This window comes from Nicotiana tabacum, chromosome 22 (assembly GCF_000715075.1).
Source record: "Nicotiana tabacum cultivar K326 chromosome 22, ASM71507v2, whole genome shotgun sequence".
NCBI lineage: Eukaryota > Viridiplantae > Streptophyta > Magnoliopsida > Solanales > Solanaceae > Nicotiana > Nicotiana tabacum.
The window spans coordinates 232,241,444-232,307,705 of record NC_134101.1 but is presented as its reverse complement, the minus strand read 5'-3'; the positions used below and the strand labels follow the sequence as shown (position 1 = coordinate 232,307,705).

At 35.5% G+C, this 66,262-nt stretch overlaps 2 protein-coding genes, 2 long non-coding RNA genes and 1 pseudogene across 8 annotated transcripts; all 5 read left to right on the top strand.

The window, feature by feature from the left end:
* The first annotated feature begins 5,671 nt into the window (after positions 1-5,671).
* Positions 5,672-11,005, top strand: LOC107797578 (uncharacterized). Its single transcript, XM_016620475.2, has 4 exons — positions 5,672-5,833; positions 8,353-8,460; positions 9,103-9,270; positions 10,654-11,005. Exons 1-4 carry the CDS (start codon positions 5,732-5,734, stop codon positions 10,774-10,776), a joined length of 501 nt encoding a protein of 166 aa, XP_016475961.1. The 5' UTR covers positions 5,672-5,731; the 3' UTR covers positions 10,777-11,005.
* A 25,275-nt stretch (positions 11,006-36,280) lies between these two features.
* On the top strand, positions 36,281-40,584 carry LOC107797574 (uncharacterized). The gene is made up of 2 exons (XR_001650722.2): positions 36,281-36,415; positions 40,279-40,584. It is a non-coding gene; the product is annotated as an uncharacterized LOC107797574 (long non-coding RNA).
* Positions 40,585-43,524: 2,940 nt separating this feature from the next.
* Positions 43,525-52,848, top strand: LOC107764990 (putative disease resistance RPP13-like protein 1; annotated as a pseudogene).
* Positions 52,849-54,967: 2,119 nt separating this feature from the next.
* Positions 54,968-56,127, top strand: LOC142176376 (uncharacterized). The gene is made up of 3 exons (XR_012704896.1): positions 54,968-55,315; positions 55,420-55,591; positions 55,678-56,127. It is a non-coding gene; the product is annotated as an uncharacterized LOC142176376 (long non-coding RNA).
* Positions 56,128-59,782: 3,655 nt separating this feature from the next.
* Positions 59,783-64,744, top strand: LOC107819155 (alanine aminotransferase 2, mitochondrial-like). 5 transcript variants are annotated; one of them, XR_012705597.1, is made up of 7 exons: positions 59,783-60,126; positions 60,247-60,312; positions 60,390-60,451; positions 62,966-63,623; positions 63,775-63,849; positions 64,027-64,147; positions 64,333-64,744. XR_012705597.1 is itself a non-coding variant. In XM_075245145.1 (6 exons), the coding sequence occupies exons 2-6, from the start codon at positions 60,307-60,309 to the stop codon at positions 64,359-64,361; spliced, it is 312 nt and encodes a 103-aa protein (XP_075101246.1). In that variant the 5' UTR covers positions 59,816-60,126; positions 60,247-60,306; the 3' UTR covers positions 64,362-64,744. The 5 variants fall into 5 exon arrangements, 1 of the variants encoding a protein (XP_075101246.1); XR_012705596.1 differs by having other exon boundaries at positions 59,814-60,126; positions 62,966-63,046; XR_012705595.1 differs by having other exon boundaries at positions 59,785-60,126; positions 62,966-63,849.
* Positions 64,745-66,262: the final 1,518 nt, after the last annotated feature.

The following is a 66,262-nucleotide window of genomic DNA, read 5'->3' as shown; positions in this document are numbered from 1 at the left end:
AAAACGCAGGGGACTCAATCCCAACCTTTGTTGGTGATGGTCTAATAATTAACTTGCCTTGATAACAAGAAGTGCAAGAAAATTCATTATTCAAAAGAATCTTTAAATTCTTTAATGGATGCCCATTTGAGTTGTCTATAATTCGCCTCATCATAATTGATCCAGGGTGTCCCAATTGATCATGCCAAAGTACAAAAGTATTCGAATTAGTAACCTTTTGGTTTACGGTAGAATGTGCCTCAATTGCACAAATTCTTGTGCAATACAGGCCACAAGATAAAGATGAGAACTCTCAATAACCCTCTTTTGGCCAGAGACATTCTTGGTAATGATGAAATATTCAAGATTATTCTCATCTATTATCTCAATATGATATCCATTTCGGCGGATATTTTTAAAACTCAAGAATTTCCTCTTGGACTTGGAGGAGAACATTGCATTCTCTATGATAAGTATTGTTACCTTAGGCAGAGTTATAGTAGCTTTTCCAGAGCCTTCAATTAAATTACTACTACCAGATATTGTAGTAACATCTGCCTTACACATACTTAAATAGAGAAATATTTCTTCTCTTTGAATATTATATGTGTCGTACATGAATCAATTAAACAAATATTTTTACAATTGAACTTTGTTCCAAGTTTGTTTTGTGGGATATCCATATTTACTTCCCATAATTTGATATACAAAAGAAATATACAAATAAATATTAGCATTTTCAGAGATAAAGGAAAAGAGATAAAGTGAAGTCAATAACTCAATCATGACTTATTCAATAAGTGTGATGATAATTGCATTTTAATAAAAATTTCGTATAGTGTCAGTTGATTTAAAATCAATCCTAACTTATTGAAATGCTTTAGCAAATAGTTTCACGCTAGTCTGTAAGACACTTTTTCATTTGCAAGTTTTCGTCCTTTTTTTGTAATTTTTTTCCCACGATTCTCAACTCCTAACATAAATTACAATTGATACTGACTATAAATTTTGACCATTCTCAAACTTTATTCAATGACAGATTATACTAATTCGACATACTAATTAAAACTACTACACATGTATACTACGATAATTACATGATGTTTATTCACTAACTAATACGTATAAGCAAAATAAAATAAAATCAAACTACTTAATTTTTTTTAACCACAGATCCATCACCGATCAAGATCACGGTGCTTAAAAGAAGTCTGTCATATTTAAGTGGGTGATGTCAAATTCATTGTCATAGACAAAATTAGCTTCATGACCTTTATTCTTTAGAGATGCTTGATAAAGCTCAACCAAATGTCTTGGTGTACGACAAATATTTGCCCAATGCCCTTTTCCACCGCAACGATAACATTCAGTTTCTGAACCATTTACATTTGGCTTCTCATCTTTCCCTTTCCATTTTTGGTGGTTATTTTTCTTTGGGGGTGAATAACACCAGAAAAATTTCTTTCTTGTCCATGGCCACAGCCACGGCCCCAACCACGACCACGACTACGAATAGGGCCAAGGCCTTTTCCACGCTTAGCATAATGGGAGTACACCTCATTCATTTCAGACAATGGTGTAGACCCAGTGGGTCGATTTTCGTGATTTCTCATGAGCAAATCATTGTTTCGTTCAGCGACAAGGAGAAGAGAAATCAACTCAGAGTAGTTCTTGAAACCTTTCTCTTGGTACTGCTGTTGCAAGACCATATTGGAAACATGAAATGTTGTGAATGTTTTTTCAAGCATATCATAGTCAGTGATAGTATCTCCACAGAATTTCAATTTAGAAGTAATTCTGAACATCACATAGTTATATTCAGAAACAGACTTAAAGTCTTGGAGCCTCAAATGAGCCCAATCATATCGTGCTTGTGGAAGAGTGACCAACTTTAAGTTGTCATATCTTTCTTCTAAGCCATTCCAAAAAACAAGTGGATCTTTGACTGTGAGATATTCTATTTTCAACCCTTCATTAAGGTGATGTCGCAAGAAAATCAAGGCCTTAGCACAGCCTTAGGTAGATGCTTTATTTTTATCTTATGGCGTCTCCAAGACCCATTGCATCTAAATGGATTTCAGCATCCAACATCCATGTCATATAGTTCTTGCCCTAAATTTCAAGGGTAACAAACTTTCTTTTCATAGTGTTAGACATAATTAAATGAGGAGAAAAGTTGTACCTTAATCTTCTCAAAGAGCTTCTTGAGACGGTAAAGTCTCGTGTTGATAACGTGTAATGAAAGAATAAAAGAAGAAGAACAATTGCAGAGAAAGAGAGAGAGAATTCTTATTGAATTTTGGAATGATTTATAATGGGGTAAGACCCCTCTATTTATAGGGAAAAATGACTTAGCCACAAAGTAAAACTCTCCAAAAGATAAACATTCACTCTAATTATAATTCTATTCATAACATGATGCATATTTTTATGGAAATGTTACCTCCTAAGCAAAGGTATACACCCTATTTATTATAAACTAAAATCATTAAAAATATTATTTTCTATAGCTACATTTTATATTTTACGGAAAAAAGCCAAAACTACCCCTATCGTTTGCTAAATGATTTATAAATACCATCTGTCAATTTATCCGTCCAAAAAGACACACGGCGTTAATTCTATTAACAAAATTACTCCAACAACTAACGGCAGAACTGGTGAGCCTACATTTAATGACGTACCATTTTTCTACTGGGTCACGTGCCAATCTTTAACTGGAACAAAAATGGATACCATTTCGACCCACTTAGCTAACCCGACCTCCCCATCTTTTCCAAAAAAACACGCACGTTAAAATGATACAAAAATGGACTATATATCACCTGCGATAGAACAGTAGTAGGATTTGGAAAATCCAACATATTTCTCGCTACGTATGCCTACTGTCACCTGTCATGTCCCCTTCTCTCTTTACACACAATAATTTACTCTTCCTCTCACCAAAACCACCATAACCACTCCCCTCCCAAATCATTCAACATTTCAGAATTATTATTATTAGTATTATTAATAAAATTTATTTATTTGAGAGGAACATGAATCACCAGCAACAGAGAAAAAGTCAAAACATTGCTCTTTTTCAACACCCATTGAAAAATATAGATAATTCTATTTCCAAAACATATTTACAAAATTACTCCATCAATATCAAGGAAAATATAATTACCCATAGAAATGATATCCATTTTTGTTCCAGTCAGAGATTGTCACGTGACCCAGTAGAAAAATGACACGTCATTAAATGTAGGCCCACCAGTTCTGCCGTTAGTCGCGAGGGTAATTTTGTTAATAAAATTAACATCGTGTGTTTTTTTGGACGGATAGATGGACGGAGGGTATTTATAAACCATTTAGCAAACGATAGGGGTAGTTTTGGTCCTTTTCCGTATGTTTTATAGCAAAATAAGTATGTATGGTATATACTACCATTGAGGCATTAACTAAGGCATGAAATATGCCATTTATGTTTTTCCTTTCTCTTAGACAGCTGTACATACTATTTTTAAGGTGATTGTCGTTACTGTATTAATGAATATATGGCGCGAATACATGTGAATACATGCGCATCTAGCTGGAATGACTTTATTTTAGGCGCTTTTTTTGCTGTTGTTTTCATGGATACATGGTGCAAATACATGCGCGTACAGCTAGATTGCCCTGATTTTAGTTGCTTTTTACTGCTGTACAACAGCGCAAATACATGTGAATACATGCGGGTACACCTGGATTGCCCTGATTTTAGGCATTTTTTGCTGCTTTATTCATGAATACAGCAGCGCGAATACATCGAATACTCTACCGTAACAACTGAATAGTAGCTACAGAAAGTAATTGTGTATATGATAACTATAGGAAGTTAATAGCCACTAAACAATAGTGATTTATGAAAATTCCTCTATTTTTATAACTTCGTTTCCGAAGTGGCTATATTCACGAAAATTACAATCTTCGATTAGTCCCAAAATCAGGTAGAAATGGCACAAGGTAGCTACTCTAAAGGGCCGCTATTTAGGAATTAGTTCGTGGATCCTGAATTTCGTCTTGAAGTTAACATTTTTAGTTTAAACTTTCGGGGAAAAATAAACACTGCTAATCTCTAAATAGCATATCTGAGAATGACTATTTGTGCACTTGCCCCCAAAATGAGCCATATGTGCACTTGCCCCATTAACTAGTATGCTTCAATTTTAGCCCAAAAGAATTGCAATCATTTTTTTTGAGAAATTTTCATAAAGCACTATCTTTTAGTGGTAATTAGCTATTTATAAATAGCATTTGCTATATTACGGATTGTAGATACGTTTTCTGTTGTTATAAGATGTATCAAATATATTTAAGCTACTGTATTTATGAATACAGTAGCAAAAATAGGCGTCAATCAGGGAAGTCCAGCTAATGAGTTGTTGTATTCGAGTGTATTCATGGCGTAAAACATGGGATTACAGTTGGACAGATTATTGTATTCGATTGTATTCACGACGTGAAACAGGGGATTACACTGTTTTTAAACGGAAAGTGAATCAATTAACATAATATACTCCTAATATAACTCAACAAACTCAATTATAACACACAAAATTTGTATTTCCAGTTACAAAAAAGATTCTCAACTGAAAAATATCCCAAAAATATAGCAATCTTCAGAGAAATTATATAATACATCTGAATACATAAATTATATTAATTGAAAAAATATATGAATACATTCATGGCATATAGTGAGACAGTGAATACAATGAAATACATAGAATACAACGGGATACATTGAAATACAATGAAAAAAAGACAGTGAATACATGGAATACAGCGAGATACATTGAATTACAACAAAAAAAAACAATGAATACAATGAAATACATGAAAATATAGCGTGATACATTGAAAAAATATTGAAATATATTAACAGAAAATCAAGTTGCTCAGCCCTAAACTTCGTCGTCTTTGTTCAAGAACAAACCCTAATTTCTGGCGAATCCTCCATCGAGCAAAAATCCTGAATCTCATTATTCCCACGCCGTCGTCGATTGGAGGCTTCATCTCTTTTGGATTCAATTTCGATTGAAAAAATTACTAATACTGCTTGAGGACCCGCGACCGTCTTGTCAGAGGAGACATCCATAGCCGCACAACCATTTTTCTTATTCTTGTTTCTGTTCTTCGCCATAGCTATGCGAACAAGGAGACGTAAGGATTTCTTCTGCAGTTGTAATTGCAATGGAAGGGTTTAGGGTTCAGCAAATCGAAATAGTCTGGCTTGTCTTGTCGGATTGCCTGATGGGCCGGGAGGCTGCTCACTAGCTGGAAGTCTTCGTAGTATACCAGGCAAAATCACCGTTTGTGACTAATGGTAGGTGATGTGGGTGAGAGGAATTTTGATATTGAGCATCGTGCGAGGGAAGATAATGGTATGTATCAAAGTAGAGAGAAAAAAAATAGTGTAACTGAATAACATATTTAGTGGCTTAGGGATAAGAAGTAACTAAAATTAGATATTTTATTATAAACATTAAAAGGTATCTATACAATATAATTTTTTTAAATTGTATTTATTTAAAATAAATAAGGTGTTAAAAGGTAATAATTTCAATTTTCCCAATCATGATCGGAAGCTTCTAGACATTTATCCAAAAACAAAATAGTGAAATTTACTCATTTACCCTCCACCAGGGTATAAATATCAATCTTCCTCAACTCACTTCTCCCTTTTCGAGAACAATCAGAGAGAAAGCGTTGATTCGAAGCAGAAAAAATGGTGAATTTCTTGTTGGCGATCACGGCGGAGCTTGAGAATCTCACTAACCTTCAGCCGCAAGGCGGTGTTACTGATCCTGACTTCCCTTATCACTTCAAGGTCTCCGTCTAAACGCCGTTAATTTCAGTTACTCTATCGCATTTGTATGTCTATGTGATTTCTCGATGAAGATTGATCTAATTGATGTGTGTGTGTGTGTGTGTATTTACACATATAGACAGTAAACTGCACTTACTCTAGCTGATGACTCTAAAATACTGGATTACTTTTGCTTATTAGGTGTTTATTTAGGTCTATTCAGGTAGCTCATTGCAATGTGTGTGTGTGTGTGTGCGCCCGTGTGTGTGTGTATTTACACATAGAGAGTAAACTGCACTTACTCTAACTAATGACTCTAGAATACTGGATTACTTTTGCTTATTAGATGTTTATTTAGGTCTATTCAGATAGCTCATTGCAATGTGTGTGTGTGTGTGTGTGTGTTTTGTCTGCGTGTGTGTGATTCAGGTAGTTACTCTATTGCATGATGTCTATGTGATTTCTCCATAAAAATTTTGTTTAATTGTTTTTGACTCAATAATAGATGTGCGTGTGTTTATATTTAGACATATATAGAGTAAACTGCACTTACTCTAACTAATGACTCTAAAATACTGTATTACTTCTACTTATTAGGTGTTTATTTAGACCTAAACGCCTCTAAATTTTGTAGTTACTCTAATGCTTTATAGGCTGCACTTACTGTAACTAAACTCTAAATACTGGATTACCTTTTTAGGTGTTGATTAGGGTTATTCAGGTAGCTCATTGCTAGTTCATCTTCGTATTTTTCATTTTCATGATTTTCGATGTCAAATGATCGTGTTTTTTTTTTCTCTCTAAAATTTTAGTTGCTCTATTGCTATGTCTATGTGATTTCTGGATGAAGATTTGATATACTTGATGTTGACTCTATAGTAAATGTGGATCTAGTCATTTTAACAGCTTTAAGTGAACTACTGCTAACATGCTTATGTGTTTTTTTGTGTGCGTGCGTGTGTGTGTCTGATTGTTGATATTATGTTATTTTTTCCGTGAAGATTGATCTAACTGATGATGCGTTCTAGCTATTTGCTTATGGCTATCTGATAGCTCATTCCAATTTCATCTTCTCATTCTTCATTTTCGTGATTTCTTCTTTGTCGAACTATCTCTCTTTTTCCTAATTACAGTTTTAGCTTCAGAATTTTTGTGTCTATTTTGCTTGTGTTCTGTATGAAGTCTTTTTTTGACGCAAATAAATCCTAGCATTATGTTAGTGCTGGTATTACAAGAGTGAGTAGAGACTCTGCACAAAAAGACCTGTATACAAAAGAAGGGGAAGTCCCTGTCACACTATTTTCCTCGTATGCATTATCCAACTTACACCAAAGTGCCAACTGCCTTAAACATTTGCATTTCAGGACCTGCATCGCAGTAGATCTGCCCTCGAGACATCTTTGATTTTTCTCCTTCCATACAGTCCCCAATACGGAAGATGGAATAGTTCTCCATATTTTGAGCTCTTTGTTCCTTGTATCCTCAACAGCTTAAGAGTTCCTTGACTGGTGGGGGACCCATTTTTACACCAAAGAGATTTGGAAAAAGGCCCCAAACAGCTTAAGAGTTTCGAGAACATGGCCCTTGATAGGAAGGTGTGGAGATCGAACATTAGAGTTGTAGGTTAGGAGGTAGTTAGAGCATTTTTTCTACTTCGTTCCAAGTGTGAGGATAGGCTGATAGGGTTTGTCTTAGATTTCTAGTGGTTTATGTTGTGTTCTCACTATTCTTCCGTTTTTCTTTACTGGTTATTGTATTGCGTTTCAAATATTTGTTGGTTTCTTATGATGCTTTATTATTTTTATGGTTTCTGTTGATGATACTAATATACCGTCACTTTTTGTCTTTTCGTTTTCTTGAGCCGAGGGTCTATCGGAAATAACCTCTCTACTCCATGGGAGTAGGGATAGGGGTAGGGGTAAGGACTGCGTACACACTACCCTCCCCAGACCCTTTTTTTTTTATTTGCACCGGGTGTCCGAGTCTCTTCGAGCCCCGACTATTCCCGGGGTGCACAGGCCCTCGGCAAGGAGTTTCCCGCAAGTGCACCACGGTTAATTTACCCTCCCTAGACCCCTTACTTTTGGGATTTTACTAGGTTGTTGTTGTTGTTGTACCTCTTCCTCTGAATACCTTTAAAGCCATTTTATAATCGAGCTATTGTTATGTAGTTGAAGGTTTCTTATCCCAAGACCACCTTTTCTTTTATCTTTTAATGTTATTTCCCACTGTATGAAGTCTTATTACTTAGTTTTAAATTATGTGCCACTTTTTCCATTTTAAGACGTTCTGAAATGTTACACCACCTCGTGTGAACCTTGTTTCATTTTATTTTTAATGTGTACTACTTTCACTCTGTATCTTTTTAGATATACTACTACTTAAATTTCCTTTCAGCTATGTTCGTATGAGATAGTGTTGTTTCCATAAGTTAATTTTTTACTGCTTTTGCCTGATGAAATTATCCATTTCCTGTCCTCCATTAATATTTATTTTATAGTCCATTAAATGCTTTCTTTATCTTTGAATAAATTGTGCAGCTGAAGTGTGGCAATTGTGGCGAGATCACCCAAAAGGAGACTTACGTGATGTTGGGTGAGACTGTTCCTCTTCCCATAGGCAAGGGCACGACCCACCTCATTCAGAAGGTGACCTATCTTCCTGTTACCTTATCTTTGACAATATTTATACCGCTTAGAGAGATATTGATGTACATCTGAATGTCTTATGTGTTAATATAGATATGAAAAACACAGTGAACTTAATTCAGCTAGTTACACTATGAATTTAACATCACTGAGAGAGCATGAAATTTGAGGTGAGACAAGAAGTAAGTAGGAAAGCTATAAGGTAAATCGCTAGTTTGTAGTAAATGCCCCTATCTGCTGTTTCTTAATTCTATCATGTTGAATAGCCATGATGTCCTTGAAGTCTATGTATACTTGACTGTTATTTGTGACAAGATAGATATGAAAACATAGTCAGCTCGTTTTCACTATGAATTTTGACATTACCGAGACAGCTTGAAATATGAGCTGAGGTAAGGAGTTAATTAGGAAATCTATAGCATCAGAAGTGGTTAATTTGTAGTAACTGCCTCTATCTGCTTTTTCTTAATTGTATCACTTTGAATATCTTTAATATCCTTAAAGTCTATTTTGAACCTCAGTTATTCCCCTTTTTTTCCATTTTTCTTTGATGTTCTGTTGCTATTACAACTCTTCTTCGTTATTATCGTTGCTGTATCAGGCTTGATTGATTATTAAGTGCTTTGTGACTTCTGCTTTCAGTGTAAGTTCTGTAGCAGGGATGGTACAGTAACCATGATCACTGGCCGAGGCCGCCCACTGACTCACGGTGATAGTCAAGCTGGAAAATATGCACCCCTGATGTTATTTGAGTGCAGGGGTTTTGAGCCTCTGGATTTTGCTTTCCTGGGAGAATGGCAAGCTGAATCGGTAAGCTTTTCCCTTGCTTTCTGGTTTGGTATTTTCTAATGTAGAGATATTCATTACCGAAACGTTGTAGAAATATTATATGTAAGCATAAAGTTTCTTTGCCCTGTTGTTTCCTACATGTGTTCCTGAATTGTATGCTGGGATTCCTTGAATAAATTTCTTGTTTCTTTAAACCAGGTGATGGATCTCCTAATTAACTTATAGGAAAAGCATTCTTCTAGTACATTCTACCTCTATTATGTCTGGCCATTCATAGCGCATTCCATTCTAAATCATGAACAGGTCTTCTCTTTCCTACATAGTGGGTACTAGGATGTTATGCTTATTCCAATAGGTCTTCAATTTTGAAATTGTCTTTGGAATACCAACTTGAAATTCAATTTCCACTTAAGAGCAGCATGCTTTCTGCTTGTCTCCAGCCTTTCCTCCCACCCTTCCAGTGACGTCATTGTCTTGATAAGTGATGATCATCATCCTTGGATATGATCGCTACCTAGGCTCAAATGCCTTTTTTTTTTTGCTGTTTTTTAGGGGGATTTAATTTTGACTAGCTTATGAACTGCACAAAATGCCATCCATATGTTTGTGCGGTTGAAAGCATTCACAAGCATAATGGGCCTGATTATGGGAGATCAGTGGAATTTATGGTGCTCAGAAGATACTAATTGGACCATCTTCTCATCTTTGTGAAGCATCTGAAGACCATTTGTGAGGCACTGTATATGCCCTGTACTTTAGGTTGTTAACTTGTGAAGTTTCTTTGCCCAGGATGCTTTGGACCTTATGCTATTCTGCATGTTTCTTCTTGATATACCCTAACCACCCACCCGAACCCCAAAACACACCCTCTCTTACGTATGATCCATCTCTTTTATAAGATTTATGGTAATATGTATTTACTTAAAAAAAGGAAAGATTTATGGTATTACATGCTTGTGACAGCAATAAGTACAGTTTCATGCAGAACTTGACATATGGGTAAAACCACTGTAAGGTTTACACTAATTTTTTCACTTCCTTCCTGTTTGCAATTGACAGGAAAGTTTAATCTGTTGTAATGCTATTAATACTTTCTTACATCTGCTTCTGGCTATCTGATGACAGAACAAATTTTCTGTCTGTCTTTGGATCCACTCTTCCTCCTAGAATTGTATGGGTATACACTTTACTGATTTTGGTCTGATGACATACGAAATGATTAACATCCATTATTTTGTTGAATTTATTTCTACGTGGCATACTTGTGAACTTTTTCGTGAGATTATCTTTGTAACAATCCTTTTAGGTTGCTGAAGACACTTGCAGTTAGGTTTTATGTCCAATTCTAAGGTTTTGTGTTTTGGGAAATGTGGAGCCAGTTCTAATGTGATGCATTTAATGCAGCTTGAGGGAACAAAATTTGAAGGCATCGATTTGTATGGAGATGAGTTTGCTGACTATGATGAAAAAGGCGAGTGTCCAGTGATGATTTCCAACCCTCGTGCCACTTTTAATGTAGTGAAGTAGATTCTCCATTGCTCTAATTTCTGCTGCTGGTACATAAAGAGGAAAGTATACCTGTTTTGTACTGTCAAAGTGTGTAAAAGTTGCTAACTACTAAGGATGGGAGCGTTAGTTTTCAATGTACATTGAACGCAAACTACTTGCACGAGCTTACTGTTCGAATCATGATGGTTACATTCATGAACAAGCCTATTATTACAATGCCAATATTATCTTTCAGGCTTCTCTAAAAGAGCCAATCTTGATTGTGTTGATGTGGCTGTTTTGGGTCTTTTTAGAAATTCAATATGGAAGCTGACAAAACTTTTCCACTGGCTCTATACTCTTTTCCAAGCTCTTCTAAATTGTTTTCTAGATGTTGTTGCTTCTTATACTCTTCTTAACTTGCTGATGTTTAACTGCTTTTGTATGTCTTTTTGGTGATAAATAGTGCATATAAAAGATTTTTAACTGTACTCGCTGCTCTTTTGTAACAATCATTCGTACTTAGCCTAATTACATCTTTTAAAAAAACTCTTGAAATATCCATAACGTAGTTGAACAGGTGATGCTTTTGTAATTGTTTGCATTCAATATAACATCCGCCCAGATTTGCGACCCGGTGGCAAGGCAGAGGGTGTCTTTTGGACCTTACATACTGTTTATCTCTTCAGCTATGGAACTTTACTAGAACTAAGTGTACTACATTTTTTGCAATTTCTTCTTCTTAACTCAAATAAAAAGTGTGTTGTTGCACGTTTTTGTAGTTTCTGGAACCATTTCAACCTATATAACGTCTTAAATTCCTAAGATGACAACTTGGTACTAAGAAGTCAGAAGACCAAATTTAAACGGCAGTATTACTGAGTTCAAATTTTAATGGTTTCCCTAGTAAGTCTAAAGGCTCTTCACTATTTCTTATCAGCAAACTAAAGAGAATTTTGGTAATTTTAGAGCCTATATATATATATATATATATATATATATATATATATATATATATATATATATATATCTGACACTAGTTGTACAAGGAAACTTCGAGTTATACCTAAAATGTCCCATTTATAAGCCAGTTGCAGTATGTTTGTGATAGGTTGAGAAAATTCTAAAAGAAAATGAAATGCATGGTAACTGTTGGAATGCTAAACGGTTTTCATATGATTACATAAAATGTGGCTGAAAAAAGCAACTGACGAATTCTTAGTTAAAGAGATCAGTTTTATATGGGGGAATTAGAAACATTAAATTATACATAATTAGGTGGTGCACTATTTGTCTTGGAAAAGTAACAGGCCTTCTTGATTGATAAATGTATTAGGTTCTGGGTTCGAATCACATATCCGGGTTTTGGAGTGGAGGTGTGAAATACTATAGATCCTCTTAAATTGGGAGTTATATATAATTGATGCTCATTGATTTATATTACTAGAAACACATGATGAGACCAATTATTGTTTATTATTTATGTAAAAGCATTTTTATGATATATTCTGATGAATAATGATCAAAAGACATGCTTAAGTAGCAATAAAATGACTTTACAAACTACACCTTGCAGAACAACAACAAAAAATCTAGTGAAATCTCATACGTGAAGCCTTAGGAGGGTAATGTGTACGCTGACCTTATCCGTGTTAGGAATATATTAGATATGCCCTAGATTTAATCTCATGTTTGATGATTTGAACATATTTTCATGAATGTTATTTCATATAAAATATATATGGCATTTGATATTCTTTTATCATTATTATTAATTGCTTGATTAATTTGATAAGGCCCTTGATTAAATTTGAGACTTGTCATCGTGATTGAGATCATGATAATGAGAGTGAAGTTTCTTATAATTTAATCTAAATTTTGTTCTTGATCATAGGATTATTAATTTGGAGATTAATAATCCGGTTAGATCAATATCTATGTGATCGTCTTTATGGGATAAAGATTAGTTGATCTCATTAACTAAATCACATAGATAGATGATGCATATAGAGATATGATCATTGAACCGGCTCATTGGATAATTCCTAATGGTTAGAATTACCATAAACTGTCAATGAGATATTCTCTGGAAGAGTGTAATGTAAGAGCTTCTTTTGCTCTGATACCACTTTACGAAGGAAAAAATCAACGTTTGTGACTTTTCCTTACCTACCTATTGGAAAACTATGACAAAGGGGCATGCTGTGATCACCTAATTTTTGACCATGTTTGAATTTATTCCCACTTTTCACACTCACTTCCCACTTTCCCCACTTTCTCCACTTACTACCCACTTCCCCCACTCGCTTCACTCATGTTCCCCACCTATATTCCTCACTCTTCCATCACCTAATCTCTACTTATAACACATGACACACACACACAAACACAAAAGGAAGAAAAAAAAAGGAGAAAAATATTTTTTGCCTCTGCAATTTTAAGCTCCACAGAAAAGCTGAAAAAATCAGTTTTTAAGCTCCATAGATCTCCAATCCATAAGCTTCTTCTTTTGTCCATTTTTTTTTTCATAAAAAAAAAATATACAATTTCTTTTGCCTTGAATAACAGCTGTTTGTTCTATCATATTGTTTTTTCAAATCTCTATTTGGTAGAGATTTCATTTCTGCTGCTAGGTACATCTCCTAAACTTGTGTTATTTGCCTAATAATGGATTTGATTAAATGAATCTCATACTGTTGCTGCGTTGTATATTTGCCAAATGGATCTAGACTTTAGTCACATAAATTTCAGTTTTGTTAAATGAATAATTGGCCTGAGATCAGTTCTTCTTAACTTCAAATTTGAAGCGCCTACTGTTATACCATAATATACATCAACAACAACAACAACCCAGTATAATTCCACTTAATGGAGTCTGGGGAGGGTAGTGTGTACGTAGACGTTACCCCTATCCTGGGGTAGAGAGGTTGTTTCCAAAATAGACCCCCGACATCCTTCGCCCAAGAACTTCCCACCTTACTCTTGGGGAAACTCGAACTTACAACCTTTTGATTGGAAGTGAAGGATGCTTACCATCAGAGCAACTCCTCTTGTCAAAAAGCAATAGGTATTAATCTGAGATTGCTTTTGGTTTGAGTTTTCCAAGAATTCAAGTTAAGAGTAGATTATTGAGTATTAAATGGGTGAGAAAACGGAAGCACGAGCGGAATCGTTTAACATTATTTTCTTGAAATCGTGTTTGGGCAGAATAATTTTCTAAAGGTTATTTATTGATGTATGATTTCAAGTATGGGTGTTTGATGTAATAAATCAGTTCTTTTACATTAATGAATTGAGGCTAGAAGTTGTACATTGTTTTCCAATTTCATGTCATTATATGCAAATCTACTTTTTAGTTATTAATTCATGTTGACACCAAATAATTAAGAAGGAAGTGTAATCAATTTAATCGGCCTGAATCTGCTCCTTGGTGTAAGATTGCCGTTTGTGCTTTTCCCTCAAAGTATTTTACCTCAAAGTAAGTCATCCACGATGTCAAGTTCGTTAGATATGCTTTTAAATTTGTCATATAATTCTTTATGGAAATTTCAAAAAAAAAAAAAAAAAACTTGATTCACGCCTTGACATTCCTTTACTCACGGTAAAATGTTCCATAACGTTGAGCCTCCACAATAATCTCAAATTAGCTTTAGGAAAATAATTCATATTTCGTAGTTTGCTTTAGGCTCGTAATTAAAATCGTCACAACTGCGGGTACGATTCCCGTGGCATAATTGTGCTACCTAATTTCAAATTAGATTTAAATAGGAGCATCCTTAACTTGCTTTAATGAAATACAAAACTTTTCTTTTAAAGTAAATTGAGGTGTGCCATATGCAAACAAAATCCATAACCTATGACCCTCGCATTAATATTAATTTAGTATAGAAAAACATATTTTTGAACATTCATAGTTTGTTTTAGGCACGTTTATAATAAAATCGTCATGGCTACGGGTACGCTTCCCTTGACATAATTGTGATACCTAATTTTCAAATTCGAGGGTACATTTATATGACCCGGCCACAACAACTAATAATGTTAATAATTAAACGCGTTGTAGATCATGGGTACGGTTCCCGTGACATGATTCGCAATATGTATTAAACAAACAAGTGTACGACAATCGTAACTTGTTCCAGATTAATTTTATAAAATAATTGAAAGCGGTTATAAAGCTAAAAATGCACAATAGGTTAAACCATGTAGTAAATCATATAATAGGCCAAATATTAATAGTTTAAGGGACCGTGCTTGTAATGACCCGACTGGTCGTTTTGCCTTTTTGAACCCCGTTTTCTTAAATAAAACTTCTCGTGCTTGCTTTAACTGATTTTCGACTTGCGGGGATGTTTGGTTCGGGATTTGGAAGAGTTTGAGTCCAATATGCCCATTTAATTCCTTAGAATTTTCTTAAAAGACTAAGTTTGACCTTGGGTCAACATTTTGAGCGAACGGACCCGGATTGGTGATTTGATGGTCCCGAAGGGTCCGTGGGAAAGTATGGGACCTGGGCGTATGCCCGTAATCGAATTCTGAGGTCCCTAGCCCGAGTAATGAATTTTTATTAGAAATTATTAATTTGAAGTTTTAAGGATTTAAAAAACTAATTAATGATTCATTTCATAGGTATTGGGCTCGTATGTTGGTTCCGAAGCCCGGTACACGTCCGAAATATCATTTAAGACTTGCATGTAAAATTTGGAGTCAATCCGAGTAGTTTAAGGGTGTTTTGGTCTGTTAGAGGGTTAAGAACTTGAAAGTTCATAAGTTTGGGTTGAAGCACATTTCAGTGTTATCAATGTCCGTTTGGGATTCCAAGTCTGGGAACAACTCCTTATGGTGGTTCTGGACTTGGGAGCGCGATCGAAAGTGAATTCGGAGGTCCGTAGGTCATTTTGAAGTCATTTGGCTAAAGATAGAAATTTGAAGGTTTTTGAGAAGTTTGACCGGAAGTGGACCTTTTGATATCAGGGTCAGATTCCGATTCCGAAAGTTGGAGTAGGTCCATGATGTCAAAAATAACTAGTGTGCAAAATTTGAAGTCAATCGGACGTGATTTGATAGGTTTAAACATCGAAAGTAGAAGTTTGAAATTCTAAAGTTCATTAAGCTTGGATTGGAGGTTGATTCATGAGTTTAGTATTGTTCGATATGATTTGAAGCCTCGAGCAAGTCCGTAACGTATTTTGGGACTGCTTGGTATGATTGGTTGGGGTCCCGGGGGCCTCGGGTGGATTCCGGATGGTTCACGGAACGAAAAATAGAATTGGAGAAGTGCTGAAGCTGGTGCTTCTGTCATAACCGCACCTGCGGTTGGTGGACCGCAGGTGCTAGACCGCAGATACGGTCCATCTATTGCAGATGCGGCCCAGGGAAGGCCAGGCCAATCCGCAGAAGTGGCTCTCGAACCGCAGAAGCAGCCTCAAGACCGTAGAAGCGGTCCCAGCCATTTTAGCCCCCTTCGCAGATGCGGTCCTCTTCTCGCAGATGCGGTCCCCTGACCGCAGATGCGGAAGTGCTGGAGGCGGTGAGGTTCTTTAAATCGGGGGTTGGGTTCATTTCAACCCCATTTCTTCCATTGGAGCCGATTTTGGAGCAACTTTGAGGTGCCATTTTCACCATCAAGCATAAGGTAAGTAATTTATGCTCGTTTTTAGTTAAATACATGATAATATATGGATTTGGATATGAAAATTGGTAGAAACTTGAGGTTTGAGGGAAAACCTAAAAAATTCGTATTCTTGGGATTCGACCACGATTTTGGGTATGAAATTAAGAGAAAATCATATATTTGAGTTCAGAAGTTCATGGGTAAACATTATCCTCGAAAAATTTAGAAATCCGGGCACGTGGGCCCGAGGACAATTTTGTCAACTTTTCGATCGGGGTTAGGAATTGTTATAAATTGGATTGTAATGAGTAATTGAGCGTATATTAATAGATTTGCATAATTATTGGCTAGTTTTGGAGCATTGCGCATCGACTCGAGTCTTCGGAAGGACGTGGAATGCCGGTTATAAATCTTCGGAGCGAGGTGAGTCTCCTTTCTAACTTCATGAGGGGGAAATTGTCCCCATAAGTGAACTAATCAATTATGTGCTCCTATTTGTGGGGGCTACGTACGCATGAGGTGACAAGAGTCTGTGCGTAGCTACTAATATGTGTAGTCCGGGTAGTGTAGGACCCAAAAGCATGCTATACTTGGAATATCTGAAATCTTATTGACAGTTGAATTGCTTAAAACCTATCGAATTGGTAAATGAATTTCTAAAAGGATTAAACTTCATCTTCATGTTCAGTTAAAGAGAATTTTACCCCTTCCTTGAGTAACTGCTTTCCTGATAAAAATGTGAACTTAATGTGGAAATATGTGTATTTATGAGTACCTGAGTTGCATGTATGATTCGCGAGCACGATAACTCTATTATTATATGTGACCGTGTCGTATGTACGATTCGCGAGTGGGGTAAATAGATGCATCTATGGTTCGAGCCGTTCGACCCTCAGTAGTGCATATTTTTACTATTGTTGGTCTGTGCCGTTCGACCCTCGGCATTGCTTGTGCATGATAATTGCTGCAAACTGTTGGTTAGTTTTAGCTGTTTACCAACCTGTATTTAATACTTGCCCTCTCTACTGCTATATGCTATTTGGTAGTAACATTTATGCTTAGCATTTCACCTGAAAATCTTAATTGACCTTTAGCAAGTGTCTAATTCGACCCCTCGTCACTACCTCTCTGAGGTTAATTGTGCCAACTATTTGAACCTTTCAGGGATTTTTATTGATATTTCCTCACTGCTTTGACTTTATACTTGAACTCCGTCATGTTATATTTCATTGTTTTCATACTCAGCCATGTTTACTCTGTTTTAACACTTAAATGATCTTTCAAATGATATTTTGGGCTACGAATCATGTTTTACTATTGCCCGAGCGGCTTGTGAGGATTTTGACTGAGTAAGGCCAAGGGCTTATGTTCCGAGGAAACATTTGATACTGATTATGAGGCCGAGGGCCTGAGATATGTACGCCACGAGGTGGCTTGATTGATATGAGGCCGAGAGCCTAGTGATGATGCCACGAGATGGCTTGATATTGCGCTTGGGCCGTAAGGGGCCCCTCCAGGAGTCTGCACACCCCTAGTGAACGCGGTACCCATTGTGATGTGAGATTGAGCCTGAGGGCTGGTATTGTTATAAGATGTTGCCCGAGGGGCAATTTGTTGATACGGTGCCCGAGGGGAGAACCTTTATGTGTTTATCTTTTCTTAATTGCTAGTCAATTACCATGCTTAATTGTTAAAAAAGGCTTTTCATGAAGTTAAATTTGAGTTAAAGGATTTTTACCTATCTTTCACTGGTTTACTATTTTAATGGTTTTACTGCTTTATTATAGCATGCTTTTGTGCCTTACGTGATTTCCTGCTTTCAGTCTTTATTTATGATTGTTACTCACTGAGTTGGAGTACTCACTTTACTCCGTGCACCCTGTGTGCAGATTCAGGCGTATCTGGTCCCGCTCCCGAGTGCTGATCATTTATGGCTCAGGCGAATCTGAGAAGTCTCTAGGTAGTTGTCGGCGTTCACAGCCCGGAGCTCTTCCCTACCTTACTTCTTCATGTTCTTGGTTTTCTGTATTAAACTCTGTAGTTTGATTTAGAGTATTCTGTTTTGTTAGATGCTCATGACTAGTGACACCCCGCTATCGGACTGTGTTGGATTATTTTTCGTGAATTATACTATTAACTGCTTAAACCTTGGTTTATTTGATCATGCTTAGACTGTCCCTTAATGCTTAACTGTTAAATACTGAAATGGGTAGTGTCGGCTGGCCTTGTCTTCACGAGAAGCGCCCTCACGACCGGGTCTGGGTTTAGGGTCGTGACAGGATTCAAGCAGGCTCCTAGAGCATGGTATGAATGACTGTCCAAATTTCTGCTTGAACATGGCTACAAAAGAGGTAAAATTGACAGCACTCTATTCTTGAGGGGAAAAGGTAAAGATCTTATTGTGGTACAAATATATGTTGATGACACAATTTTTGGAGCAACTACTAACAAACTAAATAGGGATTTGCCAAACTAATGGGGAGTGAGTTTGAAATGAGTATGATGGGTGAGCTTAACTTTTTCTTAGGCTTACAGATCAAACAAAACCCAAATGGAACCATGATCCATCAGCAGAAATATGCAAAGGAATTGATCAAAAAGTTTAAAATGGATGATTCAAAGGAAATAGACACCCCCATTGCATGTGCCACTAAATTATACATGGATGAACCTGGTTCATCAGTTGATCAGAAGTTGTATAGAGGCATGATTGGTTCACTTTTGCATCTTACTGCCAGCAGACCTGACATAGTTTCCAGTGTAGGGCTTTGTGCTCGTTTTCAAGCAAATCCAAAGGAATCCCACTTGACTGCTGTCAAGAGGATACTAAGATATCTAAAAGACACTACTGATTTGTGTCTTTGGTACCCTAAAGGTAGTAATTTTAATCTAGTAGGGTATGTTGATGCTGACTATGCAGGTTTCCTTGTGGATAGAAAGAGCACCTCAGGTATGACTCATTTTCTTGGTTCATGTCTTGTGTCATGAGCAACTAAAAAGCAGAATTCAGTGGCCTTATCCACTGTTGAGGCTGAATATGTTGATGCTGCCTCTTGTTGTGCTCAATTGCTGTGGATCAAATAGCAGCTGATAGATTTTGGCATTGAAGTTGGTTGCATTCCTATCTTCTGTGATAACACTAGTGCTATAAGTATGACAAAGAATCCTATTCATCATAAGAAGACTAAGCATATAGATGTTAGACACCACTTCTTGAGAGATAACTATGAGAAAGGATTGATCACCATAAAATTCTATGCTACTGATAAACAAATTGCTGACATCTTTACTAAAACACTAAGTAGAGAAAACTTTGAGAGGAACATGTTAGAATTAGGGATGATTAAGATCACCTAATAGGACCAACTCAGAATACACAATGAAAAAAGAATTTGAAAAAAAAATTGGCTAGTAAATCTGAACTTGTGTAAATATCTAGAGTAATTTTTACCCAGCTTCATACTGTAATCAGTATACTCCTGTGACATGTGTTAATATGACTCACTGATCTCTCACACAATTTTCTCTATTATGGTAAATTGAGGCATGGTCAAGAGAATTCTAAATGAGTATGTTTTAGAATTCATCAGTATGGGTTCATCTTAATGCTAAGGTATGTTTCTATACTCTGCACAATTAGAAATATAAATATTTAAATCATGAGTAGAAGTCCTAAAATTGTTCAAACTCCTTAGCAAATTCTATCCGTTGCCTTAAACCAATTCCGCCAGCATTAGACCTCTAAACCACAAAATTTGCCTAAAATCTAGGGAAGCTTAACTGCTCATTCAAACCTGGAATTTCAGATTGATTAGACTTCTAATTGACCACTGCTAAAGTTGCCATTATATATTAAATGTGTATTTCCATTAAGTACACATCATTACCTCCTGTCATCTCCACAATTCTAAACCGTCAAAAATTTCTAACTCTCTTGAGTTCTTCACTTGCTTTCTTCTCTAAAAAATCTAACTCTCTAATCATATCAAGAAACCAGCGATCATGACAAATCCACAAGACAATCCTGGAACTCCACCACCACCCATTCCCTCTAACTCATCTACCCCTCCTCCACCAAGTACATCTCCCAAACCCAGGCTGAGAAGGGTAAAAATGCTTGCTCGAAAAACTGTAGCTTCTGGGGCTCGTTCAAAGAAATTAAATGAGCAATTAAAGGAAAGTCAGGCTCAAGATTCTAATTCTTCCTCTGATTCTGAGTCGTACAAATCTACTAGTAAGGGGGAAGGACCTGGGTCTTCTGACTCTGAGAAGACTCAAGATCCCCTTCTAAGGTAAGTTCTTCCTCTTCTGAAAGTCTAGAAAATAGGTTTATTTTTTTTGGGTCTGTCAGGGATGTGGAAATACATGAGTTGCGAAGGAGTGGAGGTAAAAAGAAATTTGAGAAAGAAAAAGAGAGAGAGGGTGAATGTGGTGATGTGAGGGAAAAAGGAAAAGGAGTGGTTGATCATTCACTCACTGCTGATTTTTCTGTGCCCGCTATCTGTGGGGTTGAACAAGAAAATATTGAAGAGAGTGGCAAGGAGTCAGGGGGAAGTGGTTCTGGTGAAGCTGCTGAAGGGTTAGTTAATCTAAGTGCACATGGAGATGAACCTGGTTCATCAACTGAGGAGACCCTAGCAAACCTGTTGCAAAAGGCTGGGACAAGTTATGACCCAAAGAAAAGAAGAACTCCCACACCAAAACCCCCTAGTGCTCCCAAACCTTCAAAGAAATGAAAGGCTTCCTCTCCAATACCTACTGAATCTTCCTTGCCGAAGGGAAGAGCCACACGAAGCAGGGTGAAACAGAGTGAGAGTGCTCTACAAAAGTCTCTGGTTGAGAGTAAGAAGAAAAAGATGGATAAAGGAAAAGGGAAGGTTGCAGAGTCCTCAGAAGCTAAGGAAGTTGAAGAGATGGAACAGGTCCATCATGAGACAGTTACAACAGTAGATGTTCAGACCCCCAAGCCCAAAAGCCCAAGACTTATTCCAAGAAGTCTACCTCTGTGTCTAAGGCTGCTGAACCTTCATTAGCTAAGAGGACAAGGTCTACAGTGAAAAGTAAACAAGTAAGAATTTTTGAAGATGAGGAATGGAGTGGAGAAGAAGAAGAATATGATTCTACTAGTGAACAAGACAAGCTTGCCATGTTTTGCAAAAGAAATTTTTTGAAGGGTAGATTGCTAAAAGATCTGGTGGAACTAGGAATGATAAGACTGGTGGATGTATTAGCTGCTCAAGGGTGGAAGGACATGGTCCTTCAGATGGATGGAAGGTTGGCCAGGAAGGAAATCATTGAGTTCATGGCAAATGCAGAGGTTAAGGATGGGCAGAGTTAGCAGTCTGGTAAAAGGTGTTCATGTGACCTTTGATGCAAAAGAGCTAGGTGAGATACTTGATATACCCTCTGAAGGGTTTGATGACTATACAAGGCAAATATGGCCTTGTCTGGACTCCCTCCCTACTGCTCTTGCAATTACCAGGAGGTTCTGTGATGCTGCAGATGTGAACGAGGCTAGGGCTATTCAGAAGAGTGAAATGAAGCCACATCACAAAGTCATTTTTGAATTTGTCAACAAGTCCCTACTGCCCAGGCAGGAGAGAAGGCATACTGCAAATTATATGGACTTAGTCCTGATGGAATGTCTAGAAAGTGGAAGGCAAATTAATTGGCCTGCATTCATCATCAAGCTAATGGACAAGGTCATCAATGTCTCCAAGGCTCATGCTACCCCCTATGAATTTATTCTGACTATAGTTCTGGATAGGTGCAATGTGCCTCTAAAGAAATGGGAAATGGCCTCAAGTAATGATCACTTTGGTATTAATACTCTGCTTGCTTTTGACTATTTAGTCAATGCCATCCCAAATGAACTTGGTTCATCCAAGAAGACTCCTATCAATAGCAAAGTCAGAGCTGTAGTTCAGGAATGTGAAGCCAAGGATGCTGAGATAGCAATTCTCAAGGCTCGTGTGGTGGAGGTGGAATCTGAGAGGGATGCTCTCAGAACTGAGCTTACCAAGGAAAAGGAGAAGAATGATGGAATTCTTCACAATATGCTGAATCTTCTCCAAGCCCAAAACCAACCCTCTAGTTCTCCCAAGCCTTAGAAATTCTAACCTTTATCTCCTGAACCTTTCTAGTACCTTCAGTGACCCGGATTAGGGACTTTTCTTTCTTTTTGCTCATGTTTTAAATATTTTTGCTTTCTGGTTGTGGATTGTGATAGCAACATATCTTTTATCAATGATATCTACTATTTTTGCTCTTGTTCAATGTTAATCTTTCCTTGATAGTTTAAATATGTTCGCTTGATTACTGATGATTAAACCATGATTGCACTTGCAGTTTCCCCAGTGGCCATGAGTACTTATTAAAATCTGGGACTCACACTTTGTATGCAACTTTTCGATTATGTCAAAAGGGGGAAGAGATATTGTGCTTTACACATTCTGAATAAGTGATATTTATAACCTAATTAACATGTTCCTTGATGATAAGTAAATTTTCTAAAATATGTATTGATGGTTAAGCTGAGTTCTTACAGGATCCAAGTAAGTAAAAAGCACAGAGTTTATCATCATCAAAAAGGGGGAATTTGTTAGCCCAAGAACAGGTGAAGTTTTAAAAACTGACAAAAGAATTCAGTCATGGACCAGGTCCATCTTGTGAAGCACAGTCGTGATCAACTTGTACATATGGGATGCACGTGAAGGAGATAAATCTAACTTATCAAGAAGCAATATCTACTGATCTGATCGAAAATGTTGCATATTGGATAAGGAGAGAAAGCCTCCTTACATGAAGAGAACACAATCTAGGAAGAAGATAGTGTTAGAGTTTGAGATCACCTTGAACTTTTCTACCATAGAAGAGTAGCATTTGAATCCTAGTCAGTCTTTAATTACTAACCCCATTAATAGCCTGTTTGGCCAAGCTTCTCAAGAGGCCAAAAGTGCTTTTTTTCCCAAAAGCACTTTTTTTTCCTAACTTGAGGTGTTTGGCCAAGCTTATTTTGGGGAAAAAGTGCTTTTGGGAAGAAGCAGAAGCAGTTTCAGAGAAGCAGAAAAAAGTAGCTTCTTTCCAAAAGCAGAAGCAGAAGCAGTTTTGACTTTTCTTCTTACCTAAAATACCCTTAACAAAATATAGTATATACCAAAATAACCCTTAAACCTAATATTTAGGATATTAATTTATAAATATTTCTTCTTATTTTTAGGAAAACTTTTTAATATATAGTGACTTTAGGGATGAATGCTTTTATATTTGTTGAAGGAATTTTAATATATTTAACTTATATTAAAAGAATTAAGTACTTTTTAATTTTATTTTCATATTTTACTTGAATAAAATGAATTTTTTATTAATTATTGCATGTAATAACAAAATTTTGAGATTATTTATTTACTTATAATATTAATTATTAAGTAAATCTATTCATGTCCTTATTCGTAATTTGACACTTAAAAGCACTTTCTAAAAAGCTTGGCCAAACACAAATTATTTTTCAAAAGTACTTTTCAGACTAATTAGCCAAACACAATCTGCTTCCATACAAAAGTACTTTTTTCAAAAGCACTTTTGAAAAAAGCACTTCTCAAAATAAGCTGATTTCTTTAGCTTGGCCAAACAGGCTATAAATATCAGTGTTATTCTCTTTTACAGGTAATGCACATAAGCAGAAGTTAAACGTAAATTGAGAAAAAAAGAGCAAGGCGATTTTGCAAGCAATTTATGTGTGATTCGAGTGTGCAATCCTGAAGCTACTTGAATGGGATAGAAGAACAGTTCCAAGTGACTATCTTTTATTCTAATTCAATTGTAGTAGGTGTTTTTACATTGTACCTTTCAGCTTTCATAGAAGCAATTGTATTAGGTACCTAGAGTGTTCAAGTTAGAGTTAACTTGAAGTTGTCGCAGCAGTTGAGGCTGTGTGCCATAATGGGATTAGAGTTAATCCTTAGGTTTACAAAGAGCTTTGTAAATGCTATTTTGGCTCAGTGATTTTAGTGGAAGTTTGGAAAAATCCTACTGAGTAGTAGGTCGTGGTTTTTTCACCTTTTGAGCCAGGAGTTTTCCACATAAAATCTCTGTGTTCTTGATTTTCTTTACTTATTATTCCGTAAACAGTAGTAGTTAGAACACATAGAAGAACTATGTCCTTCTATAGTTCAGCTAAGTGAAAATTGGGTACCACACAAATCACTCTCCCCTCTTGTGTGGTATTGAAGTCTAAAACATCACAAGAGATATTTACTTACTGGCTAGAATGGCGGTAGCCATTTTATAATATTCACAAATAGAGGACCTAATGTTTGAGGTATCCAACAAGTTTTTCTGATCTTTGTCTTTATCCATTTTGAGATGTTGTGCCATTTCAACATTATTTTATATTTTTTTCTTACTTGCACATTCTTTCAGTTATCTATGTGGCAATGCAACGATGAGCTTCACATGCGATAAGATGTGGCAAAAAAATTTTCTTTATTAAGAGTCCTTTAAGAAGCTAAGATCCTTCAGATAGTAAGATTCGCTTAACTTCGTACCTCTAAGCGCTCATGACTATCCGATGATAGTCACTTCGCTTTCCTTTTAGACTGAAAAAGGAAAACAGAAAGATTGAGATGCCAAAAACCCCGCCCGCCCGTTTTTTGATACCCTTTCTAATTCCCTCACCTAATCTCATGAAGCGCAGCAGGCCCTGCCTTAACCTGTCCTCAGACAGTCAGCCCTCACCAGGAAGGAAGACATGATATTCCTATCTGTGTTTACGTGTGGAGTACAACTATCAAATCTTTTTCATTCATTTGTCAGGTTTTTCTGCATTACACTTCAGCTTTTCGGGGGTGGGGGTGGGGGTATGCTTCTACTGCTGTGTTATTACAGTGCGATTTGTTGTTTCATTTTCTACTCTATAGAGGCACCATGAAAATTATTTTATCCGTTTGGAAGTACTAATATTTCTGCTTTTGAGACTTAGAATTATTTCTAGAATTGCATTTCTCTTGATGTGCCTTCTATTTATTAGTGATCTCAAGCTCAACTGAAGAAGAAGAAGAAGAAGAAAGAGTTTATTATGCTAAAAGGACCTCCATTTTCTCTGTTTTTAGTCAATATTTTTTTATGTAATTGTGCACTACATTCCTATACACTATATGAAACTATATTACCCTCCTTACTCAAATTTTACTATATTTACATTTTATATACTCAATTATCATTTATATACATCTTAAGGGAATTGATGATAATAATTAGTGTCCTAAAATAACTCTACCATATCTTTCACTTCCCCCACGTTTCTCTCTCCATATCTCACCCCCTCCCCCATGTATCTTGCACTCACCCACGATTCCACCATTGCCAATCATTAAAAAGCTTTGAAACTTTGAATTCGAATTTGGGTTTTCAAAAAATATTATTTGTTTGAATTGAGTGTTGTTGCAAAGAATTGGAAATTCTCTCTACGTCTCTCTCTATCTCTCAATCTCTAATTTCAGTAATATTAAGCAAAGGAAAAGAGAGCAGCAATTCCACCATTGATAGCCATTAGAAAGCTTTGAAGCTTTGAATTGGAATTTGAGTTTTCAAAAATCATTATTTGTTTGGATTGGGTGTTGTTGCAAATAATTGGAAATATGGTTTGGAGTTTATATCTCAATTTTGAGGGTATTTTGGTGAAGATTACACTTGATTTTGGCTGAATCGAAGAAGAAGAAGAAGAAGAAGAAGAAGAAGAAGAAGAAGAAGAAGAAGAAGAAGAAGAAGAAGAAGAAGAAGAAGAAGAAGAAGAAGAAGAAGAAGAAGACATGATATACATTATATTTACGAAATTGTAGTAAAATTGTAGAAAAGTTATAGAAAAATTGTATTCTGTTATTTTTGTATGAAAGTTGAATAATATTGTATAAAAATTAAATTTAAGTTGTATGATATTGTAGTTGTATATAATTGAGTAGAAATAATGTATGAAAATTGTAGATAAGTTGTATAATATATAATTAGTTGTATGAAATTTATTTTTACTATGTATAAATCAGATGCAAAATATACAAAAGACATATTATATATATTTTGTATAAAATTTGTATTTAAGGTGTATCTTATTGTAGTTGTATTTAACTAGGTAGAAATAATGTGTGAAAGTTGTAGATAAATTGTATAATATATAATTAGTTGTATGAAATTTATTTTTATTATGTATAAATCAGATACAAAATATACAAAAGACATATTGTATAAATTTTGTATAAAAATTGTATGATATTGTAGTTGTATTTAATTGTGTAAAATTAATATATAAAAATAAACACGTCGTAGAAGCTGTTGGAACTTTGAAAGTGAAGTTAGCTATTCTATTCGTATTTGCTAAGTAAATAGTAGTAGAAGATATGATACAATACGAACCAAGAGAGGGACCATTATTCATTAATGACAAACTCAAATCCACTCAATTTGTCCTCGGGAACTTATGGAGACGTATGCCTAACTCAAAACTACACTAACATTACACATAAGTAACCATAGTTTCTGTTAACAAAAACCAGTGTCAATAAAGAAGAGTTTTTTTTTTCATTTTTAGCAGCTTCAGAAATTATTTGTATTCGGTAGTCAAAAAAGTGTATGAAATTTGTGTAATATAACTAACAGAATGTATATATATACAAAAAGTATATATTTTTTCGGCTATTATTTTAAAAGTAGCTATAAAGAGTCATTCCCAATAAAGACGCCCAAAATTCCTGTGTGAAAAAGGAAAAGAATGTTCTCAAAATTCAGAACGAACAAAGCTGCGGTTGTTTCTAGGAGTTAGCTCCAGACAAAAAAGGAACAACCTCCGAGTAATTTTGTATAAAAAAGATAATGGAAGATCCGAAGAGAAAGGGAAGAGAGGAGAAAAAAAAAAAAGAGTGTAACTAAATCCCTTGATTGAAGGCAAAAATAATGGATTTGGCAGCCTTTAAGGTAGATAGTGTATATTTTGTAAATAAAACTTGTTTATGACGGATAATTAGCTAAATATGTACATTAAAGGTAATAAAGTTTCAAATAGTGTATAACAATGAAAAAATTCCTTTGGCAAATTACCCATAATATATTGAATCGCTCCTACGTTGCAACTTGGTTTTAGTTTGCATGTTTGTTTGGTATATTTGGAAATGAAGGTGAAATAGACTACATATAAAACTGAGAGAAATTCAAAAACAGCCAGATTTACAAGTGGTCGTTCAAAAATAGCTCAGTTTCAAAAGTAATCGAAATTTAGCCACTTTTCACGTAAATATAAATCTGAACAAAAACACTGTTCAAGATCCGGAAAAATACTCCAGCATAATATACTGGAGTTACTGGAGCCAACAAAGTATACCGGTCCAGTATAATATGCTGGAAGTTCATACACAGGTGCACCGAACTCCAGTATATTATGTTGGACCGGTCTCTGTTGCAGCAAAATAGTGGCTATTTTTCATTGACTTGATAAACGCTGACTATTTTTGAATGACCAGTCCGAAAACTGGCTATACCATATTATTTTACTATAAAACTCCACATCGAGCTTGGGCCTGTGCCATTGGCTACACCCATCTAGTCTTGGAATTAATGCTGTATTTTGTCCCGGTCCTGGGCTTCGTGGTCCCGGGCTCTGGCGGTCCCGGGCCTGGTGGTCCCGGTCTTCGTGGGCTCAATGGGTGGAACCGGCCCGTGACGGGCTTAAGCCCACATGGTCCTGTGCTTAACGTGCCGGGCTCGTGGGCTTCGCGGGCCTAGCGGGTTTTTTTTTTATTTTTAAGACAATTTCTTGTAGTATCATGGCTATATTAAAAATATATATGTAGTATATATGTATATCTAATTATTAAAGTGCTTGACGAAAAAGAAAATAACAAAACAATAGTAAAACACTAAATTGTCATGCATAATATATTTTCTTGTAGTATATTATATTGTATCTTATGTATATATATTCTCTTATATATTTTCTTTTAGTATATGTATTGTATCTTATGTATATATATTCGCATAATATATTTTCTTGTAGTATATATATTGTATCTTATGTATATATGTTCGCATAATATATTTTCTTGTAGTATATATATTGTATATTATGTATATATTGTAGCATAATATATTTTCTTGTAGTATATTATATTGTATCTTATGTATATATATTCTCTTATATATTTTCTTGTAGTATATATATTGTATCTTATGTATATATATTCGCATAATATATTTTCTTGTAGTATATATATTGTATATTATGTATATATATTCTCTTATATATTTTCTTGTAGTATATATATTGTATCTTATGTATATATATTCGCATAATATATTTTCTTGTAGTATATATATTGTATATTATGTATATATTTTCGCATAATATATTTTCTTGTAGTATATTATATTGTATCTTATGTATATATATTCTCTTATATATTTTCTTGTAGTATATATATTGTATATTATGTATATATATTCGCATAATATATTTTCTTGTAGTATATATATTGTATATTATGTATATATATTCGCATAATATATTGTCTTGTAGTATATATATTGTATATTATGTATATATTTTCGCATAATATATTTTCTTGTAGTATATTATATTGTATCTTATGTATATATATTCTCTTATATATTTTCTTGTAGTATATATATTGTATATTATGTATATATTGTAGCTTATTAATAATTCTAAGTATAGACAAAGAAATATTGCGAAAAGAAGCTCATGGGTAGAAGCAATAAATTTTATTACCAAAAAATGGCATATCTTTCTTAGTCATCCTTCCCCCAATGGAATGAGCACAACAAGGTACTAATACCACCATTAGAAGGAAAAAAACTAAGGAAGATGTGCCAAAATACAAGTTACATATTATTCTATGTATTATCTCTAACAAATCTCATAAATCCTTCAAGGTTCGGAGGAGGTTGCGTTGGTGGTGGTGGAAAAGAAGCTTGTTCATCACCACTTCCGGGCGAAGCCGAATCCTCCGCAAGTTCCGCTATCATTTCTTCATAAGCTTCATCTATCGCCGGTTGTGCTTCTGCAATTCCAAAGTTTCTTCTTTCCAAGCGGATCCAATCTCTAAACAATACTGATTTTTTCAAGCTATCCCTCATAGATGCTCTATGATCACCTATTTGCAGTCTTGCTTGACTGAAAGCGCTCTCTGATGCAACAGTTGAAGCTTGAATTGATAAAATATCCCGAGCCATCCTTGCAAGAACAGGAAAATGTTTTTCCCTTGCCTTCCACCATTCCAAAAGATCAAAAGAGCCGTCTGGATTCTCCTTTTCAAGTCTCTGAGACAAATAAACTTGAAGCTCATTTAGATGTGAAGTTTCATCATAATTTTCACCTTGAGACCCCCTGAACTCCGTCCAAGATTTAAGAGCTTTTAAGCCCGCAACTCTTTTAGAGGATTGTGAGCTAGACGAAGTAGGGGTTGGAATAGTTGGCCTAGCATGCTCTAAGGCAAGTTGATAAGCATTATAAACTGTTTGAGCGTTAATCTTAATTGAAGCTTTTGCATCTGCAAGTGTCGCAATTTCCTCATTTGAAAGATCTAAAGCCTTATAAATATTTGAATACCAAAAATGAGGACCTCCCAATTTCATTGTAGGATTTAGCATTGCAGCAAGACCATAAATAGAAGGGATAGGAAAAAAATATATTTTAAACTTTTGTTTCATTTCATTTATAGCAAGTTCATAAATATCCCCACCCTCACTAAATTCAACAAACAAATCAGATAGTGCTGCAATATAAACTAAACAGTTTGAAATAGTAGGATAATATTGCCCAGAAAATGCATTTGTTGCAATTTGAAAATGTTCTAAAAATCTAAAAGAATTTTAACATTAGTCCAATCTTGAGTGGTAAGCATTTCATCATCATCTTCACCACCTACCCGAGAATTAAACGTTGCATTAATTGGGTTTCTATATTCATATGCTACTACTAAACTTTCGTACATACAATTCCATCTAGTCGGGCAAGGTTTAGGAACCTTTCTTTCTCTAAGGCCATATTCATCACATTTTTTAAAATACTCTCTAAGTCTACTTCTACGGTTTGAATAAAAAAGCCAATTAAGAGCCATTCTAACCTTTTCAATTTCTATGTTTAATATTCGCATACCATCACCGACAATTAAATGATAAATATGACAAATACATCTAACATGGAAAATATTAGTAAATGCAGGATTTAGTGTTGTTGTAAGCATGCCTATAGCACTGGTGTTACTAGAAGCATTATCCATTGAAATTGCCATTATTTTATCGCTAAAGCAAAAATATCTACAAATATCTGCAACAGTGTTAGCTATAAACTTACCTGTGTGACGCGAATTAATTATTCTATATGCAATTATGCGTTTTTGCATTATCCATTCCTCATCTATCCAATGACTTGTAACAGTTAGGTAATCACAATCATTACCACTTCTACCAATATCAGTAGTAATAGAAATCCGATTAGGTATATGAGTAAATAAATACCGCAAATATTGTTCATATTCATGTTTGAATTTATAAATATCACTCTTAACTGTTGCGCGAGGCCAACCTTTATAAGTAGGATTAAACACTCTTCTAATATAATGAACCCAATTAGGATTAGAAGCAAAAGTATAAGGTAAGCACATAACAGTAATCATCTTTGCTAATTCTTCACGATCTCTATTTGGATCGTAATATAAAATACCTCCGGTGACAGTGTTAATTCCTGGTTGAACTAGATTTGAACCTGTACTAGGGTTAACCGCAGAATCTACACTTGTCCCCTCTAGCTGCGCTTTTATTTGAAAAAATCTAGCCTTATCTCTAGGGTGTGTTTTTATGTGCCTAGTCAAACTACCTGTGCCGCTACGGTCTCCTACATATTTATGCGACATTAATTTCCCACAAGTTTTACACTTAGCCTTATTTTTTTCTCTTACTTGAGTAAAACAATTCCAAACTAATGATGTTTCTAGGCGTTTAGCAGGTTCTCTATTAAAAGTAGGAGTTTCTACAGGTGGGTCGACCGGTGCATCACTTGGGTTATTAAGAGGACTAGTAGGTGTATCATCTAAATCCGGTGCTTGGGTTTCATCATCATCCTCATTTTCCTCATTATTTTCTAAGATGGTTTCTTTAGGATAAAGAGTATTCATAATTTCATCATTTAATCTATCACCTGGTGCAACATTATGATAAAATTCACTATCGGTAAATTGAAAACAAGGGTGATCACTATCAAGAATTACGGAAGGAGGAGGACGTCTAGGTTGGCGACTACTTTCAACTTGCTTATCTTTTCTAGGTCGGGGAGCCGGGGGAAGGGTAGTTGGTTGGCCACTACTTTCACCGGTTTTATATTTTCCTTTACCAAACATTTTTTCAAAGTAAATGCCATATTAATTATAATTATGCAAACTAAACCACACAAAAATATATTCTAAAAACGTAAGAGTTGAAACGAGTTTACCGGATTGCCGAACAACTTCTTGAAAATTGAAAATCGTTGAACACTTGAAAACTTCAATTCAACAACTTCACAATTTTTCACGAAATTTCAACAATAAATTAAGTAATTGTAGTAGAGAGATTGAGAGATATTGATGAATTGGTGAATAAAAATGAAAGAATGAGGGGGTATTTATAGTTGAGAAATGGGAAAAAGTGTAATTATATAAAGTTTGGGGTTAAAATAAAGTTTGGGGGCCAAATGACCATTTTTTTAACTTAAAAAACGGTCATATTTTCAGCCCAAACGGCTAGATTTTAAATTTTTTTTTTAAAAAAAATACCCGTTGGGCCCGCCAGGCCCGCATGCCGGTCCCGGGCTAAACGGTCCCGAGCTCGTGGGCTCAACCTTGAAGACCAGCCCGTGACGGGCTCAGGAGGCCCACCAAAACCGGCCCACCCAGGACCGGCCCACCAGGCCCACCAAGCCCGTTAGGATCGCGGGCCCGGTCCGGTCCGGTTCAGGCCCGGCCCACCGAGCAGCCCTACTTGGAATGAGGGAGATTATGAGTTTCGGTTGATCGAAACAAAAGTAAGAGGAAAATAGGAAATGAAACTATTACCGGATTCTTTGGCCAATTCTTTTGCTAGAATGTGGGGCCCAAAATCACTTGGCAAAAATGTGAGAGGAATCTCATACTATAACTTTAATATCACTTTTAAATATTAGAAAAATATTGGGCACAACTTATCATTTCTCACTTTATTCTCATAACTCGTATTATAACATTATTCGTAAATTTTTTTTCCTCTTAATTTTTTCACTATTCAATAATATGTTAAACCGTAAGAAAATGTATTTTTTTTAACCTTTTCAGTATGAAAACAGAGATGCTTAAAGAGAAAAGGAAAAAGATTGAAAATAGAAAAAATAAAAATATTATTCTTGTCCTTTTCTCTTTCTATGATAACCCAACTATGCAACGCAAAACAATATCATAATAGTAATGAATGATCAGATATAGTCTACAAAAGATAAAATATTTTACTACGTTGCTCGGACTCTTCGAAAATGTGGATGGGTGTGTATTAGATCCTCCAAAAGTAGTTGAGTAATATTTGGAAGATCTAATGTGGGTGAAATAATATTTTGGAGCGTCCACACAACGTAAATTCTACCTATAACGCATAATTAATATACCATATATACTTCTTTATATTATCTAAAAATTGGAAATGAAAGGGCTGGGCTCTTAGGCCAATTCTTTTGCTGAAAAGTGAGATCCAAAATTCACTAGGCAAAAATATGATAGGAATTTCATGCTAACTTTTGTCTCCTCAAATTGTAAGATAAGGGTTGATTCTCACGGTAAAGCACACAAATTCAATTGTTTAACGTCAATCAAAGTACTCTCACTTTTAAATATTCGAAAAATATTGGGCACAACCTATCATTTCCCACTTTATTATCCTAAATCTTACTATAACTTTATTTGTAATTTCTTTTTCCCTTATTGTTTTCACTATTCAAAAATATGTTAAATCGTAAGAAAATGTATTTTTTTAACCTTTTTAGTATGAAACAGAGATGCCTAAAGAGAAAAAGAAAAAGATTGAAAAGAGTAGAAAACAAAAATATTACTCTTGTCCTTTTCTCTTTCTAAGATAGCCAACTATACAAGGTAAAACAAACGCTGTAATAGTAATGAATGATCGGATATAGTACATAAGAGAAAATATTTTACTTTGTTACTCGGACACTTCGAAAATATCGTTTTCTGCATTTCCTCCAAAAGTTGTAGATTAATTTTTGGAAGATCTAATGGGGGTAAAATAATATTTTGGAGCGTCCACGCAACGTAAATTCTACCTTTAACACAGAGGCGGATCCAAAATTTTGAGACCATGGGTGCACTACCGGCTTTAACGTAAATTTGGTGTTTGTAAATAGTGTAAAAAGAAATTGGTCAATAATGTGAGAATATTTAGTATTTTGACTTATTATCAATTTTAAACAGTATTAATTAAAGATATAACTTGTACACTTCTTAAATAATTTAGTTCTTTATCTTCTACATTCAAAACAAAGAAGGAAAATAAAATGTTAATGATAATTTAATAACGTAAAGTTTGAAACATTTTAGTGCAAAATGAAGCACAAAAAATAAGGGAGTAATGAAAGAAAGGAAAAGACGGAAGGAAACAAATGAAAGAAAGAAAGAAAAATGTAGGACGAGTATGTCCAAGGGGATTCGATCCCTTGTTCTTGGGGAAATAAAACAACCATCCAGCCAGTGCACCACTTCGCTGCACAAAGCATGGGTTCCTCAAGTTAATATTAGATCATTTATGTAAATTATGTACATGAAAAAGACTAATTTGCTAGGAAGATCATTGGTTCACGTGAACCCTAATTTATAGGGCAGATTCGCCCCTGCTTTAACACACAATTAGTATACCTTCTTTATATTATCTAAAAATTGGAAACGAAATGGCTAAGCTCTTAGGCCAATTCTTTGGGAAAAATTCAAAAATAGCCAGATTTACAAGTGATCATTAAAAAATAGTCACGCTTTCAAAAGTAATCGAAATTTAGTCACTATTCAAGTAAAGATAAATCTGAGCGAAAACACTATTCAAAACCCGAAAAATACGCCAGTATATTATGCTGGAGTTCCAGCATAAGTATATTGGAACTCCAACATATTATACTGGAGTTCCACGATAAGTATACTGGAACTCCTGCATAATATAATGGAGTTCCAGCATAAGTACACTAGAACTCCAGCATAATATACTAGAGTTCCAGCAAAGTATACCGGTCCAGTATAATATGTTGTAAGTTCATACACAAGTGCTCGAATCTCCAGTATATTATGCTGGAACTTTCCGTGTGTTGGAGTTCCATCATAATATGCTGGAAGTTCATACACAGGTGCACCGAACTCCAGTATATTATGCTGGACCGATCTCTGTTGCAGTACAATAGTGACTATTTTTAATTGACTTGACAAACATTGGCTATTTTTGAGTGACCAGTCCGAAAACTGGCCAAGCCGTGCTATTTTTACAAATTCTTTTACTGAAAAGTGAGGCCCAAAATCCACTTGGCAAAAATATGGAAGGAATCTCATGCTAATTTTTGTCTCCTGGGTAGTTGTGTCTCACGCAGAATAAAACTTTCCAAATTGTAAGATGAGGATTGATTCTCACAGTGATCACGTCAATCAAAATACTATCACTTTTACAAGTGAGACTCTCTCAGTTGGTAAGCACCTCTATCCACGACCGTTAGGTCCTGGGTTCGAGTCACGCTGGAGGGGAAGTGTGAAAACACTAGATCCTCTTAAATTGGGAGGGATTTTTTGTAAAAAAAAAAAATACTCTAACTTTTAAATATTCGAAAAACATTGGGCGCATCTTGTCATTTCTCACTTTATTCTCCTAAATCTTACTATAACTTTATTTGTAATTTCTTCTTCCCTTATTGTTTTCACTATTCAAAAATATGTTAATTCTAAGAAGATGTTTATTTTTTTGAACCTTATCAGTATGAAACAGAGATGTTTAAAGAGAGAAAGAAAAAGATTGAAAAAGAGTAGAAAATAAAAATATTACTCTTGTCCTTTTCTCTTTCTAAGATAGCCAGTTATACAAGGCAAAACAAACATTGTAAGAGTAACAAATTATCAGACATGTCCACAGAAGAGAAAATGTCTTACAATGTTGCTCGGACTCTTTGAAAATGTCGTTGGGCGCATGTTGGATCCTCCAACAATAGTACTGGATTAATTTTTGTAGAATCCAATGTGGGTAAAATTATGTTTTGGAGCCCCCCCCCCCCCTCCCCCCAACCCAAACGTAAATTCTCCTTATTAACACACAATTAGTGTACTATACTTCTTTATATTACCTAAAAATTAATACGTAAAAATAATATGTTCTTTAAAGATTATTTCAAGATAAATTAATATTTGTTTAAGACCCCTAAGGTTATTTAATCCTTATCTGCAAAAAAGTTCATACTAGAACTGCTAATGTGCTCCTTCTGTTCTCAAGCTCTAATACTTTCTAAAACATGATATTAATGAATTCCAAGATTTAGCTGTCTCTTTCAATTAATTTTGTCATATTAATCTGAAATTCTGTCATTAATAATTATCACTTAGATACAACATGCAATGGATAATTTGTTTTAAAGATAGTGACTAAACGATTAGTATTTAAAGCCACCATTAATTATTTTCCTACCATTATTTACATCTTCAAAGGGAATATTGCATGAAAATCTTTTACCTCAATTATGAAGTCTTGTTTTTGGAAAAGGGATATTCACAAAATTTAGAGTTTGAGTTTCGGTTGAGAGGAATCTCATGCTAAGTTTAGTTGCGTCTCACGCGGAATAAAACTTTTCAAATTGTAAGATGAGGATTGATTCTCACAGTAATCACGTCAATCAAACTACTCTCACTTTTAAATATTCGAAAAATATTGGACTCAAATTTCACAGTTTTCTCAAATTTCTCTTCTCCTTGGTTCATCTTCTCTGCTGATCTCCTCTGGCACTATCAGGTTTTACTGCATTAATTCTTTGTGAGTTTTGTTTTGCGTTGCTCTTTCTCCTTTGTAATTTTAAGTTCCTTTTCGAGTCTTTAACTGTATTTTTCTAAGCAGATATATTTCAATTATTTCACGTCAATCAAAGTACTCTCACTTTTAAATATTCAAAAAATATTGGGCACAACCTATCATTTCTCACTTTATTCTCCTAACTCTTACCATAACTTTATTCGTAATTTCTTTTTCCTCTTAATGTTTTCACCATTCAAAAATATGTTACTAAGAAAATATTATTTTTTTAAACCTTTTTAGTATGACACGGAGATGCTTAAAATGAAAAGGTAAAAGATTGAAAAAGAGTAGAAAATAAAAAATATTACTGTAGTCCTTTTGTCTCTCTATGATAGCCAACTATACAAGGCAAAATAAACTTCGTAATAGTAATGAATGATCAGGTATAGTCTACATAAGAGAAATTTTTTTACTATGTTGCTCAGACTCTTCGAAAATATCGTTAAGTGCATGTCGGATCCTCCAAAAATAGTGGATTAATTTTTGGAGGATCCAATATAGGTAAAATAATATTTTGGAATATCCCCGCAACGTAAATTCTCCCAATAACACACAATTAGTATATCTACTTCTTTATATTATATAAAAACTGGAAAGGAAATGGCTAGGCTCGTAGACCAATTCCTTTGCTGAAAAGTGAGACTCAAAATCCACTTGGCAAAAATACGAGAGGAATCTCATGCTAAGTTTAGTTGCGTCTCACGCGGAATAGATCTTTTCAAATTGTAAGATGAGGATTGATTATCATAGTAATCACGTCAATCAAAATACTCTCACTCAGTTGGTAAAGCACCTTTATCTACGACCATTAGGTCCTGGGTTAAGGTCACGCTGGAGGAGAAGTGTGGAAAAATATAGATCCTCCTAACTTGGGAGAGATTTTTTGTAAAAAAAAAAAAAAAGTACTCTCACTTTTCATTCGGAAAACATTGGGCGCATCCTGTCATTCACTTTATTCTTCTAACTCTTACTATAACTTTATTTGTAATTTCTTTTTCCCTTAATGTATTCACTATTCAAAAATATGTTAAATCTTAAGAAAATGTATTTTTTTAACCTTTTCAGTATTAAACGGAGATGCTTAAAGAGAAAAAGAAAAGATTGAAAAAGAGTAGAAAACAAAATATTACACTCGTCCTTTTCTCTTTCTAAGATAGCCAACTATACAAGGCAAAACAAACGACGTAATAGTAATGAATAATTGGATATAGTCTACATAAGACAAAATGTTTTACTTTGTTACTTGAACTCTTTGAAAATATCGTTGTGTGCATTTCGGATACTCCAAAAGTAGTGGATTAATTTTTGGAGGATCCAATGTGGGTAAAATAATATTTTGGAGCGTCCACGCAACGTAAATTCTACCTATGACACACAATTAGTATACCTTACTTCATTATATCATCTAAAAATTGGAAACGAAAGGGCTAAGCTCTTTGGCCAATTCTTTTGCGGAAAAGTGAGACCCAAAATCCACTTGGAAAAAATATGGAAGGAATCTCATGCTAACTTTTTTTTGTTGGGTAGTTGTGTCTCACGCAGAATAAAACTTTCCAAATTGTAAGATGAGGATTAATTCTCCCAGTAATCACGTCAATCAAAATACTCTCACTTTGACAAGTGAGGTTTCTCAGTTGGTAAGCACCTCTACCCATGACCGTTAAGTCCTTGGTTCGAGTCACGCTAGAGGGAAGTGTGGAAATACTATAGATCCTCCAAACTTGGGAGAGAATTTTTGTAAAAAAAATACTCTCTCTTTTCATTCGAAAAACATTGGGCGCATCCTGTCATTTCTCACTTTATTCTTCTAACTCTTACTATAACTTTATTCATAATTTCTTTTTCCGTTAATATTTTCACTATTCAAAAATATGTTAAATCGTAAGAAAATATATTTTTTAACCTTTTCAATATGAAACGGAGATTCTTAAAGAGAAAAAGAAAAAGATTGAAAAAGAGTAGAAAACAAAAATATTACACTCGTCCTTTTCTCTTTCTAAGATAACCAACTATACAAGGCAAAACAAACGTCGTAATAGTAATGAAAGATGGGATATAGTCTATAGAAGAGATAATGTCTTATTATGTTGATCGGACTCTTCGAAAATGTCGCTAGGTGCATGTCGGATCCTCCAAAAGTAGTACTTGATTAATTTTTGGAGGATCTAATGTGGGTAAAATTATGTTTTGGAGCGCCCCGCAATGTAATTCTGCCTATAACACACAATTAGTATACCATACTTCTTTATATTATCTAAAAATTAATACGTAAAATAATATTTTGTGCAAAGATTATTTCAAGATAAAGTAATATATGTTTAAGACACCTAAGGTTATTTAATCCTTATCTGCAAAAAGCTCATACTAGAACTGCTAATATGCTTCTTCTATTCTCAAGCTCTAATACTTTCTAAAACATGATATTAAGGAATTCCAAGATTTAGCTGTCTCTTTCAATTGATTTTGTGAAATTAATCTGTAAATTCTGTCAGTAATAACACTTAGCTACAACATACAATGGATAAAATGTTTTAAAGATAGTGTCTAAACGATTAGATCGCACCTGCGGTTGCACATGCGGTTATGACAGCAGCTGGAGCTTCAGCTCTTGCTCCAAACTTTCAACTTGGTCTAGGCCTCGTCCGATTGACGCTCGGGGGCTCGCCTGAATGTATCAACAAGTTCGGAATCATAAAACGGACTTGCTTAAACTCTTGGAATGCCTGAAACAACATAAAAACTAAGAATCATACCATAAAATCAATTGAATCAAACTTAAGAACTTCAAATCTTCAATGTACTTCCAATGTGACGAAGCATATTTATACTACTCGGAATGACACCAAATTTTGCGTGCAGGTCTTAAATGACATTATGGAACTATTTCCGGTCTTAGAATTCTGTTTAGACCTCGATATCACTAAAATCCGGTTTAAACCAAATTTAAAAAACTTCAAAGTTCTTCAAGAACCAACTTCTATTATTAGGCGCCAAAACACTCCCGGGTCATCCAAAACCCAATCCGAACATACGCCCAAGTCCGAAATCATTATACGAACCTATTGGAACCGTCAAATCCTGATTCCTTTGGAGCATTGACTCAAGTGGTAAAGTGAATTGTGAAGTAAAATTGAAAAAAGAGAAAGAGTTATTAAATTGTTCCCTTGCCGGGATATTGTTGCTTATTTGGTTATCTCCCTCGCCAGGATGTTGATATTATTGATATTGTTCCCTTGTCGGGATTTAATTGTTGTTCCCTTGCTGGGATTTCTATTATAATCTTGTTTATCCCCTCTCCCCATTGTTTGTGATTGTTGTTTGGGTGAGGAAGAGTGTTAAAGCACGAAGAGTGATGTCGTGTATGATTGTGAGGAAAGAGTATAAAGCACGGAGGGTGATGCCATGCTGCACGATGTACCATTCCGTTCCGATTCTATTGATTGTATGGTGAGGAAAGAGAGTAAAAGCACTAAGGGTGATACCGTGCACATTTTATTATGTAATTGCTTTAGTGAGGACGAGAGTAAAAGCACGAAGGGTGATGTCGTGCACTTATTGATTTATGGTTTTTTATTGATATCCAAGTTATGTTGTTTCCTTCGTTACTTGATTTTTTTACTTGGAATTGTTATCTTCCCGCAGCATGCTCCCCCCATATTGATTGGTTATCTCTGTATTTCTTTTCCGCTGTATATATATTTGAACTGCACAAGTTTATTTGATAGTTTGGTCCTAACTTCGTCACTACTTCGCCGAGGTTAAGCTAGACACTTACCAGCACATGAGGTCGGTTGTGCTGATACTACACTCTACACTATGTGCAGATCCCAGAGCAACTTTTGGGCAGCAGTTGGAGTGTTTCTTTCAGTCCACCCGGAGACCCAAGGTAAACCTGCAGGCGTCCACAGGCCCTGGCGTCTCCATCTATCTCTATTTCCTGTTTTATTTTTCTTTTATTCAGAAACAATGTACTATTATTCTTCAGACCTAGTATGTAGTAATCTTAGATAGTCTGTGACACCGTGACACTAGGTTTTGGGTGTTTGAGGTTTTAAAAGCTGTAATAGATGCAGATTTTAGATATTTAATTGTCATCGTTCGCTTAATTATCTAAAGATCTGATGTTATCATGTTATAGCCTTATGTTTGTTAAAAAGAAGTAATATGAAAAATGAAGTAAGTAGTTAAGGTTTGGCTTGCCTAGCTCTCATTAGTAGGCGCCATCACGACTCGCGATGGTGGGAAATCTGGGTCGTGACATATGACTTGTACCACCGATTTTGGTAATTGTAATTTGTTCAGAGTAATTTAATTTAAAGTTAGTAAATATCAATATTATTTCAATTAATGTTAGACTTACCTAATTTAGAGACTAGGTGTCATCACGACTCATTCGGAGGGATTTTTGGGTCGTGACAGTAGCAAACATAGTTGTAAGAATTACAAGCTTGAAATTAGTTGTTGTTTGATAAGGTGTATAAGAATAGTACCGAATATGGTGTATTAGTAATAATGAGATTAATTATGTTGGAACTAGTTATACTGAAATTATTCCTTGTCCGTTATTTGGTTTGGTGTATTAAAATTTTTGTAAGGACAATAATGTCTTTATACATACTTATATATGTACAAAAAATTATGATATTGTTTATGTCATGATTGTTATATATAAGAGTAGCACCGTTCAATACATATTGGTTTTAGCATTGAACTGGTAAAATTAAGACTATTTTAAGATAAAAGCATTAATCTCCAAACTAAACGGGCCTGATTAGTCTGGATTTATGCCGTGTTTTAAATTCACATGCTCGACTAGTTTGTATTCACGCTATGAAAAGCCCCGTATAAAAGTTTTAGCACTTTCTAGTAAAGAGGATTTCATTCTAAAACTTGTACCTAAAACATTTAATTTAGTAAAGACCGAAGGAACTTTGCTACCCCTCATACCTTTGGATGATTTTTGTGCAATCCGTCTCTTCTTTTGTAGGATTCTTTTAAATTACTTTTTAATCCTTTATACTCCACTGCTCAAGAATTTATGGTGGTTCTCCATCTAGAAAATTAATATGTTTGATATAGCTTTTCACCTATTCTCACGAGTGGGGCTCAGATTTCGATTCATTATCTTAAACTGAAAGTATTATACGATTAAATCGATCTATTTCAACCCAATAGTTGAAATTGGAAGTAATGTATGGCTAATTTAAAATGTATCTCGTCCTTCTTATGCGGAAGAATGATAGTACGATATGATGACAATGTTATAGTTATTATTGATAAAGAAGAAAATTCAAAAGGAACTCAAATTTTTGGTGCAATCGCTCGAGAATTGCTTATTCTATTCTCAAGCTCTAATAATTTCTAAAACATGATATTAAGGAACTCCAAGATTTACTTGTCTTTTTCAATTGATTTTGCCAAGTTATGCTGAAACTCTATCACTAATAACACTTAGTTACCACATATAAAAGAACAATAAATTTTTTAGAGACAGAGACTATATTATTAAAATTTAAAGCCACCCTTAATTATTTTCCTACTATTGTTGTTTACAACTTCAAAGAGGATATTGCAAGAAAATCATTAACAACCTCATAGAAGCTTGAACTTGGAAATTTCCACAATTTCTAAAATATTTTCGTGATATGAGCAATTAAGTAATTTCTACTTGGAAATTATGTAATTTCTACAACTCAATTATTTGATTAATATTAAGTCAATTCATCTGTCTTTATCACCCAATTTCTTTTTTGTTTTGGTTTTTATTTATACACCACATTTTGGTGTTGATAGACCCCACCCTTTCGTTTTCGTTCCACACTTGCGGACCTATTGTCATTTGGCAGTTTCTTAATCCTGAGTACACATGCTCTGACTCTATATATAATAATAATAATAATGCTATCAATTAAAATAATAACCATGTCATTATCTGCTTTATATTTGTAATCAATAACGCAATTAGTATTTTACGCGTTCTTTCAATAAATAAATCAAGTTAGAACTATAATACCTCGAGTCAACTTGCAATGTTGTGATCCCTAAGTATTACGTATGTTATTAGGACAGACAAACATCTGCACACTTTCCTAATCTCCTCTATAGGTAGGGATGCTCATAAAAATCCAAAAAACCGAATCAAACAGACAAAAAAAATTGATACTTTTTAGGTTTGGTTTGATTTTGGTTTTGAATTTTAAAAATCAATCAAATTTGGTTTGATTTTGGTGTTAATTAAAAACTAACCCAGAAAAATCGAACCAAACCAACTATTAAAGTAGTTATTTAAATTTATTATATATATATATATAAAGTTTCTAAAATTTTATGGTACATATTAGTCATTTGTATTTTTAGACTAGTGTTTTGCTATTATAATAATCTAATTCTTTGCCTTTACATTCTAGTTTGATTGGTACTTTTCTTTTGCTAAGTAAAAGAATTTATTTCAGGTTAAAAATAATCGATTTTTAATTGAGTACTTAAATTTTCCATCACTATTTGATTCAATTATCATCAATGTATCTTGGTAAATGATATCTCAAAGAGCAATTGGTTTGATAGTATTATGTTGAAAATGTAGTCGCCGGAATATGCGTTTGATAGTGTGTGTCTCATATTTAAGAAAAAAACCAATAAATTAACCGAAAAAATCGAAAAACCGATAAAAATCAAATCGATAAAAAATCGACTTAATCGATTTGATTTGGTTCCAATATTTAAAAAATCAACTTATTTGGGTTGGTTTCTTTTTAGAGAAAAACCTATCCAAATTGATCTATGAAGACCGATATCCAACTTATTTCATGCTATGATCACACCTCACACATACCCCAAAGCAATTTATATCATGTCCCCTCATGCCTCATTGATTCAATGAATAGTTAATTCCATTATAAAGTCTTTGTCTTTTTTTTTTAAAGTCTTCTTTTTGAAAATAAAGAAAGAGAGATATAAGGTCTTCTAAGAAGCATACGTTATTACTTTTGCTAAAGAACGGACACAACTAGCATATACTTTGAGCATTCTTTTTCATATTACTCTTAGCATTGAACAGGTAAAACTAAGACTATTTTTAAGATTTAAGTATTAAACCTCTTCAAGTTCTTAATCATTTTATGATATTCTTGTTTTGGTTTGCAGCTTTCAGCAATGGAGATTGGCTTAGCAGTTGGAGGTGCATTTCTATCTTCAGCTTTGAATGTTCTCTTTGAAAGGCTTGCTCCTCAGGGTGAGTTGCTGAAGATATTTCAAAGGGGCAAGCATGATGTTGGACTGTTAAAGAAGCTGAGGCTGACTTTGCTTGGTCTTCAAGCTGTGCTAAGTGATGCAGAGAATAAGCAGACATCAAATCGATACGTCAACCAGTGGCTTAATGAACTTCGGGATGCTGTGGACAGTGCTGAAAACTTAATGGAAGAAATCAATTATGAAGTTCTGAGAGTTAAGGTGGAAGGTCAGCATCAAAATCATGCAGAAGTAAGCAACCAACAGGTAAGTGGCCTCAACTTGTGCTTGAGTGATGGATTTTTTGTTAACATAAAGGAGAAGTTGGAAGGCACCACTAAAACGTTGGAGGAGTTGGAAAAGCAAATTGGTAGGCTTGGCCTAAAGGAATATCTTGCTTCTGGTAAACAAGAAACTAGAGTGCCTTCAACATCTTTGGTTAATGATTCTGATATCTTTGGTAGGCAGAATGAAATAGAGTTTTTGGTTGACAGTTTATTGTCTGTTGATGCCGATGGAAAAACATATAGTGTAATTCCTATTGTTGGAATGGCAGGGGTTGGCAAGACAACACTTGCTAAAGCTGTGTACAATAATGAGAAGGTGAAAGACCATTTCAATTTGACAGCTTGGTTCTGTGTGTCTGAACCATATGATGCTTCTAGGATAACAAAAGGATTACTTGAAGAAATTGGTTCATCCAACTTGATGCTTGATAACAATTTTAATCAACTTCAAATCAAATTGAAGGAAAGCTTAAAAGGGAAAAAGTTTCTTATTGTTTTAGATGATGTTTGGAATGACAACTACCTCGAGTGGGTTGAGTTGATAAATCCTTTTGCACAAGGAGAAATTGGAAGTAAGATCATTGTGACGACACGTAAGAAAAGTGTTGCCATGACAATGGGTAATGAGCAAATTAGCATGGATACTTTGTCTAGTGATGTCTCTTGGTCTTTATTCGAAAGACATGCATTTGACAACATGGATCCTAAGGAACATCTAGGACATGTAGAAGTCGGGAAACAAATCGCAGCTAAGTGCAAAGGTTTGCCCTTAGCACTAAAGACAATTGCTGGTTTGTTACGGTCCAAATCAGAGATTGAAGAGTGGAGACGAATTTTGACAAGTGAAATATGGGAGCTGCCAGACAATGGAATATTACCCACGTTGATGTTGAGCTACAATGATCTTCCCGTTCATTTGAAGCAATGCTTTTCCTATTGTGCAATATTTCCCAAAGATTATCCATTCAACAAAGAACAAGTTATTCAACTCTGGATTGCTAATGGTCTCGTGCAACGGTTGCAAAAAGATAAAATAATTGAAGATTCGGGCAACCAATACTTTCTCGAGTTGCGATCAAGATCATTGTTTGAAAGGGTCCCAAGTTCTTTTCAAGGGGGCACTGAGAAATTCTTAATGCATGACCTTGTCAATGATTTGGCCCAAGTTACATCTTCAAGACTTTGCATCAATTTGGAAGATAACAAAGGATCTGATATGGTGGGAAGATGTCGACACCTATCATATTCAGGGGGATATAATGGTGACTTTGAAAAGTTGAAACCTCTCTACAAATTGGAGCAGCTGAGGACATTGCTTCCAATCAACGACAACTATCATCTGTTGGGAATAAACCCCTTACCAAAATAATATTCACGGTAATAAAGCGGAATAATAATGTAGCACCGAGATACGGTAATTAACAAGAATAAAAGAGTAACAATGACACCAAGATTTTTACGTGAAAAACCCTTCTGAATAAGGGAAAAAAACCACGACCCCGAGAGGAGCAACTGATATCACTATAGTAAGGAATTTTACACTTTGTAGGTCGGAGGTAAATACTCCAAAGACCACTACAACACTCAAAAGAAATAACCCTCTTTTGATATTCCCACCTCACTACAATATCGCTCACTCTCTATTTTCCTCACAGACTATTTTCTTATACCTTGTCTGTGAAACCTCACTCTTTCTTTCTCTCTTTGTTGGTGTGAAGAAATGAGAGTTGAAGCTCTCCTTTTATAGCCAAAGCTTCACCCTCTAAAGCCTACAATATTTGACAATTTACACACATTTTTCACAATTCAACAAAGTTGGCTACCAAACCAAAGAAATTCAACAAGGTTGGCTACCAACCAAACCAAGTCAACAAGGTTGGCTACCAAACCAAAGAAAACTCTTATTAGGCACATGCCTAATACTTCTTCAATGAGATGGACATCATCAATTTGGAAGATAACAAATGATCTGATATGGTGGGAAGATGTCGACACCTATCATATTCAGGGGGATATAATGGTGACTTTGAAAAGTTGAAACCTCTCTACAAATTGGAGCAGCTGAGGACATTGCTTCCAATCAACGACAACTATCATCAATCTCTAAGCAAGAGGGTGTTGCATAATATATTGCCAACACTAACATCCTTAAGGGCACTCTCATTGTCTGGTTATAATATCAAAGAGTTACCGTATGATTTGTTCATCAAGTTAAAACTCCTAAGATTTTTGGACCTTTCTGAGGCAAAGATAAAAAAATTACCAGATTCCATTTGTGTACTCTATAACTTAGAGACACTTCTCTTATCATCTTGTGAATTCCTTGAGGAGTTACCACAGCAGATGGAAAAGTTGATAAACTTGCGTCACCTTGATGTTAGCGGTACTTCTCGCTTGAAGATGCCGCTACATTTGAGCAAGTTGAAAAGCCTCCCTGTGTTGTTGGGAGCTAAATTTCTTCTAGGTGATCGCAGTGGTTCAACAATGGAAGATTTGGGTGAACTACATAACTTGTATGGATCTCTATCTATTCTAGAGTTGCAAAATGTGGCCGACAGAAGGGAAGCTTTGAAGGCAAACATGAGAGGAAAGGAACATATTGAAAAGTTATCATTGAAGTGGAGTGAAAGTATTGCGGATAGTTCACAAATTGAAAGAGACATACTTGGTGAGCTACATCCAAATCCAAACATAAAAGAACTTGAGATCAACGGTTATAGAGGGACAAACTTTCCAAATTGGCTAGCTGATCATTCATTTTCTGAGCTGGTGGAATTGTCTCTAAGCAACTGCAAGGACTGTTATTGCTTGCCAGCATTAGGCCAACTTCCTTCTCTGAAATTCCTTACCATTATAGGGATGCATCGAATAACAGAGGTGACTGAAGAATTCTATGGTAGTTCGTCCTCCAAAAAGCCTTTCAATTCTCTTGAGCGACTTGAGTTTGACGAGATGCTGGAGTGGAAGCAGTGGCACGTACTAGGGAATGGAGAAGAGTTTCCTATACTTCAGAATCTTTCAAATTAAAAAGTGTCCCAAGTTGATTGGAAAGTTGCCTAAAAATCTTTGTTCTCTGACAAGTTTGATAATTTCAAATTGTCCGGAACTCAATCTGGAGACACCTATCCAACTTTCAAGTTTAAAAAAGTTTGAAATTGATGGTTCTCCTAAGGTTGAAGTTCTTTTTGATGATGCTGAACTGTTTTTGTCTCAACTTCAGGGAATGAAACAGATAGTTGAATTATGCATCAGTGATTGTCAGTCTCTTACCTCCTTGCCTTTTAGCAGTCTGCCAAACACGTTGAAGAAAATAAGGATAAAATATTCTGCGAAATTGAAATTAGAGTCATCCGTTGGTGATGTGATTTTTGGAGGAAGTAACATGTTTCTGGAGAATTTGCAACTTGGAGAATGTGATTCTATAACTGAGATATCAGAAGAGTTGGTCCCACAAGCACGCTATTTGAATGTAAACAGTTGCAACAACCTTACAGGGCTTTTGATTCCCAACGGGACTGAAGGTCTCCAAATTATTGAATGTGAGAATCTTGAAATACTTTCGGTGGCTCAAACAACGTCGTTGCGTACTTTGTATATTTGGAAATGCAAGAAGCTGAAGTCGCTGCCAGAACATATGAAGGAACTCCTTCCATCTCTTAAGAAACTGGAACTGCATAATTGTCCAGAAATAGAGTCCTTTCCTGAAGGAGGATTGCCCTTCAGTTTAGAAGTCCTTAAGATCGAGCATTGCAAGAAACTGGTGAATGGGCGAATGGAGTGGGGTTTACAGAGACTCTCCTGTCTCACAGAGTTATGGATCTACCATGATGGTAGTGACGAAGAGATTCCTGCTGCTGAAAATTGGGAGTTGCCTTCCTCTATTCGAACTCTTTGGATAATTAATCTGAAAACATTAAGCAGCCAAGTTCTCAAAAGCCTCACCTCTCTTGAAAATCTATATACTTATAATTTACCTCAAATTCAGTCACTGTTGGAAGAAGGGCTTCCCTCGTCTCTTTCTGAGCTTAGCTTAAATAACCATGATGAGCTCCATTCACTACCGACCAAAGGTCTTCTACGCGTCACCTCGCTTCAACGTCTAGAGATCATCTCCTGCAATCAACTCAAATCTATTCCAGAATCAGCGCTGCCCTCCTCCCTCTCTAAGCTGGAAATCTTGGATTGCTCTAAACTCAAATCTCTTCCAGTAAAAGGGATGCCCTCTTCCATCTCTGAACTATCTATTTCTCGCTGCCCACTGCTCAAACCACTCCTAGAATTTGAGAAGGGGGATTACTGGCCAAATATTGCTCATATTCCCACCATAATGATCGGTTCTAACAGATGTAAGTTATTTTTTTTTTTTTTCCTTTTCAAGTAGCTTTTTATTTTTTGTTACTTCTCTTTGCTTTTCTGTTAATTATTTTCCTTTGTTAAAAATCTTGTTGAGCAGTGTGAAGAGGTTATGAAACAGAGGAAGCATCTTCAATTTGGGATGAATTGAATGTTAGATGACAAAAAAGAAAGGTGATAAAATCCTTATATTTGCACCGGAACATTGTAAAAATGATTTAGTAGGAATTCACATATTTGTACGTTGATAGCTTAATGTAATATTAATGAACTAGTAATTTGTTACCACACACATGTATGTCAGCCATCTATTTATTGTCTTTGGAAATTCATCTCATCAATAGCAATCCATGTATTGTTTTCATATATCTCGCTCTTTATCTTGTAGATTTTTAGTTCATTTATTGCTTGAACTTTCATCTCAATAGAAATTCATGTATTCTTGTTCTTTCCCCTTTTCAGTGAGTTGAGAGAGGAGGAGGTGGTTTAGAGTAATGCACATGTCCACTATTGAATGCGAAGCTCTAACAGAAATCAAAGGTATACACGACACAAAGTTTGCCTCCTATCTCTAAAAAAAAATAGAAAAGTTTTGTTCCCAATATGATTATCGGATATCAGCTTAGCAATTATTTTTATCAGGATTTGGGTAACAATATGCAAGCTATTACCGCTCTTAGCTCCATTGGTGAATGGAAATTTGCGCTGACATTCTCTATCGAATGGACAATTATCTTGAATGTGGTATGTCAGCAAAGTGTAAGTGAAGAAACGTACTACTTCTCTTTGATCACTCTTAGAAAATATTGTGCAACATTTTGTACAACAGTTTCTTCCAATACATCAGTTAAAAGAACTAGTCATTTTCTGTTGTCGATTTAATCATCCAGTGCTATCAACTGTCAAATTAAAACTGATATTTTCCCAAATTAAAATAGGTTATTTTGTTATAGCTGAGGAGACACTAGCTCTGTGTATTATACAGTTCAGCCTTGATTTGCTCTGAGTAAAGTTTTGCTGCATTCAGGGAATGAAGTTTTATCGCTGCTGGAAGAAAGGCTTCCCTCGTCTCTTTCTGAGCTAAGAATCGGTCTTTGGTGCCTCACTTCGCTTTAACATCTAGAAATAGCCTCCTGCTATTGATTCCATTACCAATTTTTGAGGTAATATCGCTTTTTCTTCAAAATTTATTTCCCATTCTATGCTTTTGTGTACAGTCATCAAATCTCCATGCTGATACAAAGGCATACGAGACAGAAAGTTTGTATTCCATAATTTAACATCTAAACACAATGTTAGTGCTATGTTATATGATTATCTGATCTCAGCTTAACGATCATTTTTCTTTCTTTGTCAGGATTGTGGTGATCAGATGTTGTTGCTTAACATGGGAAGGAAAATCTGGGCAGAGAGTTGTCAAGGTTCAGTCTTAATTATGTGAAATGCCCGTCTCAACGTCATGGACACATGGTGAATGCGCGTTTGTGTACTTCAGTAATTACATTGAAAATTTTTAAACATCTAACTTTTATTTCCTTGAGTATAGCTCATCCAATAGAAAAGTGTTCATACTGTGTTTCTTTATGCCAACCTATAATTTGTTTGTAATTGTTGTAGTCAATGCACACTTGGTGAATTGGCGGAATCTGGTGCATATCCTCGCCCACCCTCAGATCGTGTCGGATCGCTGTAAAGTGGTGGCCATCTCTGTACTATCATCTGCCATGGGATACAAGGAGAGTTGCCCTTCTCCATCACTTCAATATGCATCTATATGTTTGCGCAAAGGCGAGACTGCCTCAGCATTTGGATTGATGGTCATCTCATCTAGTATGCCATCTAAAGTTCTATCCTCTTATTAACATAAGCTATTTTGTCAGTAAACTCGCCTGTAATATCCTTTCTATATACTTCTCCTTGTTTGTTTATTAGTTGCTTTTTCCTGTCACATAATGTTTATTTGTTTCTATGATGAGGGTTGTTAATTCCTATACTCCTGTTCTTCGATTTCAGTCCTTTGAAGAAGCAAAAGTTCGAGTACAGTTGGTTAGATATATGCAATCTCAACTTTACAATCAGGTACAATTTTGCATGATCCCTGTAAGAAAGTCACATGAAGTTTGCTCGAGTCCTCACCTTAAGGATGTGAAGATCATTGAATTCAGCGTTCCTCGTAAGCTGGATTCAGATACACTTTGCCTGTTCCCTGTAAGAAATTCACATGAAGTTTGCAAAAGCAAATAATTTTAAAGATTGATGTGGAAATCGAGAAAGGGAAAGGAGTGGCCAATAGATTGCTCGATCGAGTCCTCACCTTAAGGATTGATGTGGAGTGCGTGTGCTGAGCAAGGGATGAACCTTCCTCTGATTTACAAGTGCGTGTCCTCACCTATTTTTTTCTCAGCTTTGCTCCCTATTCTTCGTCTGTTGCACAAAGATAAAGGGTCCAAAGAAATAAGCATTAAGCTTATGTTGGAGATCATGAAGTTCCATTCAAATTCTTTCCATTTCTCATTTTCCGAACTTCTAGAGCATAGTTGAATGGATATTAAATTACCACCCTCCAACTTCATTTATCTGATTGTATTTTTTTGAGTCAGCCTCAGGTGGCAGCTTCGAACTTGAAAATCAGCATTGATTTGCATCAGAGATTAATTTAAGGCTAGTATGATAATAGGTGTATCATGATGTCATTAAAACTATGCTACATCGTGAGTATTGAGAAAACTTCAGTTGTTGATTAATCGTAAAACCAGTAATATCACAGATGAAATGGCAGCTTGGCTCCCTTTGACATATTGAAACTTCTTCACTTTGCAGTAAATTTAGGAATCATTTTCGTAGTCAGATAAAACCATGATTGTCGATTACTTGTCTAGAGGAATCATTCATGTATCGCTAATCAATCATGTTCAGTACCAATCTAACATATCCTTTCCTTTTGTTTTCAGTTTGGTTTTTCTGAGTTGTTGAGAAGGGAAAGCTGTTGAGATATTTAAGTTACTCTGACAAGGGACTTTCAATTAGGCCTTTCTGCTCTGGTTACATTTGGCCAATGGAAAGCAAAAGACGACATAATTATTGGACTTTCTATATTGAGTAATCTGAACTTCTGGACATGAACGGTTAGAGCAAACTGTAAATGCACTGTAAAATGTACAAGAAACAGAGGAGATTCTGCGGAGAACATTGAATGTCAATGAAATTGTGCATGCATTCTTTGGAAGTTGGACCTATACTCTGTTTATGCTGGCTTCTCCAATGCCTCCAATGGTGAAGCTTAACCAAGGTATGGTTTGACATCTGTACTTATCGATTTGACGAGTTAGGCCCAAGGTTCATTTCTTCGAGCAAATAAATGTAATAGTGTTACTGGTGGATTGTTAAGGTAATTATTCAAAATAGAACCAACCCTTTAGTTGAAATGAAGTTGAACTAGATAATGCATCTCATTCCTTTTCTAGTTTTGGGACATTTGGCTTTTGAGTTTTGACTCGGAAGAGAAACTGGATTCACCCTTTAGTTGTAGATGGGAAACTGATAAAACTTTTACTGACTGACTGCTTCAGCAAGTTAACTCATGTTAAACTTTATTTTAGTTTCTGCCATATGTAGCAAAGAGAATAAATAAGGATCAAGCTTTGGCCGATCAGTTGAGAATAATTATAACCGCTGGCCAAATATGAAAAAAAATATACACTAATTCTGTATAAAATATGTATATGAAATATTAATATACAAAACAATATACATTTTCTGGCAGCTATACAGTGTAGATTTCCCAAAACGTTTCCAAGTCCAAATGGCTTCATCTCATACCCTCCTCACAAGAGCGAAAATGGCCTCGTGCCTCACAAAAACTGTTGTCGTCTTTGTTGTTGCTATTCTTACTAGTTCCTGGATGGCTCAAGCAGGCGATCCATATATCTTGACCGACTTCATTGTTCCTAAAGATCAGACTGGAGAGACAATGGAGGGGAATTTCTTCACCTTCAGTGGACTTGCTGTCCTTCAGTTCCCTGGCACGGGTGTCAACCCGCCCCCACACGCCCACACCCACCCTTGTGCATGCATCTGAGCTCTTATTCATGGTGCAAGGAAATCTCCAGGTTGGTTTGAGGGACAGTACTAACAAGCTCTACACTCGGACTATACAATTCGGGGACTTGTTTCTGTTTCCAAAAGGACTAGTACAGTATCAATGCAACTATGATTGGAATAAATCAGCTATATCTGTTTCTGCAATTGCTGAACTGTTTCACTTCCTCTACAACATTCAAGACTGGTGTTGCTACTATTCACAAGATCAAGGCTGGTCTGTCATCCTAGGATCTCATTTTACTCGTCGAATTTCTAAATAAAACTTTACCTAGGAATTCAGTACTCATGTGCAAAAAAGATTCATATGTTATGTTTTCATTCTTTATTTGTTTGTTGGTGGTAATCTTATCATTATGAAATTGGCTGTGCAAAAAAGTATGTAACTTTTAGTCTGCTGTCTAAATCCAAAGAGGTTATAACAATTGATCAACTTTGTTATAATTAGTGCCCAAACCACAAAAATGGCATGACAGCAAACCACAAAAAGTAGAAAAGAATCACATTTCCTTTTTTTTTTCATTGAGCTGAAAAATAGTTTCGCATATTAGTTCTTTTGTTTCAGTTGATGCATATTAGCTGTTCAAAATGTGAAGCAGAATAACTTGATAGTTTATTTTGAGGATTTCCTCCTTTCCTTTTCTACTAGCTCGATTTGGCCGTTGATACTGTTCAAATGTGAACAATATAAACTGTTGAATGGATATTAAATTGTCACCTTCCAAGTTCATTTTACCTGTTTGTGTTTTTTTTTTCCTTTACCTTTTTGTGCTAGCCTTGGCAGCCTCGCATAATTGGAAGTTATGGCAACTTGACGTGAAGAATGCTTTCTTATATGGAGAGCTTGACAAAGATATTTATATGGAGCAACCACCCGGGTATGTCTCTAACTTACATCCTAATCATGTCTGCAAACTTAAGAAGGCCCTTTATGGCCTCAAGCAAGCTCCACGAGCATGGTATGGAAAAATTGCTCAGTATCTACATTTTTGTGGCTATAATGCATCACAATCAGATCCTAGCTTATTTGTTAAAAAACAAGGAGACTTGCATATGGTTGTTCTTTTGTACGTGGATGATATGATAATAACATGAAACAATGAAGATGAAGTTGATAGGCTTCAAGATGAGCTTTCCATAAGATTTGACATCAAGAAGTTGGGAGAACTACACCATTTTCTTGGCTTAGAGGTGACAAACATGAACAAAGGGATCTTTGTCACTCAAGAAGGATATGCCAAGAAACTTGTTGACAGGTTTGGATTGAAGCAAAGCAAAACATGTTCTACTCCTCTTGAGATAAGCACAAGGTTAAGGCGGGACGAAGGCTCACTTCTTGCAGATTCCAAGCCTTTTCGAGCTCTTGTTGGAAGTCTCCTGTATTTGGCTATTACAATGCCGGACATTGCGTTCTCGGTGGGATATGTCAGCAGATTTATGCAAAGGCCAAGAAAGCCTCACCTAGAAGCTGCAAAGAGGATTCTAAAGTATATCAACTCAACATCAGACATGGGCTTGTTCTTCTAAAAGAAGAATAATTTGGTGTTGGCTGGTTATACGGATGCTGATTTTGGTGGTGATTTGGATGACCGAAGATCAACATCGGGCTATATTTTCCTCTGTGGTAGAACAAGTGTTTCTTGGTGTAGCAAAAAGCAAGACTCAGTTTCTTTGTCAACCACGGAGGCAGAGTATAAAGCAGCTGCTCTCACTACTCAAGAATGTGTATGGCTACAAAGACTTGCTGAAGACTTGCATCTACCTATATCAAAGCCAACTGTGATCTATGGAGATAGTCAAAGTGCCATCAAGCTTGCAAACAATCCAGTATTCCATGCAAGAACTAAACACATTGAGGTGGAACATCACTTTGTTCGGAAAAAGGTTCTTGATGGAACTATCAATACTTTGGAAGTGAGAAGTCAGGAGAATATCGCTGATATCTTCACCAAGTCACTTACTAAAGCTTCGTTCGAGTTCTTCCGTGACAAGCTTGGAGTAGTTTCCAAAAAATCACTTTAAGGGGGAGTGTGAAAAAAATAAAGTTAATTTTTTGGAATAATATAGAATTCTCTAGAATGTCCTAGTTTAGTATACTTGATATTTATCTAGTGGACATATCTAGATGTTCTAGAATGTTGTAGGAAGATAAGACATATCTAGATATTCTAGAGTGTTGTTAGAAGATAAGGTTGCTAGAATTTTCTTTGTACATTATCTAGAATCATATCTAGAATCATCCATAGGCTAGTATAAATAGGGGGTATCTTGTTCATTTATAAGTAAGCCAAAATCAAGAAAGCCTTCTTTCCTAAATAAGTTCTCCTATCTAAAATCTCTCTTCTTTTTTCAAGCTTCCTCTTCTTTAGTTGAATCCTCCAATCTTGGTTAACGATCTTGGGCTAGCAGAAGGTCTCCGAATAATACTCTTCTTCTGCTATTCTTTACATAGTGCATTAACTTCTATCCACTAACACTGTAAAGGAGTTTTTACATTAATAGGTTGCCTAAATGTTAATTATAAACAATTGTCAAATAATAAAAGGGATAATGCATAAAATCCACCCCATCCTATGACCCATTTACCAACTACACACCTTTTCTTTTCGGGAGTCCTATTATCCCCCTGAACTTATTTTTACCATAATTGATTTAACATTATATGCTCAATTAAACTCGACCGTGACTACACCTCTTCCAAGCGCGTGAGGCCTAATTTTAAAAGGCTCGTCTGCTATTCAATCGCCACGTGTAATGCCAAATAAGCCAGAAGAAAGGGTCCCAAACGTTAAACTCAGCTATTTTAATTGAACCCATTATCTTATCCCTCTTTCTAAACTAAAAGGCTATCTACCATTGTTGAAGAAATTTTGCTGCTGGTGCTGCTGAAATTGAGGTGAGTTTCAATCAATAGAGTATAAAATACTAATCTTTAGTCAATTCGATTTCATAATCTTTATGTTAGGGTTTGAAATTTCTTCCCCAATTTTTATATTTTAGGAACTAGGGTTATAAAATGGCAAATACCAACTTGAATAGACTTTGTATGGACGATGAAGACCCAATGCTCAATGTTCAAGTGCGATGTAAACATGGAATTTTGCTACAAATGCAGACTTCTTGGTCGAAGCGTAATCCTGGCCGAAGATTTTGGTCTTGCCCCTACTATGGTGTATGTGTTCATTTCTAACCCGTCTATTGTGGTTGATTAGATTTGTATGTTGTCATTAAATTGATTCCAATTTATAAAATTTTCAGGCCAAGAGTTGCAAATTTTTTCAATGGAGGGACAATGAAGTTTACGAAAGATCGAAGTTTATTCTTCCAAGATTGTTCGACAAAATTAAAGAGATAGAAAAAGATTTGGCACATTATGAAAGCCTCAAGATGCAGTTGGTTGAGCTTGAAAGTCTGAAAAATGCAAACATTAATTTGGTTGTGACTGATGATGAAAAAGATAAGGGGGCAAAAGAGAAAAAGAAAAGGACCTGGTGTTGGCTTAATAGGAAGTTCATTTTGTGTATTGTGTTTTGTCTTTGTTGTTATGTGTTGATCAAATGAAGCTGTAATAGCAGTCTTTCTGCAGTAGTAGTTGTTTTGTGAGTTAGCAATTATCTAGAAGTGTTTGGTTATGGTTGTAACAACTCTTTTTTTTTCATTGCGGTATGTAACTTCATTTTAGTATATGCTATGTGGAAGTTAATTATTTATCAATTGCACTTGCCATGATCGATTTCTAGATTCTTTCAACTTTTATATATAATTCACACTGAGGTTTTATGTAAATGGCAAGACACCACTAAATTTCATAGAAATATAGCTGCCACATTTCATAAATACCACCAAAATTAGTCAACAAAACATCAAATGTACTAAGGCAACATTTAAAAACTAATACATTATCGTTCTAATAGGATAAAAACTCCAGATTGTAGTCAACAAAAACAACCAACTGTCTGGCTTAGGATATACATTGTCTACTTGTAGTCAACCAAAAAACAATCAAATCTATTGGGGATGTGCAGAACTACTATTCTGGCTTAGGTTGTTTGATCCACCAGTCCTTGTTTGAATTCTATGTTGCCCTCTAATCTCTTGAAGCCTTCTTGTTGTGATTGCTGGTTTCCCTTTCCATTTCAGTCCATTACTTGGTTTGAAACCAATGTCACCAGTTACATTAGTTGATCTTGTTATCATTGTTGGTCCAGTGGGCTATATTCTGGTACTTGGCGTGGATTGCAGCTGGTTCATACTCTTTATAGTACATTGCAGCTATGGCATGTGGACATGGTATCCCCTTCAACATCTAAGCCCTACAACTACAAGTATTATTTCTTAGGTAAACAGTATATTGATTTGTTCCCTCCTTAACCTGATATCCTGTATCTCCATTAAAAAAATTGTACACCTCATTGACTTTTCAATATTTTCCTCTAAGACCTTTAATGTCATTGGAGAAATGTTGCATAACCGAGTATTTGCATATTCCCTTAACTTAGCTATTCTAGTTAACATCTTGACTCTTATTTTTTCAAGCATGGTAATAATGGTCTTGTGCGTTGCAGCTAGGATCCATGCATTAAAACTTTTAGCCATATTATTATCTACTGCATCACACTTGACTTCCACATTAAAATACACCTTATACCAAGTCTCTTTGTTATAGTACAAAAGATCATCAACTATGTTCTTACCAAGCATACTGAGGGCTTTAAATCATACCCAACATCATACTTGGTTACTGCATCTCTAAATTCTTTAACGTCTGCAAAAATCATACCCAGCTACCACACAAATTTTTTAGCTGTAGGATCATAAACCACCTTCTTGGTAGAAGATCTTCTTCTTGGTAGATTTACCCTAACTTCTTCCCCATCTTCAACCCAACATTCATCTTCACCTGTTTCAAAGCTACAAACATCAGAACTTGGGTAATATGGTTCATCACCTCCTATCCTACCTTCTATACTTTTTTACCTGTTTCAGTTTCATCAAATCCCAAATCTGGTCCAGCTACACCACATGGAATATTTTCAGGATCGGCAGGAGCTTTTTCCTTTCTTTTTCTTCTCTGGAACTCTCAGCCCTAAACTCTATGAACTCTTCATGTATATCACTACCATAATCCTCTATGCCATCACCAAAAAATCACTATCTTCATCACTTGAACTATCTTCACTTGAGTTATCAGATTCCTCCTCAGTTGAGGATGAATCTGGATCTGGATCTGCTGGAGGAGCTGCTGGATCAGTAGGTGTAGGTGAAGTAGCTGCTGCACCATTTAAAGCCTCCTCACCAACCTCAATGTTTTGACTAACACTTGCTTCAATGGTCCCATCCCTTTTATTAAAGGCTGAACCAGATTCCTCTATACTCATGTGCTGGACATATATTTTCAAAATAGCTCCATTTTGCAAGAACTGTGCAATTTTTGAAAGCTCCCTGTCATTTTTTATATTTTCTATAATGTCGCATTGTGTAAAATGTTGTACCCCAGTTCTTTAATATAGTCCACCAACTCAAAATAAGATAAAGTATCTACATCAACATTCACATATTCTGTCATTACCCCACCCACATATCTTGGTTCCCCGCTTTCAATCTCTAACCATGAAACAATCTCAAAGTTACAAATATAAACACACCCATACCTGAATACAAGTTAAAGGGAACAAATAAATTCAGACAAATCCCCAACAACAAAATTATTCTGCCGAAAAAAGGGCAGCACTAAAAAACTTACCACCAAGAACACATCAGTGTAAAAACACGAAAAAGCAAAGTATAAGTATCATAATCAACATGCAAACCCCTCAGTTTCAAAATCAAAATCTCATAATTTTATACAGTGACTGATTTTTTTACAAAACCCTAAACTACTAAAAATCAATTGAAGATGGTAAAGAACTAACCATTAGTCTTGGTTTGTGACGAATAAATAGATAATAATTCTGCACTGACCTTGACTATAACACCACAGTATCAAATTAAACCCTAGATTGTAACTCCCTACTGAAATTGAACAAAACAAACCATAAAAACAGAGATTACATACTTCTTTACATTATGTTAGAGCCGATTTTGCAATAGAATAAAGAGAAAATTATGATTGGAGTGATTTTATGGAAGGAATCGAAGAGGGGGATTGAGAATTTGGTTTGGACCGTCGAAAATGGGAGAGTATGAAAGGAAATAATGAAATAGGGTCGGATTTAATTAGTGAATGGGTTTAATTTAGTTTAGAATAAAAGGGATCTGATATAATAAAGGGGAATTGGGTGGGGGCCATTAGCGCGTGTATACACCGATAGTCTTATAGATGGGGGTCGGGTTTAATTGAGCATATAATGTTAAATCAATTATGGTAAAAATAAGTTCAGGGGGGTAATAAGACCCCCGAAAAGAAAAGGTGTGTAGTTGGTAAATGGGTCATAGGATGGAATGGATTTTATGCATTATCCCCAGTAACAATTATGCTTCAATCCCATAGACTCCGCCGTCTCACATATTAAACCATCATTCATGATGGTAGTAACAAAGAGATTCTAGCTGATGAAAATTGGGAGTTGCCTTGCTCTATTCCACAATCTGAAAACATTAAGCAGCCAAGTTCTCAAAAGCCTCACCTATTTGAATTAACTATCTATTCGTAATTCAGCTCAAGTTTGGTCACAACTCGAAGAAGGTATTCCCTCGTCCCGCACTTCACCTCGAAACCACATGGTCTTGAGTTCGAAACCAGCTATTCACATATGACCTCTAATATTTTTTTTTGAACCCGCTTGATAAAAATCCTGGGTCCGCCACTGTGCACATATATGTCCACTCTTGAATGTCAAGCACTAATAGAATCAAAACGATACGCGACAAAAACTTTGTTTCTTATCCATCAAAAAATAAAAATAAAAATTGCTTCACAACTAAAAGCATCAGCACTGTATAGGTTATTATGTATGATTTTCGGATATCAACTTGACATTTTTTTCTTTCTTTGTCAGGATTTTGGTAACAATATGTAAGCTATTATAGCTCTTAGCTCAGTTGGTAAAAGTTAAGTTTTGCTGATATTCTCTGTTGAATTGACAAACACCTCGACTGTGGTTTGTCAGCAAAGTATAAGTGAAGAAAGAGTACTAATTGTTATCGTCCAATACTCTTAATTATCGGAACTGATATTTTTGTCATATTAAGATATGTTCGCGGTTTTGTTATAGCTGAGTGTGACGTTATACTTATACTTTCACTACAACAAATTTGGTCTAAGGCCACATTAGTTTTTGATAACGCTTGAAAAGCGTGGCCAACTATATCTATGGCATCACTTTATAAGGGTGGTCTTTGAAAAGAACTTTTGACTACGATTTATTAGGTGACGACTATAAAGCGTTCTGTTAATACATTATTGGCAACATTTATTCGTATGTGATGCAACGCTTTCTGAGCGTGCTTGTTAATATTTGTAAAGGCAACTCTATATAAGCGTGCTCTAAAATATTTTCTAAATGTTCCCGCTACAATTTCCCCCTAAAATTTTTCTAAAAAACTATGCCCTAAAAGATTTCGCCAAAACCTATCTTCCAAATTTTACCCACACTAAAAGAATCTCCTCGTTCTCCTTCCCTAAAATTCCATAAGCAAAGTTGGGGCTCTTCTCTTATCTTTTAGCAGATCGAGTAAAGCAGAGTAGTGTGGGTTAAAATACTTCTGGTGGGTTAATATTGCATATCTTAACGAATTTTTCTTCTATCCCGTATCAAAGCGTAATATAGGTGACCTGGAGTGTTATTGTTGTCTTAATCTTTTCTTTCATTCCTCTAATTCATGCAGATCTCATACTGCAGTATTGGAAATCCTCAATCCTTGGGTCAGCAACCTATTACATTCTTTATGGAGGTAGGAATAAATTGTTTGATTCTAGATTATGTTACTTGTTTCGTCGAGCAATGTCTAAGGTGTACTCTTTTATTTAGGTCCTTGCATTATGTGACCATTCAGTTATTTTGGACAAAAGTGTAACACAAGGTCTGTTTAGGTATGAAATTTGTCTATTAACCTCCTTGCACCTTGTAGCACAATGAAACAATTCATGTGCCTTAGTTTCTAGAGATGTCTGAAGAAGTGGAATTAACATGTCTAATTTTCATAAACCAAATGTTTTTCCTGTATTTTTCAAACATGGCACAGTTAAATCTCCTGCTACCGATGGAAGCTTTTGTCCTTGCTATTGTATAGTAAATAATTTGCATCCGAATATTAATGATATTATTCTTTTTAGTATTTTGAAGTCAAAGTCCAACTTATAAAACCAAGTGATGTGATTGTTATTGTAATTGATGCACGTTAGCAAAAGTGAACTATGAGAGTGGTGGCTTGATGCTATTTCATGTCATCTTGACATATCAAGTAATGTTTTTGAGGTCTGAAAAAAGTGAAATGTATTACTTTAAGCTAAAAGATCAATAGAATGTGGAATGTTGTGATGATTGAGAAGCTCCGAGGTAATATATTTGATCGTGAACACTTTGAGATAATTGATGAGTCTGTTTTATTTGCACCTACTGCCTATGGGTATTGTTTCAGTTTAGCTTCAAACTGTATACTATGGGTGTTTATCGGGCGGGCTTGGACGGGCTGAACGGTAAAAATCTCAGCCCGTTCGGTTAGCGGGCGGGCTGTTAGCGGGCTGGGGATAACGGGCTCTTAGTGGGCTGTGTTTTTTTGGGTTTTTGTGGGCCCATACGGGTTAGGGCTCAAACGGTCTCGGGCGGGTCGGGCTCCAATCAAGAGGGTGTTTCTATTCTATATGCCTACGAAGTTGACCCGTTCCTCCTCCTTTATCGGGCTCATGTTTATAATGTTCACTATAAATTTTATATTTTACATAATTTTTTTGATCTTCTAGTCTTTCAAAAAACATTCAACACTTACTTCTTAATTGTTGATTCTTCTTAATAGGGAGAGAGGCCTACTTGTTGCACCCCTAACATTTTGAGTTTGACTAGCATTACCAGATGTAGGAGGTGGTGTTTCACGATTATCGGGTGATTGAATATCAACAAACAAAGCATCTAAATCATCATCTACACCATAATTTTCTTGCTTTCGCTTGTAATCTACATTTAAATTTTCAGGTGGACTTTCAGAAATATGTGTAAAGCTACTAGAAGAACCAACACCACCTCTTGTTCTTTTTGAAATTTTCTTACTACCACCTCTACTAGTGCACGCTTTTTTGGCTGCTCTAAGAAAATTAATAATATAAATTAAAGTAAGAAATTAAATTAAGAAATTAAATTAAGAAACTAAATTAATAATTCTAAATAATAAAATAAGTGTACACCAAATAAGAGAAAGAGATGGAACGAGTGTACCGGGATTCCTTATGCCTCATTAATTTTGAATTTTTGATATCAAAATTCAAACTTCAATTGATAGACCGAAACTTGATAGTTGATAATACTTGAATACTTGATACCATACTTCACTTGAATAATTGATATTTGATAATAATAATTTTGTAATGGCTAAACTAAATAATTGATGAAACTTGAAATAATAAATAATTGAGAATTTGAGATTTGAGAATTTAAGAACTATAATATCAAGAGAGAATTGAGACTTGAGAGAGAACTAGAGTAGTAAGAGAGTGAATTGTGAGAAAAAATGAAGAAGAAGGGGGACTATTTATAGATTTTAAAAGGTTAAAAAAGTAATTTTGCAATTATTAGGGGTGGGAGGGCTATATTTTTAATGGGGGGCCGAAATTGGCCATTTTTGCAAAATCTGGCCGTTCCCCAACGTTCATTTCTCAATTTGACCGTTGGGAACGGTCCAATTAAATTTTTTTTAAAAAAATCCAACAGTAACCGGGCTGCTAACGGGCTACAGCCCGTGTTTAGCCTGTTAAGACAATTCGGGTTCAAGGGGTCAGGGCCACCGTTAAGCTAAACGTGAACGTCCATAACCCGCCCCCTAAAATATTTGTCCCAACCAGTCCATTAATGAACAGTAGTGGGCTGAACCGGGCTGACCCAGGTTGAAGCGGGTTGAAAACGGGTCAGCCCGACCTGATTAACACCCTTACTGTATAGATATTATCCGGTATTTTAAAAAAAAATTGCAAGTGGCTATAATCAAACTCTTACTTTTCCCTTATTCTGTGAAATCAGTGCAATGTAGTGTTATTATTGAATTATAGTCACTCACTTTTTGTTATTCAAAAGCTTGTATGTTTTAGTTGATAGGTTCTTTCTTTGAGCTTTTCCTTTTCCTAAATACCATGGTATTGATTATGACTTTACACCCAACTAGAAGCAAAAACCTTTTGCCTGGACATTTGTTGGAACATCGGTCACCAATGTAAAGGAGTATGGTGAAGAATTTGAATCAATTTCAGCCATGTTCTATAGGATTTTGTGGTCTAAATTGCATTTGTCCTGCTACCTATGATAAGAAAAGGGTGATTTCTGAACTACGTCTAATAGAACCAGTCAGAAACTACAAGAAATTGTTATTTGATGTCTTTCATTCTCTCTTTGCTTTGTAGTACGAATTCAATAGAATGAGCTTTCCAGATCCTTTCGACCAAATTCCTGGCAGAGCGACATGTGCATACAACCACAGTCAGGTGACAATATCTTCTATTGTAATGTCCTAGATTTGTAGCCAGTATACTCCTAGAACCTATTTTTGTGTTTGCTTAACTCTAGGGCGTCAAAGGATTACGTGATACAATTGGTTCTGGTGTCAATAATGTTGGTTCTTCATCCTTTATTCGGGTTCACATGATGATGCAGTCGTTCATAGAATGATAGAACTCTCTGTCCCATCCCCCAATATCCATTTTATTCCGCTTCAATTTCCCTCCATGGTGGCACTCTCGTACGTGCATTTGCTTCAATTTAAAGTCGATCAGTGCCAGTTATATAGTTGGCCTTCATAGGCTAGATTAACCTACTTCTGGAAGAGATTATTATAAGCGTTTATTAATGAGAGCTGGCATGATTGGCTTACTATTTAGTTGAAGATGACACGGGAGCCTCTTATGTATGCTTTTATCTGGTATTTTAGGTTCCCTATTATCTTGATGAAGAAATATGATGGGGACTAGGGATCTCAGAGCTTGAGAATCAGCTGAAAGCTGCAAAATCTAAGGGTATTAAAGTTAGGGCTTTGGTTGTGATTAATCCAGGAAACCCAACGGGGTAGGTAATGGTTTATTAGATTTTGGAATCTCATCATTGATTTTCATCATTTAGGAAGAACCAACTGTGGTGGAAAATTCTGGCCTTCCCTTTCCCAATAAAATTTCAGAATATTTACATATAGCATGAATAGCTTCTATGTATACCTTAGGTTCTTGCTGAGACCAACCAACGAGCTATTGTGGAATTCTGCAAGAAAGAAGGCCTCGTTCTTTTGGCGGACGAAGTGAGTTTATTTCCTTCTAGATGCTTCTTTGCTAGATTATGGAAATTATTTTACTTCCATGGGAATTTACCAGCGATTCTGCACTTGTTTGAGGGGGGTCACAATTTTTTCATTCCGGAGTATTGTGCAATTAATTCTCAAATTGTAAGCCTCTTATATTTTGTGGAACTCATGCAGGTGTATCAGGAAAATATTTATGTGCCTGAAAAGCAGTTCCACTCATTTAAGAAAATTGCTCGGTCTATGAGATTTGGAGAAAAAGACATCTCTTTAGTTTCTTTTCAGTTTGTATCAAAAGGTAGATCGTACTACCTCCATCCATCCCTCTCTTGTTTGTGGTCTTTCTTTCATTTGTTTGCAGCTTACGAAGTTGTGGGGGAAAAGGGTTCTCATCTCATAATATATATTGGAAGCTGAAATGGAGATAAACAATTTCACATTATTTGTAAGCTATAACAAACAATGCATCTTTGTTTGTCTCAGTTACAGGTATTGGAAGGCAGAGTTACTAAAGGGAATAAAGAAAATGCAAATGGGGAACTTAAGGCTTACAAACCTTCAGAAATTTCTATGGGTTTGAACAAGAAAACCTCACACGCTGATTAGATTAATGGTGTGGTCAAGCTTACAGAAATGGATCAGTTACAAAATCAGGAGATGATGTGAAAGATGTTAAACGAGGCATGTATTAGAAAAGAAACTTGTAGCTAAGGATATATCAAATGGGGTTTCTAATAAATGCTAATTTAAATTGATTAATATGTGTAAAGTGTTATCACGATACATAATTTTATTTTATTTTTAGTTTATTGTTAGGTTGCACCTTTGAACAGTTGGTGCTACTAGTTAATGTAGTACATGATATATAAGTGTATGCATTTGAACTTTTTTGTTATTTGTTATTTGATGTAGGTCTTGAGATCTTCATACGTAGCAGTGATCTCAAAATATCTAGTAATATATGTTAGGTAATAAATGTGATTACTTGGTATATTTAAAGAAATATAATTTTATTATAAAAAAATAGCACTTTACATGGATTCTAGCTACGCTTGAACAATGTGGCCTATAAGGTTCCAAAAGCCACACTTTGAAAGTGTTGTTGCAGGACTTAAAAAGCGTTAGTATAAGGGTTTGCACAAGCGTGATCTTTGTACCTTATAGGCCACACTTTTGATGTATGGCTTTTCAAGTAACACTTCAAAAGCGTGGCCTTATGGCAAGGGTTACCCCAACTTAGGCCACTCCGTTAAAAGCGTCGTCTAAAGTTAAAAAGTGTGGCTTTTTCTCAAATGCCACACTTTATGCTAGTTTAGGCCACATTATTCAAGGGTGGCTGAAGGCCTAAAATGTTGTAGTGTTTGAACTATTAATACATTGCTCAGGGTAATTCATTGTTTATTGTGGATTTGTCAGCATATAGATTTGATGGTAGCTAGTGAGGCATGACTTAATTAACATTCATTTTCATTTCTCGAATGGTTTTACAGCTAAGTAAGAACAACTTTTCTATTTTCTTCTTTTTTGTAGGAATTTGATAACAGTACTGTTGGGAATAAACCCTCTATTTACGGTAATAAAAGCGGAATAATAACATAATACCGAGATACGATAATTAACAAGAATAAAAGGGTAACAACGATACCAAGATTTTTACGTGGAAAACCCTTTTGAATAAGGGATAAAACTACGGCCCTGAGAGGAGCAACTCATATCACTATAGCAAGGAATTTTACCCTTTGTAGGTCCAAGTAAAATACTCAAAGGACCACTACAACACTCAAAAGAAATAACCCTCTTTTAATATTCCCACCTCACTACAATATTGCTCACTCTCTATTTTTCTCACAGACTATTTTCTTATACCCTATCTGTGAAACCTCACTCTTTTTTCTAACTCTCAGATATATTTTTCCTCTGAGATTGGTATGTAAAAATGAGAGTTGAAGCTCTCCTTTTATAGGTAGAGCCTCGCCTACTACTCTAGACATTTTCCTCCTGCACGCTTTCCATATTTGACAAATGCTGATGGCTGCCAACTTTGCAAACAACCAACAAGGAAGAAAAGTCTTCCTTAATTGATGGGATGGACCTCACAAATCTCCCCCTCCAGTACCATTCACCTGAAGGAGGTAACACCTGATTCTAGTGTGAGTGCATGCCGACAAGTTCTTTGCATAGCTCGAACTTGTCTCTTGGTACTACCTTGGTCAGGATATCCGAAGGATTCTCACTTGTATGGATTTTCTTGACCTGCATAGATCCATTCTCTATCCTTTCTCGAATCCAGTGATATCTCACATCGATATGCGTCGTATTTGCATGATACATGGTGTTTCTGCTCAAGTCTATTGCACTTTGACTGTCACAATAGATGACATACTCATTTTGATGTAATCCAAGCTCTCGAAGG

Excerpts from the sequence above, each read along its gene's own strand:
- LOC107797578 (XM_016620475.2), top strand. The coding sequence starts at position 5,732 with ATGGTGAATTTCTTGTTGGCGATCACGGCGGAGCTTGAGAATCTCACT. Across the intron at positions 5,834-8,352 it reads ACTTCCCTTATCACTTCAAG|CTGAAGTGTGGCAATTGTGG; the intron begins GTCTCCGTCTAA and ends TAAATTGTGCAG. Across the intron at positions 8,461-9,102 it reads CGACCCACCTCATTCAGAAG|TGTAAGTTCTGTAGCAGGGA; the intron begins GTGACCTATCTT and ends TTCTGCTTTCAG.
- LOC107819155 (XM_075245145.1), top strand. Across the intron at positions 63,047-63,774 it reads GTGCATACAACCACAGTCAG|GTTCTTGCTGAGACCAACCA; the intron begins GTGACAATATCT and ends TGTATACCTTAG. Across the intron at positions 64,148-64,332 it reads TTTTCAGTTTGTATCAAAAG|TTACAGGTATTGGAAGGCAG; the intron begins GTAGATCGTACT and ends TGTTTGTCTCAG.